Below are 72,089 nucleotides of genomic sequence, written 5' to 3'. Positions count from 1 at the left end.
GAGGATAGGTTCAAAATAATCCTTTAAGTATGCAATGAATAGTTTTTTATTCTTTAAATTTGTCAAAAATTAACACTTTTAAGTATTTCTCAAATATTTAACATTTTTTTGTTCTTTAGATTTGACCGAAACAATTAAATAGACACTAACCATCAACATAAAAAATATTCCACAAAATTCTAAAATATGGTACACAAATAATCCACTTGATACAAAAAAAGATATAAAAATATCAGATACAAAGTTATACTAGACTGTAGAAATAAATCAAAAATAGCAAAATCACAAAAATTGTACCTCTAAATGTGAGTTTCCACTAAGTTCTATGTTTTACAATGTAACACCTTGGATTCACAACATGCTTTTTGTAGCACTTAAGAGGAGACATTACGGTTAATGAAGTAGGTGAACCGAGGGTCGTCGACTTTCAGAGGATATGATGGTCCAGTCGATGGATCATTCTGTCACCCATCTGAGACTTGCCAAGTTCTTGGAGAAGCGACGACTCGGTTAACGGTCTGTGTATTCTCAAATGACTATAAATAGAACTCTTAGTCATTATCTGATTATTTTTCAACTATGGTGAGATTAAAAACATTCTTCATAGGCTAGGTAAGTCTTCTCATTTATTCCAAAGATTAATCTATCAATTCCTAACCCTAACTAAGCGTTCTAATGCAGTCGTTGAAAGGATCAGTTCTTAGAGTCCCCGAAGCAGTCCTTCGCAGATTCTCCATCAAAGTTTGGAGTGTTTGAGGTATGTAAGACTATCATAGAGAGTAACTTAATTCTTCCTCATGCCCTACATCTACAATTTCAGTTAGCAAGATCAAAGATAAGGTTTTAATCCAAAGTCTATTGTTGAAACTTATACACTTCATATCATTGGTGATCCTTGATTTGACAGTTCATGCTTATTCTAACACATGTACCTTTTTAGGTTAAGCTATTTGAAAGTCTTTGTTATAGTATTCATATGCATTATTTCATAAAGAAAGAAAAAGTCAGATTTTTAGAAAGCAAAGTCAGTTTTAAAGCAGACGAAGTTTAGTTCTAAAGAATTGTTATTAGCATAGACTCAAAGAAAGAGATTATCAGCCTTTTTTCCCTAAAGTGGGACACCTTGAAGTTTTGAGCATTATTTTATTATTTGGGAGTAGTATTAAGTATCGAGACGGGTAAGAGTTCAAATAACCAAACCCCAAAATTACTTGCCAACTTAGGATAGGATCATGTTGTTGGTTTGAAAGACTCTTCAGTTGTCCCCAAATACGGGCTCAGATTTGGATCCATAAGTTAAAGATTTATTCTATACCTTAGCAAGGTATAGGATGACCCTGGAAACGTGGGTAAGACATTGCATTATCATGAAGCTCACGTGATGATTGTCGGTTAGAAAAACTCCCCAAGAGACTAAAAATATATTTTTAGTTGTAAAGTTTTATTGTTAAAGTACACATGCATGATATACTATTCAACTAACTTTATTTCAGTCTACCCAGAACCTTCCAAGTTATTCTTTCAGACCAATATTTTCGGCCTTTAGCCAGTTGTTTCTTTCAACAATTTTACATATCGTACAATTCATGTACTGACGTCATTCGACGCTGCACCTTTAAATGATGCAGATTCAGATACTCAGGATCAACAGCAGATGTACCATTAGGATCTCTCCCTTTCAGCATTGGTAAGACCTCCTTAATTTCGGAAGACTCTAGTTTTCTAGAGTATTTAGTAGTTATTGAATGTTGCTAGTAGATTATTAGGTAGCCGGGAATATTGTCTTAGCACCTATGTTTCGTATATTAGAGACTTCATAGATAAGTCATTTGAGTTACAGTTTCAGCTTGTTTTATAAACATCTTTATTATTCAGACTTTAAATTGTTATCTATAAAGTTATTGAACTCATTCTTTTTAAGATTATCACATGCTCATCTTTTAAAAATTTATACACAGTTGTCATAAAATCTAGTTTAGTAGCAGACAGAACAAGAGTTCAGTCAGGTCATTTGTGGTTTCGAGTATCGACCATGCTGTCACACCCCAAGTTAGGGGAACAACTGGCACTATCTTATTTGACTTATCTAGCCATTAAAACATAACTAAAATGAGACAACAAGGATCGACAATGCCAGATAGCATAACGACTGAGATATTATGTCTAGAATGGCGAGGTCACAACTATATTAAGAATAACATGATAAAAGATCCAACAAGGCCAACTTAATTGATAAAATTGGCAAGACAACACAACTGGAGACATATTTGCATACTACGCCGATAAGGCTGAAAACTAAAAACTGTTAAGGACCCAACATAGTATGTTTATAGAGCCTCTAGGAGTACTATACATCAACTAGTCGAGACAAGATCTAGACAATACCCAAAATTCATACAACTAGTCGAGAAAAGATCTCGAAAATACTCAAAAATCATACACAAAAAATCAAGTATGCAAAACCTATAAATAGTCAACAACTCCAGGAAGAATGGAGCTTACCAATCCACAGCTCAGACATCACCCTTACTACAAAGATCGATCAGGACCTCTGTCTGAACTTACAGTACAAAAAACAGCGTCCCCAAGCAACAGAACGTCAGTATGAATAAATATGTACCGATATATAAGGCAAAAAGTAGATCACAAATAGCTGCGGTAAAAAGAGTAATAGAGATATCATCTGAAACTAAAATCTTGTAAGCCACAATAGGCAGACAACTGAACATAGAATACTCAACTTTGTATATAAAATGTTAGTATGACAATATACATGAATACGTATATATAGGTGCATGTGCATGAATGCTCATCCGACCAACTTCTAGCAATGATGGCATGTTCGGTAGCTAACCAGCATCATCTTTTCCATCGCGTAGACATATGTACCGGCGTATACATATATATGGGTAAATAGGCCTCATTCCTTCCGATTATAGCTCGGGTGTGGATGCACATAACGTGTCATGATATGAACTATGAACGTATATAGTATGTCATGATAAGAACTTAGTCAATTTTGTCTCTTTCGTGCTAAAAAAATCTCATCAAGAGTTCATTTAACTTTCATGTGATCATTTAGGCCTATAAACTCATATTAGACTTGACGCTCTTGACTCGACTTCAACTTAGCCAATTAATCATTCAGGAACTCAAAACGAGACTGTGACATGCTTAACTTTATTTATTATAGATGACTACAACTTGGTAATAGTATGATCCTTTTTAGAAACAAGGTTGTTTGACAAGTATATAACTAAAAGATTAAAGTACAAGATTTAGTATTAATTTATTCAAATAATATTTTTGTAAAAGCTTCTAACGAAAAAGGAAAAATTAATACCCCTTAGATGCAACAAAATAATCCTCCAATATTTTAGCCTCACCTATAGAACAATAGTCTGTTACTAGACGTAAGGAATAACAAACTTGATGAAAAATAACATTTAATCTCAAACATACTTCACAACATTACAAGTACGATAATGATATGATAAAGTCAATAAATAAAACCATCTAAAAACCCAACTATGCCCTTCACGGGGGGTGTTTCTAAGCAATAGAATAGTAAAAATGACTCATTCGATGATTTACAATTTTTGAGATTCGGGCGACATGAAAAAAAGATTTTTGCCTTAATATACCTCACAAACGAGGGATCAAATGCTAAAGTTCCTTCACAAAATTTCTTCGTTATATCTTAAGTTTCGCAAACAATCATAATATATATTATTATAAAAGCACGAATATAAATATTGATTGACCAAAATATCCACTAAAAGTTGATTTACTTATTTGCCTTTTAAGTTAAAATTTTCTCCATCTAAAAAATTACTAATGGGTATAAATGTAGTTTGTACTAGGACTAAACAAAATGTATTTCTATTAGAACTAAGTTTATTGTAGGATACATATTATCCTATTAATACTAGGAGCTTAACATTAAACCTATTTCAAGTAAACTACGGATAGAGAATTTCTACATGTTTAATATGATCAAAATATCCATTAAATATTGAACGACTGTTATATCCTTAAGGAGTAGTATTTAATAGTTATAAATTTAATTAATTTCAAATTCCTACATATTTGCATAATAATTAAATAACAATTATTTAAAAAAAATAGTAAATGACAATTTTGTCTATTGTAGAAAAATAGTAAATGATAATTTTATCTATTGTATAGTCTTTCAATAAAGGCAATGTTCAATCAATAATTCAATGAGATACAACCTTCCGCAATTAACCTTTTTTTCCTAAATTCAAAATGATTCGAGACTCAACTCCTGGATTTCGGATCGGATCGGGGTCGGATCTTAATTTGAGTGTCGGATCCCGAGTCAGAAATTGAGGTAAGATTTTGGAGTGTCAGGGTTGGGTCTCGAGTTAGGTGTTGGGGTGGGGTTTCATGTCCGATTTTAGAGTCGTATTTCAGATCGAAAGTCGAGGTCGGATCTCAAATCTAAGTATGAGAGTGGGTCCTTAATCGATCATCGGAGTCAAGTGTCGGGAATTACATCCCGATTTAAAAGTTAAATCTCATGGTCGAGGCCCGAATCAAAAGGTTGAGTCGAGTCCTATGTCGGAAGTCGAGATGGGGTCCTGGGTCATATTCAGGGTCAGATCAGGGTCTAATGTCGGGGTCGAATCTTGAGTTGAAAGTTAGGCCAAGTCAAGAGTCGGAAGTTAGGGTCGGTCTCGTGTCGAATGTTAGGATTGGGTGGGGTCATATCCCGATTTAAAAGTCGGGTATATGGTAGAATCCTAGGTCGAAAGTTGGGTCCCTATCCGAGATTCGAATTAGGTCCTAGGTGGGGAGTTAGTGTCGGAAGTGCGGTCCCAAATCAGTTTCGGGTGTCAGGTATCGAAATCGGATGTCGGGGTTGAGTTTTGAGTCGGGTCTAGATTTGAATATCAAGATTGGATCTCGAACCAGAAGTCAGGTCTCGGGTTGAGTCTTGGAACAAGTGTTAGGTTGGGAAATGGGTTGGGATTCAGGGTCAAATCTTGGTTTGAAAGTAAAGTCCCGATTTAGGTGTCGGGTGTCTAGGTCGGATGTCGGGGTCAAGTCTCGAGTCGAATATCGGGATGGGACTCTGAATTAGTCATCTGAGTTCTTTTTGCATGGTAATTGATAAAGAGTAACGTGCCAACCACGTTCATAGACACTAGTATCGATACTATATTAAAAGCATGAATACCCTTAAAATGTTAATTGAACTTTTTGCCCTTCATAAAATTGTGATTTAGGCAAAATCGTCTTTACATTATTTTTTAAAAATTATTACTTAATTTTATCAAGTTAATGTAATTAATTTTCCTTCTTTATCTTTGTTTAGGAGTTCCGATCCTAATGGAAAAACATTGGCAAAAAGTTACCTAATTTATTTAGACAATGATTCTTAAATTAGTATAGAAAAAATTATGCAGCATAAGGGTATTCTAACGCAAAAGTATGGACGACGAAAAAGAAGTCTCCTTTTAGTCTGATTTTATCATATTTTTATTGACAATTTTGGTAAATAAAAAATAAAATAAAAACATCATAATTGAAGATAAAGTTCAAATAAATACTACATTATGAATTTTGAAATATGACATAATAATTGGACTCCAAAATCTGGATAACTTGTCTCTGAATAATATAGGAAAAATTACTGGGGTGAACACTTTTTAATAAATAATTATTGATTTTAGCAATACTTTTTATTTATTATCATCTATAGCAATACATAGAAATACTATGATAAATCTGATATGTATTAAAAGTAATTTATGCATGCAATATAAATGTATTATAAAATATATTATGCTTGTTTGGTAAGAAATTGACACAATATATTATAAGTGTATTAAAGTGTATAAAAATTTTATTATATGTGTTTTATAAATTATTTCACTAATATGTATTAAAACTGTATTATAAGTGTTTAGTGAAAAAAAATGTTATTATTATAAATGGTAAATATTTTCTTAATATAATATACCTATGTAAATTTCCCAATAATATATGCTAATAGGACTAAAAAAGGGCAGCCCGGTGCACTAAAGCTCCCGCTATGCGCGGGGTCCGGGGAAGGGCCTGACCACAAGGGTCTATTGTACGCAGCCTTGCCTTGCATTTCTGCCAGAGGCTGTTTTCAAGGCTTGAACCCGTGACCTCCTGGTCACATGACAGCAACTTTACCAGTTACCAATATATGCTAATAGGACTATTTTTCATAAAAGATGATATATTTGAACAATACTAGATTTTGAAAATAATGGAAAGATTTAATATAATTTTAATTTAAGCTTGAATATGAATACACATAAAATATTTCATTAAGATTTGAATACAAAATAGTTAAAGACTGTTCGTTTTCTCAACATTTGAATATATCAAATTTGTCTATGTTATGTTAACAAAATATTTTAAAAATTTTATATAGAAATTGATGATGGCGATAACTAACGATTGTGGTTGTTTCTGTCGATTTGGAATGGTACTATAATGGTGGTTGAAGGTAGTATTTTATGTTATAGTGATTGGCAGTAGTGATTAACCACGGTTGTGGGTGGCGGAGGTTGATAGTTAGTAAGGGTATGAATAAAGAATGTAATAATGGTTGGTAGTGATGATTGCAAATGATGAATAATGGTGATGGCGATTGATTTGGTGATTGACGATAGTGGTAGTTGTGGATGGTAGGTGGTGGTGATTGATGATGTTAATAGTTGTGGGTAGTGGGTGAACGTTGATGGAGTAACGCTAAACTGTCATTTTTGTAGAATTTATTAAATTGTTATTTTAATGATATCAAAACTTTATTATATTAATCATTCATACTCATTAAGCGGTTGTAAAATAAGAAAAATAAACGCACTTAATGATTAAGACTTGAATGATTAAGATTCAAACCTTGAAAACAAATAGACTTAATGAATGAGATTTGAATAACTAAGACTAAGACCTTCATTAAGTGCAAACAAATGAAGTCTTAGTATCAAAAGACGATAAAAGATAATGAGAGATAAGCAGGTGTCATGGCATTCATTTGAAATAAATTGAAAATAACAAGTAAATTCTATTATTATTAATTTGTTATAAGTAGTTGTCTTATATTATATTATATATATATATATATATATATATATATATATATATATATAATGTAGTTTTTTTCCTTTAACTTATTAGTCTTTGTTATTTTTGTATATGAATACCAATATAATTTTTATTTTTGATATCAATGGTGAAATTTTGTCCAGTACAGTTCTTTGCTCTTTAATTGTCATGTGATGGTGAGTTATCATGTTCCTATTAGAGTACACATTTTATGTTAAAAATTTTAAATTATTTTTTTAAAAGTTCTAAACTTAATAATATAACGTACACACAATAATTTGTTCTTTTATATATATTTATTATCAATTAACGCAATACACACGTGCAAAACACGTAAGTTAGACTAGTTATATTAAAAATGGAAAGAATCTAAGTCAAAAGTTGAATTACGAAAATACCCCTTAACTATTAATTTATTTTCTTAAGACCATTTTTTTAAAAATAATAATAATTTAATAATTGCTTTGGGATTCAATAAACTTTGACCGTACAATTTTATGGTGAATTAACACCCCTACTTGCAGCTAGATTACAATTCAATACTCCTAATTAAATTGTAAGTTATTATTAACTAGAAGAAAAAAAAGAAAAAAAAGCCACATCCCACATCTAAATAGACATAGTTGGATATGAATTTAGCTTTAACTGCATTTCAGTTTCCCCCTTACATCTTCCATGTAATAATAGTGAACTGTGAAATTGTTAATAATGATTTTCAGTTTCATATATAATCTTTTTACAATTTTTTACCTATTTTATCCTTAATTAAAAAGTTTTCTATTTGTTATTAATACACAAACCTCCATGTTTATTATGTATTGAAGAACTCATAAGTTGTAACTTGTAACCTATTGCATTTGTTTAATATTTTCTTTCCTAATTTATTATCACAATCTCTTCATTTAACCATTACAATTCTTATTTATCTCCTCTTTTTAACCTTTTTCTTGCTTTCGTATGCCTTAGTTTTCCGAAAATTTTAGATACACATTTAAATATTTTGCTTTTTTCTTCTTCCTTGGGTCTTTGTATATTCCATAATGTTGTATCGTGCTTCACTATCTATCAAGATAAAGAAAAGTTTTTCCAAATCCCCCATAATGATAGTTGCCCTTTCTATAGTTTTCATACGTTTAACATTCTAAAAGTGGGAAGCTTAAAACTGCAAAATTTGAATTATTATTTTACTTCAATACTACATCAAAATGTTATAAAACATCTAATTAATTAAATATTAAATATTAAAATATTTTTTTAAAAAAAAAAGTAAAAAAGTAAAACTACTCATAATAAATTGGATCTTTTCTACTACCCCTAATAGCTCATATCACTCAAAACATCTCATAATAAATTGAGTCTTTGTACTACTTTATAATCGATCTCATTATAAATAAGTCTTTTATGCTATTTCATTTCCTTAAAATTTTCACAATTTCTTATGTCTTCTTTTCCACCATCTTCAGTTTCAGGTATATATCATCTCCCTTCTTTTAAAAAAAATATTTTTTTTTAATATTCATGTGTTTGAGTTGAAGCATCTCTGTGACTTTTAACTACATTTGGGTTGATCGTGATGCGATTCAATATATGTATCAGTTTAGTTTTATTTTGAGAAAAGACATAAAGTTACCATTGAAGTTGTTCCCTTTTTTCAAACAGACACATTAACTTTGCAGGCGTCATATGACTCCCCCCTAAACAATTTTAAAGTCAGCCCCACTTTTAAAAAAAGAAGTAATGTCACGCACCAGTTATTACGTGACACGTGTTAATTTAAATTAAAATATATTTTTTTTAATTTTAAGTTTTTCTTTATTCTTTTTTCTCTTTCTTACTTTTTGACTTTTTCCCACCTTATCCACCCCCAGTTCTATAGCCCCTCCCCCAATTATCTGTTTTTCTTCTTCTTCACCTCCCACCCTCACCCCCACCCCACCCCCCACATTCAAGCCCTCCTCCATTTTTTTTCTATTTTTTCTTCTTCAATCAACTTTCTTTCTTCTTAATGATACATTAGTTAAGAAGGTCATACTAATTAATATTATAGATAAAAATAATAGTGAAGTAGATCATAAAAGTGGAGGAAAAATTTAAAACATTTATCGTCGGAAAATATTTTTTCGCCGGATAAAATGATGACTAATAATGATCATCTCCCTCTTTATTTTTTTCTTTGACTTTTTATTATCTTTTCATCATCTTTATCGAAAAAATTAAACACCAACGATAAAATTTATTACCAATGTAGTACAAAAAGCATCTCTTTATCGACGGAAAAAGCTTTTTGACCGAATAAAATGGTGATCAATAGTAACCTTCTCCCTCTTTATTTTTTCTTGTTATTTTCATTACCTTTTCATCATTCATATTTTAAAAAAATCATACACACAACGACGGAAATCGCTATCAACGCGTTGAAGAAGACCGGAAAAAATAAAGAATTCAATAGAAAATAAAAATTAAAAAAGAAAAGAAAAATAAAAAAATAATTAAATGATTGGTTCTGGGAAGAAAAAAAAGTTGTTCATGTGCGTCAGCTGCGTGTTCACAAAAGCTGATTTACAAAGGTATTAAATAGTTTTGTGGGGTAATAGAATATACACAAAGTTACGTTGTCTTTTTAAAAAATAGGGGGACAACTTCACTGGTGTCTTTATGTCTTTTCTCTTTTATTTTTCATACATACCCGCTAATTTCATGAGATCAATACTTTTATTATATTGTGTATTTATTTTTAAATAAAAGTACTATATAGGTCACTAAAATAACATCAAATTTGTAAGATTTTCTAACCACAATTTATGAGTTGTTAATTTTTTGTATGTTCTGCCCTTTTATTTTATAACACAGAGAAAATTCAATAATATATATGTCATTTAAAATTTATCATTTTTAATATAAAATTTGTATTAAGTATTTTGGGATAAACGTGTTACGCATGTTCCCAGGTACTAGTATAAATATGTAGCTCACAAGTACCTAAAATAGTACACAAATACCTAAATATAGCCCATACATTAGCTAAATCGACATCTTTTCCATTAGCAAAATAAATCATCAAAACAATCGTAAAACATCCCATAAATAATCATAAAAGGGTCCTCAGACTCTTTCCTTAACACAAGCTTAAAGCCCCGAAAACCTATAAAAATCACCAAGTTCTCACCTTTGAAAGAGCTTCAAACATCACTAAATGATAGGGGAAACATGTGATTGACAAGTATATAATCGACAATAACATATCTGGTAAAGTCCCACGAGTTAGGTATGGGTAGAATAGAATATACACAAATTTTACCACTACCTCTGGAGGTAGAGAGCCTATTTATGAAAGACCCTCGACTTAAATGCAATAACTCCAGATACAAAAAAGAAAATATAACACTCACAAAGAAAGAGAAACAACAAAAATAGTGCAATAATCGAAGCACAATAAATAACATACTAGGAAAGATTATTGAAAAAATAATAAATAATGATGGATATCAAGAAAAAAAACTACAGTAATACAACTAGTACAATGGTGTCACGACCCAAAAATCGAGGTCATGATGGCACACATCCCAAATCCTATCCCGATGTGTAAGCCCAAAAAATAAAACCATACGAGACTCCTAAAGGAAAGTCAGGCCACAATTAAATACAATAAACGGACAACAATAAAATTATCCCAAAATTATCCCGAATCCCAGGACATCACCACTAATCTAAAAATACACAATCCGCTAGAATATCAGCTTCCACGTAAGGTATCCTAACTAGTATCTGCATCAAAAAGGAACACAGAAGTAGGGGTAAGTACAATCCACATGTACTCAGTAGGTTTTAGCCGACTAAGTATAAGGAATTAATCAAACCTATAAAATAAACTAAGAAACGCTTCCACCTGCATACAGAAAAGTCTCACTCCGGTATCAGTACCGCTAATTTATATAGAATGGCTTGAATAAATTAATCCCATAACAACAACAAATAATCATAATTAACCAGATAATTCAAGCAGTAAAGATATCAATGCAATGCAATGCAGTATGATGATGCAATGATGTGATGGTACGGTGGAATCAAGACTGTCGCAAAGTCTGTCGTATACACCTGCCAAGCTGTGCTACCAAGCAGGACTCATGGGGGTCTCGCAGACCATATACCTCAATCACAATATCTCATCATCCTTGCCACCTCCTCGTGGTCAAGGGATCACAATGTATCCACTACCCTTCCGTAAAATTGTCTTTGTCAGAGACTCAAGATACAAAGGTTTAAAGTTGTTTCATTTTCTTTTTCAAAAAGAATTTTCATATTTCTCAACCTTCCATGTTTCATGACATAATGAATGAGGATGAATGCATCAAAACATGTATGGCATGGAAGTAATATTCAACTCACATGTAGTACAAGGTTCAAAGTTCTCAAAACTTAACATACACATGATATTCACCCTCAATAAATAGTAATGGAAAGAAAATACTTTAATTTAAATATTCACCCCTTTCTCAACAATATTTTAATATTCAAGCATGCACAAAACCCTCAAATCAACCCTTCAGGCGGGCATCACAAGTCAAATAATATCTTAAGCCTCTCTCACAGGCAAATAATGAATCACATATCTCAAAGCAAACAAGATAACAAATAAGGCCCCCACACGGTCTATGTAATACAAATAAGCCCCCACACGATAACACATTAACAAATAAGCTCTCACACGGGATCACAATATAAATAACATTCTCAACTCATACTACAACTCTATCCCAAAGTCTATAACATATTAATGACTAATTACCCCATCTTAGTCTCAAAGAAGGATAGCCAAACCTACCTCAATTATCAAAACTGCACCCGAATACCTTCACCAGACAAGCAACTCTCGAATTCAGCACTCGGAATGACAATTCACTATCAACAATGAAACATACACATCACAATATTGATAGGTTTTGAAATCAGAGGTAAAATGATCCAAAAATTAATTATTTCCGAAAAGGTTCAAATCTTAAAATTTATTGGACAATCATATTTTACTGGTAATAAGAAACTCATTGTTGAAAAACTCATAAAAATAGAGCTCAAACCGAGTTAGAAATCACTAATTTTCTTAAATTTAAATTAGGGAAGAAACAAGGATTTTTAGGGTTTGAAACTAAGATTTAGGAGTTAAAATCATCAAATACTTGATGAAAAAGGAAGGTTTTAGGTCAAAAATCACTTATCCAACACTTTGCCTCAAAAATCTCATCTCAAATCGGCTCAGGGAGTTCAAGAACTCAAAAACATGGTGAAAATTATTAAAATGGGAAGAAAGGGGCATTTTCTGCCCAAAAAATTACTGTTCACACGTGTTGACTATTGATCGTGCATTGACCACACGTTGACCACGGTCAACTTACACCACCACCCTTCAAATATATTTTTGACCTTCAAAACTCATTCGAAACCCTATAAATATGAACCAATAGTGCAAATTGATCAGAAAATACGTTTCAGAGCCAATGGAACTAGAAGAATCACTATCCGACACTCGAAACTCAATTTTTTGACCAATGTCAAACTTAGCTCATTAAAATCACTTTCCAACTCAAGACTTCAAATCCATATATTAACCCCAAATGTGATTCTGACAACTCTCCTAGACCAATTTCAACATTCCAAAGCTGATGGAATTGACAGAACCCTGTTCGGGGACCCGTAGCTCCGATTGGTATCGAAAACACTTTTTAACACGTAAAGCTTATGAAAACTCAAAAACTTACATAATTCACAACCTATTAAAATTTTAACAAAACCAACAACACAAACTGATCAAATAACACTCGGGGGCACTAAAAATAGGGGTAAAATGGTAATTTTACATAAATTTCTAAAAATGACCCTTAAGGTCATTACAATATCCACCACTAAAAAGGATGTTCGTCCTCAAACATAAGATAAAAGAAAGTACTTGGTGTCTCAAAAGGTTGAGGGTACCAATCCTGCATATCAGAATCTAACTCCCAAGTCACCTCCTCAACAGGCCGATGCTGTCACTGCACCTTGACCAAAGCAATCTCCTTAGTCCTGAGTCTACTAAGCTACCTATCTAGTATAGCTGTCGGCTCCACCACATATGTTAAATCCGGACCCAACTCTACCGCATCATAAGAAATCACATGAGACTTATTCGATATGTACTTGTGAAGCATGGAAACATGAAATACCAGATGGACAGCTGACAATTTAGGGGGTAAGGCCAACTCATACATCACCCCACCTACTCTCCTCAAGATTTCAAATGGGCCAACAAACCTCGGACTAAACTTTCCCTTCTTCCTGAACTTCATCACACTCTTCATGGGCAATATTTTAAGCCACACACAATCACCCACCATGAACTTTAAGGGACGAACCCTCTTGTCAGCATAACTCTTCTGACGACTCTAAGCTATCAATAGTTGACCCTGAATCAAATGTACCCGCTCTAAAGCATCCCTGAGTAAGTCAGTATCCAATGCATCAACCGCAACAGAATAAAACCACCTAATGGGTGATTGGCACCTACGACCATACAAGTCGGATCAACTGCCTAGCCAATGACTAAACCTCTAACGCCAAAGGCCTCTCATCAACCTTAAGGAAGGAAAAAATACCCATATTAGATGCTTTGCGACTCAAGGCATATGCTACCACATTAGCTTTGCCCGAATGATAAAGAACAGTGATATCATAGTCTTTCAATAACTCTAACCACATACGCTGCCATATATTCAAATTCAGCTGATAAACGATATACTTAAGGCTACGGTGGTAGTATAGACCTCACAATTCACTGTATAGAGATAGTGTTTCCACAACTTCAAAACAAACACCACCACCGCCAACTCTAAGTCATGGGTAGAATAGTTCTTCTCATGTACCTTCAACTATCAAGAAGCATAAGCTATAAATCTACCATTTTTGCATCAATACACCACCTAAAATGACTCCCGAAGTATCATAAAACATAATAAAGGTCACACCATTCTCGGGTAAGGCTAGAATAGGTGCTGAAGTCAATAATTCCTTGAGCTTTTAAAAGCTTGTCTCACACCCATTAGTCCACTGAAATGCCATGGTATTTTGAGTTATCCTAGTCAATGGGGATGCAATAGAAGAGAATCCCTGAATAAACCGATGATAATAGCTTGCCAAACTAATAAAACTATGAATCTCAGTAACTGAAGTAGTCTTAACCCAATCACAAACTGTTGTAACTTTGGCCGGATCAACCATAATACCATTATTAGTGACTATATGACCCAAGAATGTCACGGACTCAAGCCAAAAATCACATTTGGAGAATTTTGCATAAAACTTATCCTGTCTCAATCTCTGATGGACTGTCCTCAGGTGCCTAACATGATCTGCCTCATTCTTAAAATAAACCAAGATGTCATCAATAAACACGATCATAAATAAGTCTAAATAAGGTCGAAATACCCATTCCATCAACTCTATAAAAGCAGCTGAGGCATTAGTCAACCCAAAGGACATAACTACAAACTCATAATGCCCATAATGAGTCCTGAATGCAGTCTTCGGGATATCAGATTCCTGAACTCTCAACTAATGGCAACCCGACCTCAAATCAATCTTTGAGAACATGGATGGACCCTAAAGCTGGTTAAATAAATCATCAATACAAGGGAGAGAATACTTGTTCTTGATGGTGAATTTATTCATCTGTCGATAGTCAATACACATCCTCATAGTACCATCTTTCATCTTCACAAATAAAACTAGTGCACCCCACGGTGATACACTAGGTCTAATAAACCCCTTCTTCAATAAATCTTCCAATTGTTCTTTCAATTCCTTTAATTCTATCGAAGCCATCTGATAAGGAGAAACAGAGATGGGTTAAGTGTCAGGCTCCAAATCAATCATAAAATTGATATCACGATCAGGAGAAACTCCCGGCAAGTCTGTAGGAAATACATCCATAAACTCTCTTACCACCTTCGTAGTCTCTATAGGAGATGACTCTATAGTGAGATCACGTCTATGAGCCAAATAAGACAAGAAACCCTTATCTATCAAGGGACGAGCACGAATATAAGATATCACCTCCTTAGGATATGAACTCGGATTACCCTTCCACACCAAGCTAGGTAACCCAAGATAAACTAAGGTCACAGTATTTGCATAACAATCTAATATAGCATGATAAGGAAATAAACAGTCCATGCTCAGTATCACATCAAAATCAAGCATGTCTAATAAAATCAATTTTGCACGGGTCTTTCTACCTAAAAATATCACCAAACATCCTATGTATACCTGATCTACCACTAAAGATTCACCTACCGGGATAGAAATAGTAATAGGACATCAAGGGACTCACTCACATAATCAATATCCACATCGAAATAAATCGACACATAAAAATAGGTAGATCCTGGGTCAAATAATACTGAAGCAGAATGATGTCAAATTGGAACAATACCTGTAATAACTACATCAGAGGCCTCTGCCTCATATCTACCCGGTATAGCATACCATAACTGATGGTCACCCTTAGCCTACGAACCACCAAGAGTACTACCTCATGCTACACCATTAGCACCATGGGTGCCACCTCTAGTATTTTGAGAAGAACCTCAAACAGCTAGAGCATATGTATAACGAATAACTGGTGCTCCAGGCCGTCCAGTAGAAGGAGCACATTTGGGGCAATCTTGGGCCTTATACCCAAACTCATCACACATATAACAACCTCGAGGACCTAAAACTCATGGGGGATAACCAGAAGTGTTGACACCACCTATGGAGCTCAAAGAACCCTAAATAGTTGTCTGGACTAGTCTACCCTGATAACCATGGGTTCCTGAACCCAAATATTTTCTGCCTTTGGAGGAATGACCGTTAAACTGACCCTGTCGACGGAACCTCTTGGCCCTATCCTGTCTAGAATATTGGATACTCTTTATCATCTTGGCATGATTAATAATAATAATCTGAAATGTACCCCAGACAGTACAAGAGAGATTATAGCCTCTAGGAGATAATTGGCGATTCCCTTCACCAGCTTGCGAATCCGCTCGAACTCGGTGGGAATACTCGATATAGCATAATGAGATAACTTATGGAAGCGAGCCTCATACTCAGATACATATAGAGAGCCCTTCTCTAGTCTATCAAACTCATCTCTATGCTGATCACGGAGGATATAAGGTAGAAATCTCTCAAGGAATACCTCACTAAACTGTTACCAACTCATCATAGGAGAACCAATAGGTCTACGAGCAAGAACCAACCTCCACCACTCCTTAGTCACTCCCAGAAACTGATATAAAGTGTAAGCTACTCCATGTGCCTCTAAAATGCCTAGGTTGAACAACCTGTCTTGGCACTCAGTCAAAAAGTCATAGGCTTTCTCTTTGGATGTACCATCAAACCTTGAAGGCGTCAATCGAACAAACCTCTCGAAGCTCTTTTACTCAGCTACCGATATGGCAGCACTAGCAGAAACTGCGGAGCTGCAAATCTCAAAGGTGCAATAGAAGGCACTGAAGAAGAATTAGGAGTCTGAAATCCTACACTAGTCCCCTAAACTGGCAATGTAGCATCAACTATGATAGGAGAACCTAAAGTACCTGGAAGAATACTAGAGGTAGAAGCACCATCCAGTCTAGCCAATAATCGAACCAATAACTCCTGAAGTATCGGAGCACTATTGTTAACCATAGGAGGCTGGGATGGCCTCTACTCCTCAGTCTTCAGCTCCAAGTCATCCTCATGCTCATACATGGGCTCTGGTGATGTCTCTCTAGCTCATCCACTAGAAGGTGTTGCTCCCCTTGCACAGCCTCGTCCCCTTGACTCCACCATGTCCTCTACCTCGCCCGTATATTGGGGCTTGGGAAACAGTTGTAGCCTTACCCTTAGTAACTGCTGCTCTAGTCCTCACCATATGCACAGAAGGAATAGATCAGAGGTATACAATACTTGATATAAATAAATCGCACGAAGGGAGTAAAAAAAAGGAAATCCTCATATTAAGTATCTTGTAGCCTCTCAAACATAAGTATAGACGTCTACATACCGATCCGCAAAACTCTACTAGATACTCTACTCTTTAACTTATGAGACTGATGAACCTAAAGCTCTGATACTAATTTGTTATGATCTAAAAACTGAGGTCATAATGGCACATATCCCAAATATAACACCCCATAATTTTTTCGCAAAGACTCGAACATTTCTTTATGTATGTGTAGATTCGAACTGAAGAACTTGTAATTTTATATATGAGTTAGGATTAATTCCTAAGTATTTGAAGTGTGTTAGATGTGTTTAGGAGTCACAAGGGATCTCTAACACCAAACTGAGTCCAAAGAATTCCAATCGATTAAGTTTTTGGATGAGTTAGTATAAGGGTCAACTTCAAATGAGTATATCTCCTAAAATATAATAAACTGGATGGCTCACACCTACCAAATTAAAGGTCTTTGAGTCTTCCTTCCAACGCCACTAAGATTGCAATTTTTGGAGTTCGGAGTCAAAAGTTATGACCATTTTACTATAGACTAGTACTGCAGGAATTTCAGGCCTAGGCAACCACTGCAGGAAATTTAGGCTTGGCGCTCCAGTGGCGCCTGGCGCCACTATAGCGCCAGATAACAGTCTTAGTAGTTTGGTCTTTGGCGCAATGCGCCACTATTATATATGCAGGGTTTTAAGCCTATTTTGGCTTGGCGCTGCAGTGGCGCGACGCGCCACTATATTGCCAGCAAGATTTTTGCCCAGTTTTCCAGATTTTGAAGAGGGGCAACTTGGACATTTTCCCTAAACATATATACACTAACATAGGACATTTTGGGATCATTGTTTTCAGCCTTCTCACCTCCCAAAAACCCTAATCTCCATCCCCTCTTCTCTTCCAAACATCTCCAATAAGAAATCCTCTCAAAAGCTCAAGGATTCAAGATCTCCAAGTCAAGTCTTGGTTTTCGGTGAGATGTTCTTCAAGCAAGGTATGTAAGGCTAACCTAAAATATGGATTGAGTTCTTTCATATGCCCCATAGATGTGTTGGCTGAAAATGGTGAAAAGATTGAACCTCTCATGGAGGTTTTCTTGAATTTTTCCCAAAATTATAAAAAAAAATTCTTTTTCCTATTAATTGATTGATGATTTTCATGACTTGAATTACTAAATAGTTATCTTTCATATTATTGACTACAAATGATTTTTTGTATATAAATTCATATGTATTGATGGTGTTCTTGAGTTGAGTTTTGTTGAGAGTATGGATTCATGTATTCATTCACATGAACCCAAGATGAGATTTCTTTTGTCATAATTATCTTGAGGATGAGATTGATGGTTTTTATGTATAATAAAAATAATATTATTTTCATAGTGGAATGAGGTATTCTTTTACATGAGTTTGATGAAATTGATTTTTAGTTATAGGAGAATTTTGAGATAGTTATGAATGTGAAGGGCATAAAAAAAGAGAAATAAAACCTTGGTAGAGTTAGAATGTCCTTTTGTCTCTGTAAATTAAACATAGAATTAAATAAGGATTTTGGAATAGATGTTTGATGATGGTGTGAATGATGATATTTGATGATGATGTGATGATGATGTTTGATGATGATGTGAATGATGATATATGAGGATGTTGTGTGATGAAGTGGATTGGAGTCTAATGTGATTATGTGATATGTGATTTGCATAATTTGATTTGATTGGAGTCTTATGAACATTTTGAAAATAAATGATCTTTTGAGAAGGAGTTTTAAATAAATAATTTGTGAACATTTTTGCATAAACTATTTATACACTATTTTGAGTTTAAAGAGTGATTATTTTCATCTTTGATTTAGAAAGAGTTTAAGCATAAATGGAGTTTGAGAAAGTCTCTTAAATTCTCATTTTTGAACATGAGTATTTTGAGTATAAATGAGTTGAGCATTTTTACTTTAAAATATCAATTTTTGAGATTGAGTTGAGATTGTATCAATTTTAAAGAGAAGAGTTTGATGATTTGAGATGAGTCGATTTGAAAGAAGGTCCAATGAGGCCAGATTTGATTTGAGTTTTGAAAAGAGTCCAATGAGACTAAATGAGTTGATTTGAAAGAGTCCAATGAGACTAAATGAGTTGATTTGAAAGAGTTCAATGAGACTAAATGAGTATTTTGAGTATTTTACTCACTTGATAAATATGAGCATATTGAGTCTTGGGAGGAGTATCGAGCACCGAATTGGGTAAGAGTATAGTCCATACTTGAACCAATAAACTACGTTTCCAAACGTAGGAGAGGATTGAACCGTTAAAGTCGGATGTTTCCTAAATTATTGTCCTGACATGATAAGACTTGATTGGTTATGGATCCATGATTGTTGATTCGTTCTTACTTTGGCAAGGTATGAACGAACTTGGCAACAACGTCGGCTTGTTGTACTATTATTCGCTCATATGGTGATAGTTGTCGGTTAGAGAAACTCCCAATCGAATGGATTGTGCTTGATATGATTGGTATGATTGTGATTGTAGATGATTGAGTTGAATTGTAAAACATTGCATAACTTAATTTGCATATCTATTGAATTGAGTCCTTTGAATTTATGGTGGAGTTGATTGCATATGCTTGGATTGGGTTGAATCGAAATATACATGGTTGGATTGAATTGGATGATATGTGATTGGATTGTGTATGATTAGATCGGATTAGGTGATATGTGATGGATTGGATTAAATGATATGTGATCGGATAGTGTACGATTGGATTGGATTGTATATGATTTGATTGAACAGTATTTTACATGATTGGATTGGATTATATGGTATATGATTGGTCTTTGTCTAAAAATTATATTCTTACTTTAGACTTATGACACTTTGATTGAGTCTCTCTTATCTTTCTGATTTGAGATATTTGAACCAACGTTGTTCTTTCTTGAGGTATGTTTCATTCTGCCATATTACATACTCATACATTTCATGTACTGACGGGCATTTGGGCCCGCATCATTTCATGATGCAGAGACAAGTTTAAGAGATCGTCAATAGGAGCACCATTGAGGATCTATACACACTCGGCGTATTGGTGAGTCATTTCCTACATCCGAAGGACACTGCTTATATCATTCTTGCGTCGAGTTAGCCCTTTTTATTTTGATTTGAGGTAGCCATAAATATGTCATTGGCACCAATTAGATAGTAGTGATAGAGGCTTCATAGACTAGATAGTGATGGGTCGATTGAGTATTTTCTTTCTTTGAATTATTCTTGTCAAACTATTTTTAACGACACAGATTGGAGTTTGATTTGTTGGCCCATGGCCTTTATTCTTTGAGTTAGATTGATGATTTGAGTTGCCCACTAAATTATTTCTTTATTTTAAACTTTCGTTGGTTGATTGATATTGAATGGATGTGTGATTGGACCAAATGGTTCGCTTGGGGACCAGCAATGGTCTTCAAGTGCCGGTCACGTCTAGGGTACCCTCTCGGTGCGTGACACCAAATCTCATCCCGATGTGTAATCATAATGAACCAGATAATTCAAGTAGTACAAATATCAATGCAATGCAATATGATGATGCAATGATGTGATGGTACGGTGGAATCAAGACTGTCGCATAGCCTGTCGTATACACTTGTCAAGCTGTGCTTCCAAGCAGGATCCATGGGGGTCTCGCAGACCATATACCTCAATCACAATATCTCATCATCCTTGCCACCTCCTTGTGGTCAAGGGATCACAATGTATCTACTACCCTGCCGTAAAATTATCTTGGTCAGAGACTCAAGATACAAAGGTTTAAAGTTGTTTTATTTTATTTCTCAAAAAGAATTTTCATATTTCTCAATTTTCCATGTTTCATAACATAATGAATGAGGATGAATGCATCAAAACATGTATGGCATGGAAGTAATATTCAATTTACATGTAGTACAAGGTTCAAAGTTCTCAAAACATAACATACATGTGATATTCACCCTCAATAAATAGTAATGGAAAGAAAATACATCAATTTAAATAATCACCCCTTTCTCAACAATATTTCAATACTCAAGCATGCACAAAACCCCCAACTCAACCCCTCAGGCGAGCATCACAAGTCAAATAATATCCTCAAGCCTCTCTCATAGGCAAATAATGAATCACATATCTCAAAGCAAACAAGATAACAAATAAGGCCCCCATACGGCAACACATTAACAAATAAGCTCCCACACGGCATCACAATATAAATAACATTCTCAACTCATACTACAACTCCATCCCAAAGTCTATAACATATGAATGACTAATTATCTCATCTCAGTCTCAAAGAAGAATAGTCAGACCTACCTCAATTGCCGAAACCGCACCCGAATGAATACCTCCACCAGATAAGCAACTCTCGAATTCAACACTCGGAATGACAATTCACTATCAACAATGAAACATACACATCACAAGGAGTCCAATAACACTCATATTGATAGGTTTCGAAATCGGGGGTAAAATGATCCAAAAATAATTATTTCCAAAAAGGTTCAATCTTGAAATTTATTGGACAATCATATTCTACTGGTAATAAGGAACTCATGGTTGAAAAACACATAAAAATAGAGCTCAAAACGAGTTAGAAATCACTAGTTTTCTTAAATTCGAATTAGGAAAGAAACAAGGATTTTTAGGGTTTGAAACTAAGATTTAGGAGTTAAAATCATCAAATATTTAATGAAAAAGGAAAGGTTAAAAATCACTTACCCAACACTTTGCCTCAAAAATCTCTTCTCAAATAGCCTTAAAGAGTTCAAGAACTCAAAAAAATGGTAAAAAAAATTAAAATGGGAAGAAAGGGGTATTTTCTACCCAAAAGGTTACTGTTCACGCGTGTTGACTATTGACCGCGCATTGACAATGCGTTGACCGCGGTCAACTTGCACCACCACCCTTCAAAACATATTTTTGACCCTCAAAACTCATTCGGAACTCTATAAATATGAACTAATAGTGCAAATTGATCAGAAAACACGTTTCGGAGCCAATGGAACTAGCATAATCACCATCCGACACTCGAAACTCGATTTGTTGACCAAAGTCAAACTTAGCTCATTAAAAGCAAACTTTCCAACTCAAGACCTCAAATCCATATATTAACCCCAAATGTGATTCGGAAAAATCTCCTAATCCAATTTTCACATTCCGGAGTTGATGAACTAACGAAACCTCGTTCCAAGACCCGTAGCTCCGATTGGTATCGAAAACCATTTTTTAAAACGTAAAGCTTATGAAAACTCAAAAACTTATACAATTCACAACCTATTAAGATTTTAACAAAACCAACAATACAAACCGATCAAATAATACTCGGAGGCACTAAAGATAGGGGTAAAATGGTAATTTTGCACAAATTTCTGAAAATGACCCTCAAGGTCATTACAAATGGCAAACACCAACCACCCTAGGTAAGACAACACTACACTACCTGCAGACTTTCTGCCCAAGTATGTGTCTTTCATGTCTTCTTATCTAAGGTCATGTCCTCGGTAATTTGCAACTGCGTTATATCACATCTTATCACCTCTCCCTAATACCTTTTTGGCCTACCCTTGCCTCTCTACAAACCCTCTATAACCATCCTCTCGCACCTCCTCAGTAGTGCATCCCTACATCTCCTCTTCATATGTACAAACTATCTCAATCTCACTTCTCTCATCATATCCACCACGAAGGTCACTCTCATCTTATTTTTAATATCCTCATTTCTAATCTTATCGCTCCTAGTATGACCACACATCCACCTCAACATCCTCATCTCTGCAATATATATCGGTTGAACATGAGATTTTTTGACTGAATAATACTCTTTCCCATACAACAACGTCGGTCGAACCACCATTCTATAAAACTTACCTTTGAATTTTGATGGTACCTTTTTATCACACATGAGTTAGTATTAATATCATTTTCAAATAATATTTTTGTAAAAGCTTCTAACGAGAAAGAATGATTTAATACCTCCCTTAGATGCAACATAATAATTCTCCAACATTTCAGGTGCACTTATAGGACAATAGCCCGTTACTAGACGTAAGGAATAAGAAACTCGATGAAAAATAATGTTAACTGTTAAACATATTTCACAACGTTACAAGTGTGATAACGATACGATAAAGTCAATGAATAAAGTCTGCTAACATACCAATGTCCTTCACACAGAGTCTTCCTAGCAATAGGATAGTAAAAATGACTCATTAAACGATTTGCAATTTTTGGGATTTATGTGACATGAAGAAGAGAGTTTTGTCTTAATATACCTTGCAAACGAGCGATTAAATGCTTAAATTTCTTTCGCGATAATTCTTCATTATATCCTAAGTTTCACAAATAATATAAATATGCAGCTTACAAGTACCTAAAGCATTTCACAAGCACCTAAAAATAGTCCATATATTAGCTAAATCGACAGATTTTTCATTAGCTACATAATTTGTCAAAATTACCATAAAACATCCCATAAATGATCATAAACGAGTCCTCAAACTCTTACCTTAACACAAGCTTGCCCCAAGAACATAAAAAATCACCAAGTTGTCTCCTTCGAAAAAGTTTCAAACATCACCAAACAATAGGAGAAACATGTGCTAGTTGCTCTCCACAACACCCCTAGCCCATGCCTTGATTTTTGGAGGACCTGAATGGTGCAATCTCTTGATTTAGAGCTTGGAACGTAAGGGAAATAGAGGAAGACGACCTTGTTGTTCTCGGAATTTTTTTGAAATGAAAACAATCTCAAAATGCAATTATAAAGTGATTTTGACCCAATTTGCTAGCTTGCCTGGCAATCCTCGATAAAATAGTCATAACTTTTTACTTTGATGTTGGTTTGACAAACGATTTTATGCCTTGGAAACTAGATTCGTGAGCCTTCAATTTGGTCATCGTGGTCCCTCTAACTCATTATATATTGAGAGATATGCTCGCCCCAAGTATGCCAATAATAAGATTATATGAAAACTTTTCATCAATAAATCCGGCAATTAGGATTTTTGCTCCAAGGAACCCTTCGGCCTAAAAAAAATTCAAATGACTTAATATAAATATTCTTTTATATAATCATCCATTCACAATAATTATTGTGACATCTCCTCAACACAATTGTGATAATTTATCTCATAAATCGTAAATTCATTATTTTAAACGTTATGAAATTATAGGTTTACACACGCCTAAGGTGTAGGTCGAGTTCCGTCAAGTCTAACAAATAAAGTTTATTAAATATTTGACGAAACTAAACATATTTATTTTTTAGCAAAAACTTAAAGGACCAAACTTATTAATGCATACTTGAGGTACTATTTTGAACTTATCATCAAATATAAGTGACCATTTTTATCATCTGATGAGGAAAATTTTACCCTCATCTCAAAGGAAGAAAGAAGCAAAATTCCCCATTTCCCCCCTGCCTTTCCCTCTCTCTGTGTGAATTTGGCGAGAATGGATCGAACTCAGCTTCTTCTGGTGGGTTTACCCCTTTTTCTGTTCATATCCGATCTCTTCCAATTATTTACTCCTCCCCCTCAAAAACCCACTTCCGATCACCACCATCATCACCACCACCAGCAGCCGCCAGTGATCCAACAACCTCAGACTCTTGAATTCCCTACTCAGGTACCTCACTCAATGTTTCTCATGTTTCTTAGCTTCTTTATGTCTTTTCAATTAAAGGGTATCTTTTTTTTATATGTTTCTTTGTGTTTGACTTGCAGAAAACTGGTGGTATTGGTGCAGTTGGTATTGGTAACACCGTCAGCATTGATTTCTGCTCTTCTTGTTCTTACAGGTTTTGTTTCTATTATTGTACCATCATATGGGTTTTGCTTAATTAATGGAAATTTTTAGAATAAGATGCTAGTGGCTATAAAATATCTGTAAAATGGGCATTTTGAAGTTAAATTGTTGCTAAATATAACTATGTGTCATTCTTTTTCGTACTGTTCGAAAAAGAAAGTGTGTCATATAAATTGGAACAAAGGGAGTATGTCATTCTATTTCGAATTAGCTATTGAACTGGTATGGTAGCTTATATCATGACAGGTTGTTTAAAGTGCGGTAGTCTTAATTAATCAACTGGGCTTCAGTTCCGAACTAGATGAGTCGGCTGTATAAATCATATATATCAACAAGAAAATATATGATACTGCCAAGAATTTTGGGTTATTGAGGAACATAATTTCTGGTCTCTCCAACATGATTTAGTGCTTAACGTCATTCTAAGTGGTGTAATAGTCTTAGTTGAACGATGGAAAAGAGGTCCCAAAACTAAAGGAGAACGTTGAACTCTTACAGTACAGGTCTCTTAGAGTGCTCCTTAACCTTCTCATTTGATTTGTAGAGAGGACGTTGTACAACTTCCTTTTGTGTGATTTGTTGAATGCCCGTTAAAATGCAAAAAAAAAACATTCCTATATAGGCCAATATACAAGATCCATAGAAGTGCATGTTTCCTATGTTTGGTGTGTAAAGATTTTAATCTTGGATGTGGTTCCTTTGTATGGATAAGAAAAGATATGCACAGAAGCATTATATGGAAAGTAATTTTTATTTACCTTTCCATTACTTTGTTCAATTGGTCATCTAGTCTGTACAATTGTTTGCCCTGCAGTCTTACCATATCAAACTGCATTTAAGTTTCATGTTTCTTGGCAGAGGGACAGCTGTGACAATGAAAAACATGTTGGATAATCAGTTTCCTGGTATCCATGTCGTCCTTGCTAACTATCCTCCTCCACTTCCAAAACGTTTGTTGGGCAAAGTAGTACCTGTTTTCCAATTTGGAGTCATTGGCCTTGTAATGGCTGGTGAACAAATATTTCCTAGGTTGGGATTTGCGGTACCACCTCCATGGTTCTATCAGTTGCGTGCAAACAGATTTGGGACTATGGCAACCACTTGGCTCCTGGGAAATTTCTTTCAGTCCATGCTGCAAAGTTCTGGTGCTTTTGAAGTGTATTGTAATGGTGAACTGGTATGTACTTTTCAAATTCTGTCTATGCTTATCTTCTTCTTTTGGTACCTTTTCCCTTGAGGTTAAAGACGTTGGGAAATGATTACCATTCTGTGCCATTTTGTTGTCTAAAACCATCTGATTATGAGAAGAAATTCTGGAAACCATCTTTACTTTACTAGAGGCTAGATAGATGTCCATCTAAAGAGGCTGTTTGATCATTTTAGATATCTGTGATGCACTGTCAGATAGGTTTTGTTAATTTTTACTATGTTAACTTCTCTGTTCTTTTCAGAAAAGAAAAAATGAAGGGGAACATTACTTTGTTCATCTGATATGCAACCATGAATATTAAAAAAATGACCTTTAACTCTCTGAACACCTTACATTCTCTTTCTCTTTCACCTGCTCACAGAGGGAAAAATTGCCTAAGATAAATTGTGGTTCATTTTCGGACTGCGAATGTTGCTGGCATGTTTTACTTTTACTCCCTTTTCATATATATATATATATATATATATATATATATATATAATGTTTCTTTTAAATTTGGTGAGAATCATCTTTGAGCAATGCCTTTATATTAAGGATTTCAAGTGTAGCTAACTTTTGAAGTACACCATGATTCACAGAGATCTTTGTAGCCCCTGTAGCATGTGATATGAAGGTTTTATTGATTGGTAGATATGTCAACTTATAAGACTTGAGAATTTGAGTCAAGATCGGGTCCTTTTACATTTCTTATCTTTTGAGTATTTTGAGTTTTCGAGTCAGCTGTGTATCCAGTTCACAAGACAAGTCTGTTATAGGGTGTCATGCAATTAGAAAAAAACTACAAAATTTCAGTCTGTTGGTTGTGTTCCTTCTCAGCAACACTTACTGTGTACTGGATTTCTTTATTCAATTCATAGCAAGTAGCTTGATGCACATTCTTGCGTCTCCTCTCACCATTCAATGTTAATCTATTTGACAGGTTTTCTCTAAACTGAAAGAGAATAGGTTTCCTGGCGAACTTGAGTTGAAAGATCTAGTTGCCAGAAGGATTACTAACTCAGGGGTGGTGGATGGCCTTGGTGCATCTTCCTGGTCGTAGATGTGGAGATTTCACGAGATCAATAGTTCCACATTGATTTAGATTTAATATTGTGGGCTGTGTCCTTCCAGTAGCGATAGACATACATGCAATGAAAAGATCGAACATCATCTTCTTCAGAAATTGTTGATTTGCAGTAAATGATTTTTGGGACTGGTTATCGAAGGTTTTTCCTTCCTCAAATCCGCGTGACAATTGATTTTTATAGTGTACACACTTTCTCCTACAATGGAAACAGTATCTTGTAGCAACTTGAAAGTTGAAAGAATAATGATATGCTTAGAAGTTCTTAGATGCCCTTCCCTTTCATCTCATCTTTGAAATGCATATGCAGACATGATCAAACTTTGATCACAGTAGTTAATGGTATATCAATGAAATTCACAGACCAGTTCCAGGTGTAACGTATGCTAGGTGAAATGTATTTCTTGTTCTTTTTTTGGAACTATATGCTACCAAGTCTATGGGTAAGAACCATATCAAACTGAAAAAGCACTTTTACCGGTAGATGAACATCTGCTTCAATTGTAGTAGTGCTGAATGAAAGGTAATCTGAAACCAGACTGGGTACCATTAAAGGTGGTTTCGTCGTTATATTATTCTAAAGAATTGACAGTTTAAGAAAGAAGCTGTCCGAGGACAGAAACTCAAGATTTTATAAACGTTGAATATTTTAATTGTTGGTCATTGTATTTTTCTTATATCTGTTTTGAACGGCTTTACTCACTTCACAAACAATAAATATACCATCTGTTACATAATTTTCCATTGCAGACAAACAAAAGAGACTGGAAATGAAGAACAAAAAAATGATAGATTATTCCGTCACGAACAATAAACCGCCGAAGCTTTCACAAATAACCTAAGCTACACTCTTGTCGGTTTAGCCATTCCAATCTGTACAGTATATATGTCAAACACGGATACTTTCTTTGGTGTAAAAAAATGATGATTCTTCTGTTTCCCAGTGAAGGATGATGATGAACCCAAGGCTTTTCTTCATATCTGCCACCATTTTCGATTGCGATTTTCCATTACCTTGACAAGCTCATTTGCCAATGATGCAAAGTCTTCAGCCCCATTGCGTAGTTCTTCAGTTCTTTGGCTAATTCTCTGCAAAAACATATAGACTTATACGTGTTACCAATTAACCAGAATAAGCAAAGGTTCGACACAACAAGACTGGGTACAGTATAACGAGAAGTTGAGCATTTCTCAAAGAGGAGCACAGTGCAGAACCAGACAATGACCAGGGACAAAGTTGCAGCACAAACAGTGGTGAGCATATTATTTTCCAGAAAACAATCAAATATGTGACATAAAGGTTCTGGCAGTGTAAGGAAATAAGTTGTTAGAAGTATTTATCATTTGATTCTGAATAGTGCAGCCTTTCTATTCAATTTTCTTTCTGCCTATCTATCCCCACTTCCTCTAATCTTTAAATCTTGAGTGGTGTTAGCTTATTATACTCTCAACTCTTTTTGGGTCCAAGCAAGAATTTATGTCATGTATTATCTTGTTCAACTTTTCGTGTTACATGCACATCTTCACCATTTTAAACTAATTAACCTACCTCAAGTTTTTCTTGGCGTTCTAGAAGCTTGTCTCTTGCTTGTCCAGCCGCTGATGATGCATCCTGGGCCTGGAAGATATAGACGATTGAATATAACAATAAGAACATTTATTAGACACAATTCAGAATGAAAAGTTGTAAAACCAACAAATATGACTACCCCAGTTTTTCTATATTTTGCTATGATTTCTTCACGTGTCCTAAGTCTGGGTTTGGCATCATCACCCTCGGAATCAAGCAACTTTTCTCTTTCAGTTCCTGCAATACATACAGGGAAAATATTTGTTATTATGGATTCTGAAAGTGCAGATGATCGATTTAATGTAAGTTTACCTCTTTTACTATTTTGTGTGCTATGAGATGAAGTAGAAACCACAGGAACTGGTTCATCAATTTCAATATCATCTGTGTCAAAAGTAAAGCTTCAGTTAGGGGCACGTCAACTGCGGAAATGCTGAATAAACCAATATATAGGGACAGAATAGAATGTCACTTATGAAGAAGCAAGAATGTAAGATATGAAGGGATATTACCTATATCGAGCTCCACTTCTTCTAGACCTTCCTTAGTTGGGGACGGTTCTGGGTGGAGTGCATTCTTCATAAAAACACCTTCCAGATGACTAAAGTTTGACTTCGACATCTGACTGAGATCCATATTATGATTCGTTTTTCCCGCTTTAAATCCTTTAACTAGAGTACCTAAAATATTTGGGCCCCCACCCTGCAACGACGTCTATAAGAATTCAGTCACTACAAAACATAGACCACAAGAAAACATCTTTATCAACCAGACCTGTTTCTTCTTCTGAGTGGAGAATTTCATGGCAGCATCTGCTGCAGCTGCGAGAACTTCATCATGAAGAGACGGCAAAGATTCTGGAATTCTGGTAATTGTATCGTTGAATCAATAATTTTGAACAATCTATGCTGCTAATGAGTAAGCTATTCATTTGATGGAAAAGTAGCACTAACTGATCATATACCTGAAATCATTTTCACTAGCTAATAGGGACATGAAAGCTAGTTCAGAACCATTTGCCTGATATTTGTTAGATAGAGATGTTAAGAGGACAGTCATGCAAGAATAGGCTGAAATTTCAATAAGCAAACAATTATGCTAAATGTGATAGGATAATAGCATGCACTGCAACTCTGATTACCAGAGTAATATGGCCATTCTCCATGGAACTTATTGCCCTGTCCATATTTGGCTTGAAATTCCACCTTAAAACTGACATTAAAGAGGTCCGCTCCACCAACTCTAGATCAGGCAGAGATCTGGAGATACATAGATGTTAGCAATATTTTGACATTCAGTTCTCCCATAATATATTATCATGGACATGCAGCAAAGCAATCTTGCATAACTGACAGTAAGGAATTGTATAACACACAGAAAACTTGTACATTCAAGGTGCATTTAATATGACTAAATATTTCTGTAAAATTTTACCTTGAAAAACTATTTGTAGGTCATTTTCCAACAATTGGCTAGATATAAAGGTAGTAATGTATGTCTCGAACAACTTGTTTCTTAATCTCCATCCCCAGAAGATGGGTGATAGGGCATCAGAATAATATTTTGGCAATGGTGCAGTGTTAAGAACTTACAACAATGTTTATGTGTCAGTTGAAGCAAGTGATAGATTGTACAAATTGTGATAATTGTGAAGGAAAATGACTATACAAATTGAGATACTTAAAAAGTAACAATGAACAACATCCATAAATCACATGAGTAAATTTTCTCCATTTGACGTAAACTAGTTTAGGATAGAGGTGTGATTGATGTGATTATTTTCTTGGAGAACGTTTTAATTATTCAAGGCAACCAAATACTGGAAAATATTCTAATTATGCATTACTGTGGTCCTTAAAAGTTTTGGAATGGTACTTTCCCAGAAAATTTAGGAAAGAAAAAGCTTACCTAATCTCGATATCTCCAGTCTGAAAGAGTAGTAGTAGCGCACATGCTTTCCCATCTTTCATAAAAGTAGTAGTCCAACAACAAGGCTCGTCAAGCTTCACTTTGCAAACAGATTTATTATCCCCCTAGTTTGAAAATCAAATTGAATTATATTAGAACATCCCACGATATAGAAATGAAGACGTAATTAAACAATATACTCACATGAACTACAGATTTTGTAGCATAAGTGCGTATTGAATCTTTACAGCAAAGTAGGATAAAAGACTCCTCAAAGTGTTTCCTGGAGGGGTCATTTTCTAGAAAGGGAACCGTATCACTTAGATCACGAGAGGTCATTTCCTGTGAAGGCTCATTACTAGCTGCATCATCCTTGCTGGACTCTGGCTGCTTGCTTATTATATCAGAAACTGGAGTGTTGTTTTCTGAAATGCAAGAGAACACAAAACTGAGTACAACTTACACGTCAAAAAACTTAGATTTCTCTACAAATATGTACTTGCCTATGACATACATAGAAATTGCTGTCGACACTTTCTTTAAATGCAAGGGCCCTGAACCATAGATTTTACCATTACCACCATCAATTACATAGATCTTCGCATCCTCAGTTAAAATGAACATGAGTTCCTCCATACGGTTTTCTGGAAGCTCTGATTGTTTTGGGCTTTTGCTAGTACGGTCACTATGCACAAAACTTTTGGCAATCAGAGTCACCAGTGGAGAGATACCAACAGATGCAGAGTCTGATAAGAACAATACTGATAATGAAGTCACATCAAGCACTGCAACCTGAAAGTGGAGGCATTTGAGAATAAGTATCCACATTAATCAACAATAAAACTGACATCATAAGTTCGTCACAAAACTTGAAGAAAATGATAGTGTTTCTGACCTTAGCATTTTCGTATCCAACTGCAAGTTTGGCTCCATGATTTACAAATTCAATTGCTCGGACTCGAACATCGAGCAGCTTTAGAACAGCTCTGCAAGTAGGTCCTTGACCTTGTGCCAACTCATGAACTAAGAAAAGGTATATACCAGTGAGTTCACAGATAATAGTTGATCTCCAATTATGCAAAGTAAATCAGGACATGGAAATGATATATTACTTCCTCTTATCCCATTCTGTCAAACAATATTACTATTTGAAGCATCAAACAACTTTTTGACTAAGGGTTTGAAACAATTTTTAAGTGCTTTTGAAATTATAGGTTATAATACTTTCTTCCTATCAGAAACATCCTCACTACCCCACAAAGGTAGGGTTAAGGTCCGTGTACACTTCACCCTCCCCAGACCCCACTTATGGGACTACATCGGATATGTTGTTGTTATAGTTGTTGTATGTAACATTTTTCAAATATTTAAGGAATATATCTTTGGGATCAATGTGGAAACTAAATGGTTTGACCCTTATGCTCCACACCCCATCACTCATTTTGAGATGTAGGGGAAAGATACTGGTAAAAGAAACGTGTTGCACAATAGATTCAATCATTGGCCAAAAAGTAGCTTGCTATGACTGAGGACAGCTACCTGGATACATAGAGGTGGTTAGAGGTTATGTGTGATCATAATCAAGTTCATCTAAGAGAACAAAACCATTATCAGGGACAACCTTATTTATCATTTGTGTCAGGCAGGTTGCGGCTGTTTAAGAATGTGTTCCGCTGTCTCAACTTGCTTCATTAATAGGGGAGAAAGTCCACCAGAACCACATGTACGGTAAAATCAACATTTACTGACTAACCAATAATCAAGCCTATGCTACAATTTTACAAAGGGGAAGTTTCAAACATATACAGGCAAACAAAATACTTAACACTCATGTAGTTATATTATTCAGTTTATACACGTATCGCTAACATTTTTTGCAACAGTGTTTTATACCCTTATACATTATTATACGTAGTGGTAAGGTTTGCGTCCATCCTACCCTCCCCATATCCCACTTGTGGGATTACACAGGGTATGTTGTTGGAGTTACATTATTATACAGTAATTATACACTTATTTAAACAATGTATCTACCTTGTATAAAAATGTATTTACCTTGTATAAAAGTATATAGCACATCGCTAGCTACAGTGAAGAATTTTTTCTGCAATTTTCAGTTGCAATTCTTGTTCAAAACCAGTCGATTTGGCTTCAAATTTTGTAGACAAACTCCTTCGACTAATTCCAACAAGTCTAGATAACACTTATTCTAAATTTCTCACAAAAATCAAATTTGAAAGTCAAACTCACCTTTTCAAGCTTGTTCTACAATGGTGAGTTACCTTTTTAATATGATTTTAACCACTGAAATCTTACAAAATCAGTACTCTAATCACGATTTGTGCTCCAAACACAATAACAAATCGAGTTTGTCAACTAACAATCAATAGGACTCACAATTTTCAGATTCAACTTTGAAGATTCACTCAAAAACTCCAACAATGGAGGCAATTTGATTTTTTACAATTTGTATCTCTTTTTTAACAATTTGTATGTAAAATGGGCTTACCAAGTAAGGAAGGAAGAAATTGGTAAATGGGGATATATCAACACCCGAATGAATATAGGGTGTAAAAAAACTCTTATACAAATATGTATTCACTATGGCTGGTACAAAACATATAAGACGAGGTCGAAAACATTCATCCAGGAAATATTTACTTCAACAAAAACCAGACATATGAATCCCAGAAGCTATTTAACAAAAGATCTTTTGATACCAACTTCTAATTGAATCTTCACTATCTCATCTAGCTGCACTTGGAGGAACAATTTCAAAGCTAAACTTTTAATCAAATGCTAAACTAAAATATTTGGCCAAAGTTCCAACCCCAAGTTTTGTCAGAGGTTGAAAATTTCAGTTGGGAAATTAAGAACAACTTCTAAATTCCACCTCAAAAGTTGAATTCATCTACCTGATATCAAAGAATTTGAATGCTCTATTTTAAAGCATGGTCTATTTTTGACAAAGTGGTTAATCTTTTTCCATCCACTTCACAGAAAACCTCTAAAAATTGTAGTTTATAAACCATGAGATCTTATTGAAATTCAGTGGTCTGGATAAGGAGTTGTGTGACCCTATATGAAGCATACTATAAGGCATTAGATACTGGAATAACAGTTACATTTACCTTCACTTTTAGTATCAGTAACAACGTGGAGGTTTCCCATATCACTATGTTTGAAATCATAAAGACGCACCTGTGCGTAAAAGGAAATTAATATAGGGATCAATATACATTAACACCAAATTAGAAATGTAATAAGGTGTTCCCTACCAGACCACTTGCATCCCCAACTGCCAATCTTAATGTCTGGAAGCAGAAATCTATTTTTGAAACTGAAGCACTTGATATAACTGTATTTACACATTTAACCTGAAAATCACAAGAGTAAAGTCAGAGTTCCTTATCAACATGACTAATGAAAAGTGACATGGAACTTTTAGAAGCTGTGCCAACCTCTCTATCCAAGAGACAAAGGAGAAGGAAGACCGGATGAGTGGCATCCCACATCCTTACAGATCCATCCTGATAACCTGCTATAAAAACTCTCTGGATCCTGTTAGTCTCAGCTTGAGAAGTATGATTATATACCCCTCCAGTCAAGGGCCATCTGCTAGCCCCAGATGATGTTGCTGCGGAGAACTTCTTGAAGAAAGGTGTCTGGTTAAAATACAAAACACATAATAATCTAAATTAAAATAACTCTGGAGTTCTAGAAAAATGAGAAAGGGGAGACAATGAAACGGGGCTGCATCACCTCTGTTAAGTTTCCATCTGAATGCAACTGGGTAAGCTTTGTCACTGTCATGGAAGGATCAACAGTTGGCAATTCTAGAGGAAAATCCTTAGCTGATAGAGATATTTTTTTCTCTTCTTTGGATACCAAGTCAGACAAGGTCGAGCAATCAAACAGGTTTAGTTGTCCAGGGCTCATCAACACAAATAAAGCAGCTTTCTCATCAGTTGCTGTTGTCCCAGTAGTTGGTAATAAGATTGTATCTGCAAATGAGCCACTAAGAGTGAGGTCAACACGACCAACACATTTCAAAGTCTCCATTCCAGATGACCACTCAAGAGTAAGGATCTGCAGCAGCAAAGCACCAGAAAATAGCTTTTATCATAAATATGGTTATGTTGAGAATGTAGATAGTAGGATCAAGGATGGTATGCCATATTCCCAGGACAAAATGTGACACCTAACAGAAGCAAAACAGCTGTTGTTCAAATTCTTTCCTTCTCTAAGGGTGAAGTGTGAGAGCTGAATCTGTGAGGAATTTTACCACTAGTTCTCAAAGTAAACATGTATGCTCCCCTATACACAAACATGTAAATCACAAATAGTCGGAAAATATAAAAGAGCTAGAAGATTATGAAGTTTGTTGGGAAATAATATTCTTGAAGAAACCAGTAAATTTTTACTATGTACTTGTGTGCACTTCTACTAGCATAGACTATCCATTATTCCGACTGACCTAAGGCAGGTGTCTGAGAGCCTAATTTAGCATTTAAACTTGATTGTAATTGAATAAGATAGATGTGATAATTTTCAAACGATTGCTCAATGAACCAAACATCAGTTTAAATGTTATTTAGATTTTAAATCAAATCTACCACACTAAAATGCTACAACAATAACAATTTGACTTATCCACAAAAACTCTAAAATGGTAGATGTGATCAGATATCAAATACACTTTTCCAATCAAAGATCATTTCAAACTTCAAAAGCCAACATCCTTGCAATCTAAAAATACACACACTAAGATATAACTTGAGTTTACCAATCACTTAAATGATACGTTATATTCACGATAATGATATAGACAAGCAAACATAATACCTCAATGCTCAAAATGCATTGGAAGTGCAAGTTCTGGTTTTAGATTTCATTGCTCAGTTTCCGTTTTATTCGGCCCAAAGTGCAGTTCATGTTGACCCAGAAATGCAACATTTTATAATTTGTAGCACAAACATTAAATAAATGAAAAATTAAGTCTACTTAGCTAGTGAGCCAGCATATAGCATAATGATAAAACAATAATGAGAATATTTCTGTGATTAGGTGCAAAACTTACAGTAATGACTTCATCGGATCCTATTTCATCACCACCATAAATGAGGAGATGGCCATCGCTATTATTCCGGGATTTACTGTTTGCCCACCAGTGTAAGACAATAATTGGAAGCCTCTTTTCAACAGAAGACAGCTGTAGCTTAACAACATTATCAAATGGTCCAGCTTCCTGACCTTTGCTTGCGGTCGATTTTGATGTTTTCCAAAGGAGAATATCTCCATCTATGTACCCAGCAGCAAGAATGGATCCATCAGTAGATGCCCAGCAAAGTGTGGTTATCTCTTTCTCCTCAAATTGGTGCTGCAATAGATCATCAGGAGAGCTGGAATCTGCATTCTGTTTAAAGTTTAAAGCACCATCCTTCAAATGTAGATCTTTATCACCTTTGACAATGATAACATGGGCTTCGATGACATCCCAAAGTATAATTAAACCACACTCATATGCAATCAATAATCTGCAATAAGTGTCATCACTTCAGGAATTTATAAATCAAAATCATATTCAAAATTCTAAGGAACCACACCACAGTAATAAAATCATAAAGACAGCCCCGTACAGCAATTGACAGATTTGTACTTGGTTAGTTGCCACCGGTAAAGGAGAATAATAGTCTTTTTACCAGTAAATGATGCCTCCGCCATTCCATTTTGCTTAGTATTTCCCAGTCACTTCCAATCGATTAATAGAAATATACAAAGTTTCTTGGTTTTTGATCTAACTCAAAACACTGCAAGAAAAGGACTTTGGCTGGAGAAGGCGTCTACAGTTGAACCAAATGGTAAATGAGTAGAGATGTCACTTTATCTATAGCTTTTACTACATTGACAGGCTTCTTATGACCAAAATATATTGGTATTCAGTAATTACTGGTAGAAATTGCAACAACAAAAAAAAACCCAGTGTAATCCCACAACTGGGGGCTGGACTAGTAGAAATTGCTCAACAACAATTCTTTTAATCCCATGAGAACCACTTATTTTATCCTGAAAGAACCACTGAATGCCATCTCATAACTGAGTCATGTATCTTAGAAGAAAAATCTGCAAGTAAGGGACATTTCTCTGTTTTTCATGCTTCATTCACGTTTAAGATTCTCCGACTTGTATGCCAAAAACCAACATAACAGAACATATACCTTGTAAGGCAATCATAAAAGACAAAAAGAAACAAATCAAAAGAGGGGCAGGGCTTATTTTAGTTAACATGATGTTAGTGATGGTTGAGGAAGAAACTTTAAGCACTAACTGTGACTTGCCTATTTCCCGAAGTAAAAGGTTGCGGGAGAATTCCAACAACTGGTTGATGATCTGAATATGGAAAACCAGCTGCTTCTGCAAAATAATCCAAAAGTAGGGAACCTTAGAGGTTTGTTGAATTATAGTAAAGCACTTGAGCATTTGAAAAAACGAGAATCTTTTAGACAGAAAAAAAAACAGTTGTTAGGTAATCATGAAGTTAAATCAAGCCATTTCGATATTCTCTTAACAAATTAAACATGCTTGGTGAAGATGCTTAGTCTGATAGAAAGATCTAAAAATCTCAAAATAAAGCCTACTGTCATCCGTGGCCATAATTTTCTAGAGCAGCTAATCACTGGCATACATCCCACATATACTGAACAATATAGGATATGAAACAAAGTTACTCAAGTTGATAGTATTAGAAGAAATAAGATCCAGAGATAATGTACTAAAAATATAGCTATGCCAGAATAAGATATGAGGAGGGAAATCCCTAAAAAGGAGAAGATATAGTTCTGTACTTCTGTTAATTCCAGGTGCATATGGTACCAGTAAAATACTCATTGAATAACCTCTACTACTAGACATACAATTATCTTTAAACCTAAGGAGAGTTTTTCTAGGCGGCTGGCAACAAAATGGTTGAACCATAGTATAGTGGACGTGAATCTCTTTTAAATCGAGAGGCATGTCCATCTATTGGCAAAGAACAAACTAGGCCTAGTTATCTACAATTTGCATCCCTAGACTTTGGAAATGGAAAGACATATCTTGGTATAGCAACCCGCAGCTTTTTTTAGTCAATTTCCTGCCCTAAACGTGAATGAGGCATCCATGCTTCTAAACCAAAGTTTTAACATCTGCCAAGAAATAGCTAAAATTTCAAAACAGCCTATACAAGTAAAAAGAATGTCAACAAAAGAAGTGTCACTTTACAAAGAAAAGGTAACAAACTTAACCAAAGAAACTAATGAATCGGATAAAAGAACTTCACTAAGATTATGCAGTAACCACCAGAAAGAGAACTCCATAAGATCTGATATGGCAATTGCAGTAGCTCTCTGCTCTCAACACAGAACTTCAAAACTGAAATTGTTCCATATTCATCTCCAACATACCTATAATGACAGGACAAATTCAATATAAGCATAAAGTACTCTCAACTCTTTGCACTGTAAAACTTTCTTGTGTGCACATCGATTTCGTACATGAAGGAAGAGCCATTGATAACTGAAAAGGCAGTTATATTTGATTCCCATTGCAAATCGCAAGCTACAGATCTGCTTTTGAGATTCCAAACCTGCACAAAAGCAAGAGAAAGAGAAATCTTACACACCTACTAAACCAGAACCACAAAAAAGTTCCTAACTCGAGTTTTACAGGACCCCTCTGAGAACCCAAGTCAGTGCAACCTTTAATGAATGATTATTCTCACTTTTCTTCTAGGGCTTTTTCCATCTTTAAGGAGCAGGGGAGGAGGTGTTTGCAAATAGATCTTCATTTTTCATTCAAACAGTTCTTGCTTTCAATAGGAATTCACCCTCAAAGCCAACCATTCATCACTTAATGTCTACTTGCTTTCAGACAAAACATAAAAAATTGAAAATCATGGAAATGGTCTTCTTATGATTTCAGGTATTGAAGTAATTCTAATGGTGATTACTAGGCATTTGAAATTTATACAACAGAACTTCATTAAACCACTGGTCCATATTTCACATTCAACATAAATGTATGTCTTTTATAAACACGTTCAAGGAAATGAAAAGAGAAGGTTTTGAAATTAAATAATTGAGTCATTGTAATTTAACACAACAAGAAACACGAGTTTCTTCCAACCTATCAAAAAAGAGAAACATAAGATTCTGCAAATGCCTCTAGTGAGGTACAAATATAGAAGGTTTTTTAATGAAAAATGAGTCTTTTAATTCACCACAAAATTGTAGATATTCTGCCTTGTGTAATTGCAACATACAACATTTGCTTCCTTTGCATTTTACTTTTCTTGGGGGATAAATAACTTCATTAATTATAGCACCAAGTGGGTGCTCAAAATAAAGGAAAACAATGGATTTAGACTCTTTCAGTATAGAAGAGTGTATGAAATCCAAATCACAATCTAAGTTATATACGCTCTTCACATTACATTAGAATCTCATTTCAAGAAACTACAGTTGCTAATCCTAACAATTTTTTTCTTTACGGTATAACTAGAAGTAATGATCTCTCATTATTTTGTTAGATGCTTTCTTGTTTATTCATCAGTAAAGGCTACCAGCAAGTTCTAATGAGATCTTAATTCTATATGTATGTATGTTTTTTCACATTTTCCTGTGCAGCCCTAGGAACACCGAACAAAAATAATATTGGGAAAATGGCCAAATTTCCCCTTCTACAATACAAAAAGGATTTCATTATACTTTCCGCACAAAAACACCCCAAGTAGCTCAAATATACCCTCCTCCTTGGGGTTTTCCAAGATGGACGCTCGATCACATGTAGCACCGTCATTTTAGTGGGTGAACACCACATGACATCCCAGCTTACCCGCCCCCAACCCATTTTAACACTCCCCTCTACTTCTTCCACCAGCACCTCTTCTCCCCCCCCCCCCAAACCCATTTTCTATTCTAAGTGCTTTATGGTTGGGAGTTTCATTACGTTTGCCTCTATTTCAACCTTTGGGTTCGCTTTTAATATGTAGTAGTACCTGCATTAGAAAGGTGGAGAGGGAAGAGGTGTTGCTGGTGGAAGAAGAAATGGAGGGGAAAAGGTAAATAAAATGGGTTGGGGGTGGTGAAGTGGCATGCCATGTGGTGTTTACCTCACCCAAATGATAGTGCCAAGTGAGATTGGGTGTGCAACTTGGACAGCCCTAACAGAAAAGGGGTATATTTAAGCCACATGGGTGAAGACGACAACAACAACAACAACAACAAAACTCAGTGTAATTCCACAAGTGGGGTTTGGGGAGGGTAGTGTGTATACAGACCTTACCCATACCTAATGAAGGTAGAGAGGCTATTTCTGAAAGACCCTCAGCTCAAGTACAGTATATCAAAGCAAGTTTGAAAAGTAAATACAGTAGTGAAGAAGCCATAAAAAAGGGTAAATGAATAGTAACAACAATTAATATGCTAACTGAGGTAAAGGAAGCAACAAGTAATGATAAAATCAAAGAAAAGGATAGTAAGAGAGTAGTAATAATAATAATAATAATAATAATAGCAAGAAAACTTGACAACGCTCAACTACCCACTAATCTTCTATCCTAAACCTCGACCTCCAAATCCTTTTATCTAGGATCATATCTTCAATAAGCTGAAGGGGTAACATTTCCTGTATAATCAACTCTGCCCAATATTGCATCGGCATAACTCTACCTCTCCTTATACCCACCATAGGCAACCTCTCAGACCTCCTCACTGGGGCATCTACGCATCTCATCTTCACTAGCCCCAACCACCTCAGTCTCTCTTCCCTCATCTTGTCCAACATAGAGGTCACTCGTAACTTGTCCCGAACATCGTTGTTCCTAATCCTATTTCTCCTCGTATGCCCACACATCCATCTCAACATCCTCATTTTCTCTCATATGGATAACGGCGAGGGAAATTTTGTGTGGAAAGTATAAGGGGGAATGGGAGGATTGATCCTTTTCGCATGTAAAGGGGCAAATTTGACCATTTTCTATATAATATTATGGTAGAGCTAGATCCACCAACCTAAAGCAAGCCTTCTATCATTCACTTTCTTAGCAAGGTCATGGCATGGCCAAGCTCACGCAAGAGTTCCTTGATTATAAATGGCATAAATAAACATATCTCACCAAAAAAAAAAGGCAAGGAACTGATACAATACAAACTACCACACCAAGTTTAGTTCAGTTTCCCATTTTGATTAACATTTCAGAATGCTGCACCAAAGAAGGCATCAAAACCCAACAAGAAACACAATACAAACTATGGCACACAAATGATCTTAAGTTTCCCATCTTTGATTAACGTTTGAGAATGCTGTACTAAGGGCATTAAAAACCAACTTACTGGAAAAAATTAATACCTGGATATCATTTTCATTTGTGATGCTGACAAGAAAACCCTGGTTTTGAAGGAACTGCCACAAACAAAGACAAATAAAAGAGAACAGATTAAATGTATATCTTGAGATTGTAAAAGAGACAGATTTCAAGAAATCATGAAGTTAGTTAAAGGGTAAGAAATGAAGACATCATCATTTTATCAGCGTTATTGATAAGTTGGAAAAATACAACTTATAATTGCCTTATTCTTGAGTTTTAAGTCTTTGAGTATAATTTAGTAACCTAAACCAACTTAAAGTGGTGACTTTCAGAATTTGGAACTCAAGAAAGACTATCAATCAAGCATTTGATCAAGAATGATGACAAAAGGTGAAAGAAAGCAAGAAATTTGAAAAAGAGCAAAGACAAGTATGCCAACACTTTATTCTGTTGGCCACACTATCTGGAAGAGGAATGAGGAGTTGAGAACCAAAGAAATTGTGGAGGCCAAATCCAAGGAAATTGTGGACACACTTTAAAGTGCAGGCCACACTTTTGGGCAATATTTAAGATGGTGAAAATTTGACTAAGTATGGAAGAAATGTAAAAGACAAGAAGGAGAAAATAGTCATGCTCCACGCTTCTTGGCAGAAATTTGGAAAGAAATTGGGGCAGAAAGTGCTGGCACACTTTAATGTGTGGCAGCACAAAGTCACAAATTCACTGAAGCAAGAAAATCTGAAAAGTGTGGTCTACACTTTATTTGGTAGCTACACTTTTCACCTGAAAAGGGCATTTTTGTCACGACTTTTAGACAACTATAAGTAGTCTTTAGGTCATTTTCTTATGCAAATTTTTTTAATATTTGGAAGTAGAGGAGCATCCATAGCTACTTCTGTAAGGTTTTGAAGTATAAATTTTCTTTCCTAATTACTCCTTTTCCTTTCATCTTGTATTTTTTTCTCTAGCATGAGTAGCTAAACCCATTAGCTGGGGCGGTAGACTCTTATGGCATTTATGTGATAGAATACTATTTATCTTGCTTATTATTACTTGGGTTGTGATTATCAACTTGTTTACATTCTTTTATGTCAATTTGGTGATTGCAAACACTAGATTAAGCCCTACACATCCATTTCTTGCTTGGAAGAGTAGAAATTGGATTGGATTATTAAACAAGTACCAAGAAATTGAGTATATTGAGGAATTAATTTTGCTTGATTAATGGAATTGAACTAGGAATAGGGAGATTCCTACTTGGGTCTATCAATTGGGTCTTAATATTTTCCTTTGGGTCTAGAAGAACTTTTGGGGATTAGGTTGCTAGAGTTGGAAAATTCTATTAAGTAATTATCAATTGGATCATTTTCATTAATCCTATGTATTTGAGCAAGACAACCCCAGTCCCTCTCTTAATTGAAAAAAAACCTTTGGTATTGCAATCCTAGTGTTCGCTTAATTCCCAGCTTAGAAAATAGTCTAGTTTTAGGATTAATTACTCAATCACTCTTTTATTTGAAGAAAACTTAGGAAATTCTCAAATTTGCACACTCTTGTACACCTTGAGTACTCCTCGTGGGATAGACCCCAACCTTTGTTGGGTTTATTATTGGTACGACCGTACTACACTTCATTTCGAGGTGTAGGATTGAATGTGATCAGTTATAGGAAAATAAAGCATGTAAGACAGAGCACTGAAGAAAAGAATAGCGAAGTGGCAAAAAAACATTTCTATGTCTGACCAACACTATCCAAAATAGCAAAAGAGAAAAGCTGAGAGTTAGCTTTGACAAAAAAGAAAACACCTAGCGTCAAGAAGGGAGAAGGCCTCATGAGGATGAAACTTACTTTTAAAAAGAAAAAATATCTATAATAAAGAGAATACCCTTTCCTAGCCTTGCATCATATACCACAAATGTAGGGCTATTTCAGTTATTTTTTCTCTTATTCAATGTAAACACATGGAATCAACACTCAAAACAAAAAATGGTCATCATTGGACATTGTCATCCAAAAGTATTTGAGCAAAATTTTGATTAAAAATCCAGCTCTTTATTGACTTTGTTCATAAACCTGACATTATCAATTCTAAAGACCATATCTTTCAGAGACTCTTGAATCTGCTGATAAGGAAACCTAGTCTCAAATTTACACTATCCCAGTCATTATCAGAGAAATGAGGTGTTACAAAATGCTCCAGAACAATATCGAATAATATACACTTGAAAAACTTTAGTACTTATCTAAGAATCTGTAGGATGACTTCATGTGCAAAAACAAACCTCTAAATATTTGTATGGCAACTGCTTTGGAGAAATCAAGAGACCTTCAATATTGTCCCCACCAATCACTTTTATCCTACCATCCCTGAAAAAATGTTTGGCTACTATGTTAACAAGATAGAGCCATCTATATACATGAATAGTTTATAGCTACAAGATAGTATGGACAGATTAAGATGTACATCCCGAGCCTTCACCTTATTTTAAGTCCATCAGAAATAGATTGTTGTCACCCCTAAACAAAAGTCTTTTTCAATCACAAAAAAACAAGGGAAAAGAAAATGAAAATGCATAGCTACTTCTGCATTCATTTAATTAAGACTCAACTTCTCCTATTAAGCTTAATACACTATCACGACAGACTCCTTCCCAGGCCCCCCACCCACCCACCCACCTCCATCAACCAGTGCCTAACTGATTTGTAAATCTAAACAGATAGTTTCCATTTGCTCTTTACATTTCGAAATAATGTGGAGAGGAACTGTCTTCCTAATCAACCAGAATAATATAATATGGCAGGATCACAGTTTCAAGAAAATATAATATGGCAGGACTCACCCTCTTAATCAGAACAGTGCTGCTTCAAGGATCAATTGAGCTCAAGAAATTAGGTATGACATCAAGTTTTACCCTAGAGTTGAAAATGAGATCTTAATTCCTATTATCAGAAGTCAATACCACTACACCTGACTTTTACTTCCCCCATCCCAAAAATTTTAGTCCAGTTTAGCTTCCCAAGAGTCAAAGATAAACCTTTGGTTAAAATTTCCAGAAATTCAGGAAAAAACTTGCACATGTGCATAGGAAGACTAGAACATGTTTAATAAATATACCAATGTCAGAATCTTGAAATTAAAAATATCAGAGCTTAATAATATTTTTCATGTAGATTTAAATTCTCAGATGTATTGTGTAATCACGTAGTCAAGCAAGATAAGGCTACAGGAACTGGTAAAACTACCATTTACTAAACAAGGGAGCGGGGTGTCACATGAACATAACTGGTCTGCAGCCAAATGACTTTGGCTATACGCCTACTGCATCCACCAGTTATCTCTTGGCAAAGATAATATTTGATAAGCTATAACTTTTGCTCTAGCCACTTCAATTTTACTAGAAATTTTCATCAACCGAATTCAAGAACCCTAACAGCAGCAATTTCCAGTTCTACCAAAAGTTATGGACTGTCTTAAATATATTTCTATCCGCAAGATGCGCGCATAGCTATTTGAATGATCCGAGCATTTTCACAATTGAACCAAAAATTTGTGTGATACTAGCGCTTACATACTATGCCTATGATGGGGGAAGTTCAATGCTGAACTGAACTGTAGAAACTGGAACGATCAGGAATCAACAACCCAATGCTTTCAAAGAAGCATATCAGGAGCAACAACTTCATTACTTTTATGCACAAGAAAGTAAGGCATACCAGCCAAAACAGAAAGATGAGTTTACTAAACAGCTGAGCTGACAGGCTTCTATCCAAATTAAGTGCATAAGGCCAAAACTTTAACTTACAATGTTCCAATGGCCAATAGGCGCTGGACGGAGTCTACTGCAAGAATTGATGATGTTGAAGGGATACCATAATGTACAGTAGCACGAACATTCAAGTCACTTGCTGTCAAACCACTGCCATTTGTCTGATCACACACAAAAAAAAGAGTAGAAACAAGAGAATTACTCCTCCAATTACATTCAAGTCTTACAAAATGGATGGAATGAATACCAAAGCCAATTAAGCACCAATAGAGTAACATTGACCAAACAAATTAGCATCACATTATCTAAGAGCAACAACAACAACATACCCAGTGAAATCCCACAAGTGAGGTCTGGGAGTGTAGAATGTACGCAGACCTTACCACTACCTCGTGGAGGTAGAGAGGTTGTTTCCGAAAGACCCTCGGCTCAAGTTCAGCAAATCCAAGTACAAAGAAGATGGAGACAATGACGAAAACATAGCAATTAACAACAAAGTAGTTTGATATTCGAAATATCAAAAACAAGAACTATAATAATACTAGTATAACGACAATGACAAACACCAATCACCCTAAGCAAGACAACACTACACTATCTATTAATCTTCTACCCTAATACTTGTCCTCCACACCCTCCTATCTAGGGTCATGTCCTCGGTAACCTGAAGCTAGGTCATTCCTGTCTTATCACCTCTCCCCAATATTTCTTCGACCTACCTCTGCCTCTTCTCGTACCCTATATAACCAACCCCTTGCACCTCCTCACTGGTCTATCTGTGCATCCCTATTCACATGTCCAAACCATCTCAGTCTCGCTTCCCTCATATTATCCACTACGGAGGCACTCCCACCTTATTATGAATATCCTCATTTCTAATCTTATCGCTCCTAGTATGACTACACATCCAACTCAGCATCCTCATCTTTGCAACATGCATCTTCTAGACATGAAGTTTTTGATTGGCCAACACTTCACCCTATACAACAAAGTCAGTCTAATGATCACTTTATAGAACTTACCTTTGAGTTTCGGGGGTACCTTTTTATCATACAAGACTCTAGAGGCAAGCCTCCACTTCATCCACGCTGCACCAATACGATGTGTGATATCATCGTTGATGTCCCCACTTTCCTGGATTATAGATCCAAGATACTTGAATTTGTCTCTCTTAGGTATATTTCGTGTGTCAAGCCTTACTTCCACGCCTACCTCATGTATCGCATCACTAAATCTTCATTCAACATACTTTGTCTTGGTCCTTCTTAATCTGAAACCTTTAGTCTCTAAAGTTTGTCTCCACACCTCTAACTTAGAATTAACTCCACTGCGCATCTCATCAATCAGTACTATGTCATCTGCAAATATCATACACCAAGGTACCTCATCTTGAAAAGTTCGCATCAATTCATCCTTCAACAAGGCAAATAGAAACGAATTGAGAGTTGATCCCTAGTGTAACCCCATCTCCACAGGGAAGTGCTCTAAATCTCCTCCCACCATTCTTACCCACATTTTAACTCCTTCGTACATGTCATTTATCGCCCTAATGTCCTATGTAGGCCATTGATACACCTCTTTCCTCCGCGCATCGTCACAAGACTTCCCTCGAGACTTTATCGTAGGCCTTCTCGAGGTCAATGAACATCATATGTAATTCCCTCTTTCTTTTCCGATATTTCTCCATCGGTCTCCTCACCGGATGGATAGTTTCTGTGGTCGACCACCCTGGCATGAATCCAAACTAATTCTCAGAAATAGACACACCCCTTCTTACCCTTGTCTCCACCACTCTCTTCCCAACTTTCATAGTGTAGATTAACAACTTAACACCCATGTAGTTATTGCAATTTTGGATATCACTTCTGTTCTTGTACAACGGAACCATCGTCATCGTAGTCGTCTTAAAAATGACATTGAATAAGCTAGTCAACCACTCCAAACCTGCTCTATCACATTATCTAAAAGCAATGCCCTGTATCTTGTTCTTCAGTTAGTAATGCACTATAAGTTGTTCCAAAGATAATTTTCCAAATTCTTGAAGATTGGAATCATAATCAAAATCATACTGACAAACCGGCTTGGCCTCAATCCCAAATCTACTTGACCCAGCAATATAGATCATCTATATCCATTCACTATCTATATTTGAACTGTCCAGCTATCTTACCGTCCTCCTTTATCAAGAACTTGGGACCAGCTAACCTTAGAGAAGCTCAAATTGGCAGAATTCATAACTAACAATTCCACATAATTCCCAGTATAAAACTCGAAACATCATCAAAAGCCTTTTACCCATTTTTTTTAATCAAATACTCGCAGTTTCACAGCTCAGCTGCCAAATACTACTAATTTAAGCAAAACCAAAACAATTTTTTTTTTCAATTTCCCAGGGTTCCGATCAAAATTAATTCCTAAAAACGCGATTCTTACTGGAATGAGCATCATTATCAATAATAAAAAATGTTGAAACATCTCTGAAGAATCACAAAGTCAACTGAATAACACTTTAAGACAAAAACGCACCTGATGATGATGATGATATTGTGTGGCTTTCTGGAAAAGCTTCTTCGCGAACATGGCGAAATGAGAAGTGAAGAATTTTGGATCGGTTTCCGACTCTGAATATATTAGTACTGCAAATACTATTTTGAATTGGCTTTTTGTGTTTGATTTGGCTGAATATCAAGTTTTATATATTAATTTAAAATGTAAAAATTTAAAATTTATTCATTTCTTGAATTGTAGGCTAAGATAAAAAAGGTTGGACTTTTTTAATAATTTGAGTTTATATTTGTTGTACATTTTACAGCCAAAACCAAGCTGTTAAAGAGAGAGTGGAAAAATAATATGTATTTAATTTTATTAGGTATTAAATCAATAGTTTTATTAGTGTAGATCATTAATTTGTTAGTGTAGATCAATAGTTTTTTAAAACAAATTTTGCCTATAAAAAGGCATTGCCTTCTGCCATATGAAAACACACCGAGATCAAAAACATTACTACTCTACGTTTCTCTTTCTTTGCCATTTCTCTTTCTCTTTACCTTCTTTATTATACCTCCTTTCTTTTGCAATTTATATATTATATTATTATTTTATAACATATTATCAATACAAAGCTCTAAATTTTTTTGGATAAATTAACTTCTATCTCAGGTATGATGATCACATGAATTGTATATTTTTATTTTTACATGAATATATATAATGGATCTATTAAAGAAATTTAATTTTAGTTGTCTTTGTTATTTTTAAATTAATTTCTATATCAGTTTTCATCATGTCAAATTTATCAAAGCTTGAGTTTGTGGCCCTTGACATTACTGAAAAAAAATTATTTGTCACGGATCATTGACGCTAAAGGTTTTGGTGATACTATTAAACAAGGAAATAAATCATCAAGCTACGATAAAGCGAAAGTCATGATTTTTCTTCATCATCATTTTCATGAAGGATTAAAAACTGAATATTTAACTGTGAAAAATTATCTTGAATAATGGACTAATTTGAAGAATCGATATGACCAACTAAAACTTACAGTGTTACCGAAAGCTCGATATGAGTGAATACACATTCGATTTCAAGATTTTAAAACTATATCTGAATATAATTCTGATATTCACAAAGTATGTTCCATATTTAAATTATATGGAGAAACTATCACTGATGATGACTTACTTGAAAAAACTTTTTTCACTTTTCACGCTTCAAATGTGTTGCTACAACAACAATATCATGAAAAAAGGTTTAAGAAATATTCAGAATTAATTACATGCCTACTTGTGGCTGAGCAAAATAATACTTTGTTGATGAAAAATCATGAAGTCCGTCCTACTGGGTCTGCTCCACTCCCTGAAGCGAATGTTATAGCAGCACATAATCAGTCTGAATCAAGATAAAATAATTATCATGGCCATGGTCGTGGACGTGTGCGAGGATGTGGTAGAGGATGAAACAACTATCATCATCATGATGGAAATAAACATGAGAACAATAAAGTTTCTCAAAATAATCCTTCTAGAGGTAAAATTAAATTTTGCCACCGGTGTGGTATGAAGGGTCATTGGGCACGTGATTGTCGTACATCCGATCATTTTATGAAACTTTATCAAGCTTCTCTCAAAAGAAAAGATAATAATGTGGAGGCACACTTGAATTTTCAGAATGATGATAATGACGCAACTCCCTCAAATGAATTTGAAGATATTGAGGTAAATCTTACTTATAACGATGATGATTTTGAAGGCCTCCCAAATATTACTCATTTAGAAGCTGAAGATTTTTATGAGAATATTGACTGAAGAACTGATCATCTGACTGGGATAAAAAAATTTATAAAAAAATAGTTATTGTTTTCTTATTATATTTGCTACTATGTTGTCCTTCTTAAATGATTTTCTTATGGCATTATGTCTTACTAATTTCTATATTTTTATTGCAATTTCTTAAGGTTTCTTATGTTGCTAGTTTTTCACGTTCTTATAATGTATCTTTTTTTTAATGAAGAATATGGAAATTCTCCGGTCAACCAGTTGGATCCAAAATCAATTATGATGATATGTGTCTTATCGATAGTACCATAACATACACTATTTTAAGAGACAAGAAATATTTTTCTTATTTGATTATGAAGAAAGCTAATGTTAATATAATATCTGGTAGTACAAGATTAATTGAAGGATCCGGACAAACTAAAGTTGTACTTATTGGAGGAACAAATTTGACAATTAATGAAGCATTATATTATAGTAAGTCTCAAAGACATTCGTCAAAATGGCTATCATATTGATACTACAAATAATGAAAAGAATGAATATTTTTATATTACTACAATGATGTCAGGTAAGAAGTTTATACTTGAAAAGTTACCCGTTCTTTCATCCGGCTTATAATTCACAAGTATTAGCATGGTTGAAAAATATGTCATAGTAAATCAACGGTTTTCTAACTCAAATAATTTTATTATTTGGCATGACCGATTGGGCCATCTCGATTCTAATATGATGCGCAAAATAATTGAAAGTTCACATGGACACTCTTTGAAGAACCAAAAGATTCTTCAATTTAAAGAATTTTCTTGTGGTACATGTTCTCAAGAAAATTGATTACTAGACCATCGGTAATCAAAGTGAAATTGAATCCCCAGCATTTCTGGAGCGTATAAAAGGTGATATATGTGGTCCCATTCACCCATCATATGGACCATTTAAATATTATATGATTTTAATAGATGCATCTATAAGATTAGGTGTGTTCATGGTTCAGTTTGGATCGGTTATTGGTTAAAACCAAAATCAAATCAATTTAATCGGTTTTTAAATTTCTAAAACCAAATCAAACCAAAAAATAACCGTCGTTTTAGTTATTGTCGTTTTTGATTTGGTTTGATTCAATATTTTTGGTTTTTTCGATTTGAAAATAATAAATTTATTGAAGTCATCTGCATTCCGATAGACAGAAACACCTAGTACATGAATAATCCACAGAAAAGCTACTATGAATTCAATTAAGCAATATTAGAGCTATTATTACACGAAAAAATGATTTAGTTAATACTAAAGTCATTATACACCAAAGATCAAAAGATCAAATATTCATAGCAAAAAAATAACCCCAAGCTCAACAATTGAGGAACCACTCAGGGTAGAGGTACAAGAAACTTATATACCAAAATTTAAGTGTTGGTTTGAGAAAATGGTAAAGTTAAGGACTTAACTTAATCAAAATTTAATAAAATATTTATATTTATTTATGAATAATATATAAATAATTATGAAATTTATATATATAATTTCTCGGTTCGATTTGATTATTTTTGTGGTTTATTTTTAGTAAAACCAAAACTAAATCAAATAGTATCGATTTTCAAAATTTAAAATTAAATTTAACCAAACCAAATCAAATATCGATTTTTTAATTGGTTTGGTTCGGATTGCGGTTAGATTTGGTTTTTTAACCATAACCATGAACAGCCTTATACAAGATGGTCACATGTGTGTTTATTATCAAATCATAATATGACATTTGCGAGATTACTTTCTCAAATAATTAAGTTAAGAGCACAATTTTCAGATTATGCAATAAAGACAATTCGTCTTGATAATGTTGGTGAGTTCACATCTCAGGCATTTAATGATTATTGTTTGTCCACTGGGATAACAATTGAGCATCCGGTTGCTCATGTTCATACTCAAAAATGGTCTGGCGGAATCATTGATTAAACGCCTCCAATTAATTGTTAGACCAATGCTTATAAGAACAAAATTTCTCATTTCATTATGGGGTCATGCTATTATGCATGCAGCAAGTCTTGTGCAGATCAGACCAACAAATTTTCATAAAATTTCCTTATTATAATTGACTTTTGGTCAGGAACCAAACATTTTCTCTCTTAGAATATTTGGATGTGCGGTATATGTTCCAATTGCTCCACCACAAAGTACAAAGATGGGTTCCCAAAGAAGCTTGGGATATATGTTGGGTATGAATCTCCTTCTATCATAAAATACTTGGAACCTATAGCTGAAAATTTATTTACTACAAGATTTGTTGATTGTCATTTTGATGAATTAGTATATCTAGCATAAGAGAGAGAAAATAAGCAGCTAAAAAAGGAAATAGATTGAAATGCATTATCACTATCTCATTTAGATCTTCGTACAAATAAATGTGAACTGAAAATTCAGAAGATAATTTATTTGCAAAATGTTACAAGAGTTGATGTCCTAGTAGGACAATTAATTAATGTAAATGAGTCTAAATCACGCTTAAAATGTGGTAGACCGTCAGTTCCAAAGAAAAAAATCCTTGAAAAAAAAAGGAGCAAACAATGAAGATGGTCATAATATGGAAGAACCTACTAAAGAAGAGCGAAGAGAAATAACAATTGATAAAACTTTGAAAGAGGTTGAGGCGCCTGAAAATAATGAAGAAATTTGAATAAATTATGTCTCATCAGAAAAAATATGAAACTGAAATAATATAATTATCGACAATAGTTTTGCTTATAATGTTGCTATTGAAATAATGCAACAAAATGAGGATCTTGAACTAAAATCTGTCGAGGAATGATTGGCCAAAATGAAAAAAATGCAATTCAAGTTGAATTAGCTTCGCTTGAAAAACGCAAATTTTTTGGACTGATAGTCCAAACACCTGAAGGTATAAATTCAGTGGGGTATAAATGGGTCTTATGCGTAAACGAAATGAGAAAAATGAAGTCGTAATATGTAAAGCACGACTTGTAGCACAAGAATTTTCGCAAAGACCTAACATTGATTATATGGAAACATATTTTTCTGTGGTGGATGCAATCACTTTCAGGTATCTTATATATCTGGCAGTTCATGAAAAATTTGGCATACATCTGATGGATGTCGTTACAGCCTATTTATATGGCTCTCTAAACAACGATATTTTAATAAAAATTTCCAAATAATTTAAAATGCCTGAAATATATAAAGATTCTGGGAAAACTTGTTCAATAAAACTTCAAAAATCCTTATATGAGCTGAAACAATCATGGCGAATATGATACAATTGTCTTAACGAACATTTGCTAAAAGATAGATTTAAAAATGATCTAATTTGCCCTTGTGTCTTTATGAAAATGCCTGGATCTAAATTTGTCATAATAGCGGCATATGTTGATGATTTGAATATTATCAGAACTCCTGAAAAACTTTTAAAGGCAGTAAAATGTTTGAAAGAGGAATTTGAAATGAAAGACCTCGGAAAGATAACATTTTGTCTTGGTCTACAAATTGAACACTTTGCAAATGGGATATTTGTCCATCAATCAACATATACTGAAAATATTTTAAAGAGACTTTACATGGATAAAGCACATCCACTGAGTACCCCAATGGTTGTGAGATCTCTTGATATTACTAAAAATCCATTTCGACCTAATGAAAATGATAGAAAGCTTGTTGGTTCTGAAATACCATATCTTAGTGCAATTGGTGCATTAATGTATCTTGCCAACCATTCTAGACTAGATATAACTTTTTTTGTAAACTCGATGGCAAGATTTAGTTTTTCTCTAACACGAAGACATTGGAATGGAATTAAGCATATATTCAGATACTTCTGAGGGACCACCAATATGAGTTAGTTTTACTCAAATGAATCCACGTCATAATTGATTGGTTATGCAGATGTAAGATATTTGTCTGATCCCCATAAAAGTCGATTGTAGATAAGCTACTTATTTACATGTGATAGTATAACTATATCATGTCGTTCAACAAAACAAACTATGGTTGTTACTTCTTCAAATCATGCAGAGATAATAGCCATTCATGAAGCAAGTCGAGAATATATTTGGTTAAGATTAATAGCTCAACACATTCAAGATACATGTGGTCTTTCTTTGAAAAGACACGTTCCAACAATATTGTATGAAGACAATGCTGCATGTATAGCTCAACTGAAGAGATGGTACATCATAGGAGATAGAACAAAACATATTTCACCAAAATTCTTCTTTACTCATGATCTCTAAAAGAAATGTGAAATAGATGTTCAACAAGTTCGTTCAAGTAATAATTTAGCAGATATGTTCACCAAAACATTGCTAACTTCAACCTTTGAGAAATTGAGATACAAGATTGGAATGTGTTATCTTTGAGATATTAAATGATATCTTCATCAGGGGGAGTAAAATACACGCTACACTCTTTTTCCCTTAACCCAAGTTTTATCCCACTAGATTTGTCTGGTAAGGTTTTTAATGAAGCAACAATCAATGCGTATTACAAATAATTATTTACATATTTTTCCTTTATATATGAACATCCAATGAGGTGTGTTGTAAACAAATGGATGTCCATAGGACCCACTGTTACTATAGATCAATAGTTTTATTATTGTAGATCAATAGTTTTTTCAATAAATTTTGCCTATAAAAAGGCATTGCATTTTGCCATATGAAAACACACACAGATCAAAAACATTACTACTCTACGTTTCTCTTCCTTTGTCATTTTTCTCTCACTCTCTTTATCTTCCTTTATAATACCTCCTTTCTTTTACTATTTATATATTATATTATTATTTTATAACAGAGTTTATATTTGTTGTACATTTTACAGCCAAAACCAAGCTGTTAAAGAGAGAGGGGAAAACAATATATATTTAATTTTATTTGGTATTGAATCAAAATAAGAAAAGCTAATACATAGCTAGTTTGACTAAGTTTTTTATAGGTTAATTATTTTTTTAAAAATAATAAAAAGTACTTATTTTAGAGAATTGAGGTATTTAATCATTTTTTTTAGGAAAACAAAAGGTATATTTGAATAGTAATTGGGGTATTAAATCATTTGATTTGATCGATTACTTTAAAAAAAATTAGCATATCAATATTTTGGTTACTTTATTGTATATAACTAAAAATTAGACTTTTCAAAACTATGTCAATTATTTTAATTTTTTTCGTATTAGTGCAATTCGATTAATCTTCTATAATTTATTTTTTAAAACATCACATAATAGTCATATTATTATTAAGATATGTCATTTGTTATGTAAGATAATAACAAGATTTAATATAACGTATAAAGTATAGATTAAGAGTATTATATGCTGTAATAAGATTTTATTTACAAGGTAGATTTTTTTTTTGTATACGTATTTGTATGCGGAAGTCATTGGTCCAACAAATTCAAAATTCATATTGTGCAGACCCGTAAAGGGGAAAGCGCCCCTTATTATGAGCTTTTTTATTCACAAGGTATGAATCTGAGACTTTTTATTAAGGATAAATAATTTTTATCTATCTCAGCACCCCTTGGCTACATAGGACAGGAGCGGCTCAATACTATCTGTGACCGAAAGCGAAACTTCAATGAGAGGTCTTAATTTTTTAATTAAAAAAATTATATTTTTTATTTAAAAATTATTTTTTTAGCCTTTTGAGATGCTATCACGATCCAATCCACTATTCGTGTGGGCATCTACTCTAACACCTAAATAGTCGAACCCTTAATCCCCCTAAACGGAATTAACAAGCGAAAGTTTAACAGAATACAACAATAAGCCAAAAGAGTTCTGAAATCACTTTATATTAATTTACAATTTCAAAAGTTTATTACAAGAACTATCTAACACCCCAAAGATACTAGTCTAAATAGGTACAAGAGCATCTACAAATATAGAGTATAAATAAGGTAATGATACAACTCCCACTATAAGAAAGGAAGGGTAGAAGCTATTGCTGAATCATCTTCGTCTTTATCTAAGAAACATCACAGACCCTACAATCAGACTATGCCAAGTGCATAGCAAGAGTAGTATCAATACAAACAACACGTACTGGTAAGGATCATTGGTCAACCCGATACCCACTGCATAATATATAGAAAACAACAAGAGGAAACATAAACAATAAGAAAATACACCGCCGACAACTATTAATGCATAACTGACTTATCTCACAATATTTGATAGTTGTACACTTACCTATTCCTTATTGATTTGTTTCCAACTCTGATTTATGAACCCAAGCTAGCCTTTCTATAACATAGAGGAGTCCTTTGAAACCACACTACCACTAAGTCTACCGTGCTAGCCGCACACACTTACAAGGCCATACGACATCACATTGTCCTTAACCTGTTTCCGCCAGTCAACAAGGATTTACCCACAATTCTAGAATGGATTCTTCCTTACCAAACAGAACCCAATCACCCCACAATTACACCTTCTAGCTAGTTCTGACCCTCACTTGACAAATACAACAACTACTACCACCTGGTTGAAGTCTAAGTAACCGAATCCCAACCTAACAACCCAACCTCTATTCCTATGTCCGAACTCCATAGAATATCACATATGCTATAATATGGTTACACAAAGTTACACAGTCGTACCCACATATAGTACTATACTTATTCCCCGTTCTCAACTCGAATCAATCGCCAAATTAGAGGGATCATTCACAGTAATATCAATCCCTCAGTCTCTATACATGTAATCACACTACTTCACAGAATGATAGATACCATCTCGTCCTCTCATGGGACTATCAACACATAATTAGTCCTCTTATGTAACCCATTCTCAGATTAATAGTGTGCGAAATGTAACACCCAATTCGAGAAATCATAATTAATTCATGATAAAATTTATAATGAGAATTCACGAACAATTACAAATATCCAAAATAGATTCATTGTATATATAGTAACATTAACGGTCATGTCATATGGTTCAATTAATGCCCTTTCCATCTCCGTACCAATATGCATACAAATGAAGCAGTTACAAGTACACATGACACAATACAGGAAGACAAAACCTCACCTACCCTTAATGGTCACATCAAATTTTACCACTAAGGACACACATTTTTTTGCCCATAGCCAGTACCCGAGGGCCTAAGCACGAACTCTCCCGTTAATTTTCTTTATACTAAACAATGGTTACAGATTGAAGCTACTCATATCAGAAAATCTAGCCTATATGGGTGATAAGCAGCTGTGGAGAGATATCATGGCTCCAATCTTAGCTTTCGAACAACGGACTGGTGAAGTTCGGCATGAATTCCGCATGTTGGAATCTTTCCTGTCCTAAAATCTCCTTCTCCCTCCTTCCCAAGCCTAGAGCAGCCTTCTGAGGGTTTCTCAGATAACCCTCGCCTCTTTTTATCACTTAGGGTAAAAAAAGGAAAAATAGAATTCGTGACTTTAAGTTTTGTTTCGAGCATTCACGCTCTGGCGACTAAAATCCTGCTGGAGCGGCGCTGCCATGACAAAATCTGTCCTGCTCTGGCGGGATGGTGGGGCCCGATTGACTTAATTTTTCTATGAATTCTCCTTTCCTAATTAACGACGGTTCGGGTCATTACAAATGCAAAGTTATGAATAATTATTTTATAATCAAAATCTATTTTTAGCTCCTTTTTGAGATTCTATTTGATTTTCAATTTTTCTTTTTCTTTTGAGTTTTGAATGGCCGAATTAATATTTTCTTGTTGACATATTTTAAGTTCTAATAAAGTAATTAAAATATACCTACAATATAATAACAAAAATAACAAATACAAGATGAAAATTTAAATATAAAACTCGAAAGCTGAAATGACGAAACCTCATAAACAACTTGAAGACTAGATTCCAAGATATGTTGTAATTGATGCTTTGAGATACTTGTCTCAAAGCTTGAAATTTGTGTTGGAAAAAAACACCGACTAATTTTGGTCCTTTTCAAACCGCTTTCAAGTAGAAAATAATAGAGAAATTTAAAGAGAATAACAACACAAAGATTTAACGTGGAAAACTTTCTAATTGGGGAAAAACCACAGCCTCCCAGAAAAATATTCACTATATAAAAATTATTATACCATACAATACACAATATTTTTCTCACACACCCAAATTCCTAAAATATTATTTCCAAAGAGACCTTCAAGAGAATTATCTCTAAACCTCTCTTTTAGTATACAAGAAATTAAATTTTTGGTGATGTATTAAATCAAAGGAGCAAATCTCATTTTATAAGTACAAAAGTAATAATCCATTTTTCTTCTCTTCGATGTGGATAAATTCTGCTTTAACTTTTCTTCTTTTCAAAAGCAATATCACCAAATCTCCACCTTTTGAAGAGAAGAAAATGCAGTCCGTTGGTCCTTTACAGTTGTCCAACTATACATAATAGAATAGTTTTCCACCTAACTGTAAACTCGGTCAACCATGTGCAATTGCAACTTTCACATTGTCTGCTACTGACAATCATAATTCTAAATTAAAAAATTGTCATACCCCCACTATAAAGAGTACATGCACTCAGATTGAAAAACCAATCCAAAAATTTTCACTTGAAATCACTTTCCAATTTCAAGAATTTTAATTTCGGCTCATGTCAAAAAACTTGCTAATAACATATAGTGCAACCCTCTTATTGATTGTTTGAGAGCTCATTAGCCATTGAAATCCTCTCCACCACACACCTTGCATCACTTATCAACCAATCCCCATGTGCAAACTTGTGGAGTAGCTACCAATTAAACATCCTCTTCCATGGAAATTCTAAAGGTAGAGTTCATGCCATAAGGATTTTTATCTTTTTTACAAAAGAATATCATCCGCCCTTCTAGGGAGACAACATTGGCAGCATTTTCTTTGGAGTTTTCAGTCGAACTAGCCCTATTATTTGGACATTTATTCTTAACATGTTCCAGTTGATTACAATTCCAGCAACGACCTTCTTTTTGAAAATTTTATTTTGCTTCAATTTTCTTTTAACAACAAGAACTGAATTTGCTCGTCACTTTCAAAAAAATCACAGTTTCCTTCCCATATATTAAAATAAATCGCATGTGCTTATAGGATGATAAAAGAGACCAGATGAGTCAAAGTAACTTGTCTTCATCATCAATTTTCACTCCAATAGATCCCAATTCAGAAATAATCCCATTCAAGACACTTAGATGATCAAAAATAGTTATACCTTCATCCATTTGCAATTTATGAAATTGCTCCTTCAAATATAGCCTATTTGAAATACTTTTGGTTTGGTACAATTCTTTAAGTTTCTCCTACAACTCTTTTTGTCACGATCCAACTCCATAGGCCGCGACTGGTGTCCAAGCTGGACACTTACGTACACCCCTGCTAACTATAAGTAAACCACACATCGTATAGAACTTAAGAAAATAAAAGGTTATCTCAAACCATCACATGTTCACATATTGGTACAACCCGTCTCCTGAGGGGTCATAACTTATCAATAAGTAATATAGTACATAAGCCGACAAGGCTGTCATAACATGTGGGGTCGTTCCATTATATTCATATACGCGAGCCGACAAGGCTGCCACTACGAAGGGAACATCCCAAAACATCAGTCATATAGACACAACTGAACACATATACACACAACCCACACACATGTCTACAGACCTCTAAGAGTGTCAACGGTATCATATGTGGGACAGGGCCCCCGCCATATCCCTGAATAAGCAAATATATACATTAGGAGACCGGTACCAAAAACTTAGGCTCCAGCACAATGGAGCACTTCCAAAACCGCTGACTGGAAATCCTAAGCTGGTGGATCTCCAAACCGCGTATCTGTACCTGCGGGCATGAAACGTATTCCCCTGAAGAGAGGAGGTCAGCACGGAATATGTACTAAGTATATAAAGCGTAAGAACATTAAGCAAAGATGAATTATGAAAATAGTCTCAATAATTGAATGCATTTGTGGCCAACATGTGATAATGTCTGCATAACTCTATATAACTGAGTTTGATTTTACGGCGTATGGCAGGTATAGATTATAGTATAACTGTTAGTGTTGTGGAACGTACAACCTGTTCTGTATATAATATAATAGTGTCGAGGAATATACGGCTCGATCCATATATATAATATGTTAGTGCCGAAGAACGTACGGCCCGATCCCTATATAATATAATAATGTCGAGGAACATATGGCCCGATCCCTATATAATATAATAATGCCGAGGAATGTATGGCTCAATCCCTATATAATATGATACATATACGTGCATGTAAAACTCGATAACATATTAGACGTCCCTCGAATGTCACCATAAAGTATGTCAAAGAGCCTCTAGGTATAGGAGCTTACACATCCAATCACTATTCAGCATATAGAAGGCTTGAGGGTAGTAGCTCAACTACTTTAAGAGTTTTAACATTCAGAAGTGAATAAAGATCGTGAATCATGTTCGGAACTTATGAATGGAATTACCCCAAAGCTCATACCATTCATCACTTACATCTAAGACATTCCAAAAGAAAAGAAGGAATAGGCTTTATATACTGACTACTTTCCAACGTATAGAAGACTTGAGATGTAATAGCTTAAATATTGTAAGAGTTCTAACATCAAGAAGTAAATAAAGATCGTGAATTGCACTTGGCATTTATGAATATAATTACCCTTAAGCTCATATCATTCATCACTTATGTCAAAGACATGCCAAAAGAAAGAAAGGTTAGCTTTACATACTTACTACTTTCCATCATATAGAAGACTTGAGAGGCAATAACTTAATTATTGTAGGAGTTCTAACATCAAGAAGTGGATAAGAGTCATGAATCATACTCGGAGCTTTCTGAATGGAATTACCCACAAAGCTTATATCATATATCACTTATGTCTAAGACATGCCAAGAGAAAAGAGGGATAGCTTAACATATCTTTTATGGATCAACCGTAACCAAGCTTGCTTTGTTACCCATTGAACCTATTTAACACGAAAGTAATACTACTATTAATAACCTTCGACTTTCCAGCTTCTAAATCTACAACCAATTATCTATAGGAATTATTTCCTCGTTCACACTCCTCGATTAGTATATTGATTAGTTAAGAAGTCAACGGAAATCGGGCAGCATTTCCCCTATAACTCGCCCTATCCGAACTTCCAATTAACATAGCCATACCAAAAACAATAACCACCATCCATATACAATAAAACTACTTCAATATTATTCAATACAAGTTCCAAACAGCCCACCCAAAACCACGACATCAAAATATGATTTCTAATCTTTATTTTATAAAATCACAACCATACGGAAAGGAGCACAATGTGGCTGCGAACAGTAGCACTTATGCTCATCCACGACCATATTTCTAGCCCTTTAACACACATAAATTACCTTCAAATACAATACCCTAATAATAACAACACTAATCAACTTTAATCCAATTAGAACGACTTTAATTCTGTCCATTTATAACGTCAACAGTAACTATGTAATTTTCTTATCTCCAACTTCACTTAATACAATTAATCTCTCTATTACAACATCATTAACTCCACTTTGAAAGGAACAAACCCTACCTTAGCAACTTGGCTCCGCAACTAGACTGAAAGTTGATGGACTTCTCGTTGAACTTTTTTGCTGCCCCAATAATTAATTTACGTTGTTAAACACCTTCATTTAATCAAAGAATACCTTAAATAAGTAATTTATGAAGCAAAATTGGAGGGCTTACCTTGGTGTAGCCTAGCCGTAGCTCTTTCTCTCTAGTTTTCTCCAAAAACTTTTCTAAGTATGGAAGATAAAAATGAAGGCTTAGTCATAATTGATATATATATACCCCTCCTTTGAGAGTGACACGTGTCAGCCCCTAAGGGTGACACGTGTCCAACCCCTAGGCGTCCACCTCACTCCATGCACCTACCCAGGTGCTTCCACATGGCGGGGTGGGGTCCATCTTAGTAGGTGCATCACCTACTTAAAGTAGGTGCATCACCTACTTAAAGTAGGTGCATCACCTACTTAAAGTAGGTGCATCACCTACTTAAAGTAGGTGCATCACCTACTTAAAGTAGGTGCATCACCTACTTAAAGTAGGTGCATCACCTACTTAGTCCAAGTAGGTGCATCACCTACTTAGTCCAGGTAGGTGCATCACCTACTTATTCCTTTTCGTGGGTTCATAATATCGTCTCACTTTAAGAACCTATGTAATCCTTGCTACTTAAGTTCGACATGTACTCAAGTAGCTTAATTATGTAAGACATCCAAGTCGGTAGCTTATGCAAGTAGTTCAGTTACCACGACTTATTATTTGGCTTTCACCCTTTCAAATTCTTTCAAACCTATTTCAAACCATCGCTACTCACATAGAACTTTATGGATAACATGGATCACATGACAACCTTTTAGAGAAAAAAAATGTTCTGATGTACAAAAGTGTGGGGCATAACATCCTTCCCCCTTTTAGAACATTCGTCCTCGAATGTTAACTAGTCTCATAAGGTCTTACAAGGATTTTCAGAAAATCTCTGTAATAGTTGCCATATATAAGTCTCTTATTAATCAATATAATCAATTTAGGAGTTTAGATTACCTGTAGACATAGGGAAACAGATATTTATTCTTTATTTCTTCCTCAACTTCCCAGGTCATCTCTTCTCTATTCTTATTTCGCCACAATACTTTCATGGAGGCCACGTCCTTGGTGCACAACCTTCTGACTTGGCGATCAAGTATGGCTATAGGGTGTTCCTTATAAGATAGTTCTTCTGTCACTTGGACATCCTCCACGGGGAATACTCTAGAAGGATTACCAATACATTTGCGAAGCATCGACACATGAAAGACTGGGTATACTGCTTTCAAATCCGATGGTAGGTCCAACTCATAGGCAACTTTGCCTATTCTACGGATAATCTGATAAGGACCAATGTATCTTGGGCTAAGCTTCCCTTTCTTGCCGAATCTCATTACCCCCTTCATGGGTGACACCTTCAAGAGCACCCAATCATCCACTTGAAACTCTAAAGGTCGACGTCAATTATCTGCATATGATTTCTGTCGACTCTGAGCTGTTAATAACTTCTCCTGAATGAGCTTCACTTTATTCACAGCTTGCTGAACCATGTTTGGGCCTATTAGTCGTGTTTCACCAATATCAAACCAACCAATAGGTGACCACAGAGCATATTAAAATTTTAAAATAATTATTCCACACCAAAAGTTCTGATACCACTTGTTGAAAAAAACACTGATTGATTCTCATCCCTTTCGGACCGCTTTCACGCAGAAAATAATAGAAAAATTTAAAGAGAATAACAATACAAAGATTTAACGTGAAAAACTCTCTAATTGGAGAAAAACCACGGATTATATCATACAATACACAATATTTTTCCTCACAAACTTCAATTCCTAAAATACTATTGTCAAAGAGATCTTCAAGAAAATTATCTCTAAACCTCTCCTCTAGTATACAAGAAATTAAATTTTTGATGATGTATTAAACCAAAGAAGAAAATATCATTTTATAAGTACAAAAGCAACAACCCATTTTCCTTCTCTTAGATGTGGGATAAATTTTGCAACTTTTCTTCTTTTCAAAAGCAACATCAACAATTTGAGAAAGAACAAATGGTACAGAGACATTCACAATATTTTCTTACTCTCTTTTTGTTAGAAAAAAATAGAACTCAAGCATACTATATCTTTGAACAATTGAAATACTGGAGAAAGTTAAAAAATAATTACTAACTTTGTATATAAAGATATCTATGAGAAAGTAAAAAAAGATTTAGCTATTAAATAAATGAGGAGAAAGAGTGTATTAGCAAAACCATAAGGAAAAGTACGAGTACAAAAAAAATGAAAAAGTTTTCTACAATTTCCAAGAAAAGAAAAAGCTCAAAAGTAAATGTCAAAACAACTTTTTATAATAAATAGTGAAACGGGAATAACTCTTTACTTTTATCTTTCTATCAAAAAAGTAATTAATATTTTCAAAGTTAAAAGATCTACTTCTATAAATCTATACATAGGTTATGATTGCTAAAAAGGAGCTCTCCTAATTTGGGGGCCTAAAGTTATTACTTCACCAGCCTTACCTAATAGCCTACCCTGACATAGGATAAAGGTTGCAGAAATGCATGTTGTGACTTTTGAACCTAAACAGAACATTGTTTTATTTTAGAATAATTAATAAGTTGTTATAACAAAAAAAAATGTAGTTCAGAAGATATAGTATTTGAAAAAATAATGTTGTTTACTGGAAAAAAATAATATAGCTAAATTTGTATAAGATTAAAAATATGCGTCTTAATTTGACTCATTAGATCCAGCTATCAGCAGTTGAATATTATGATATTAGTAAATGAAATAAAAAAGGAAATACGTAAAAAAAATAGAGTCGTATGAAACTTCAAAGTTTCTATGTTATCGCAAACGTTGAATGAGAAGCAAATTTTAGCTCCTATAACGCTTGCGGGGAAAGAAAACTCTAAGAAGATAAAGACTAAGTAAATAAAGGAAACTTGGAACTCAAGAACAAGACTTTTATGGTTTTATTTCTTAAAATTCAGAATGTCCTTACAAATGGATAAAGTAAACTATTTATAGGTTACAAGAGTGGGATATCAACCAATAAAAAACTCTATTCTAGCCCTAAAATACTAAACTCAATGAACATTAGCCACGTAGTAATGTCGTTAATGGTGTCAGCCTATATTTCTGTCATTCACAGATGATCGTCTGCCTATCTATTCGTTTGTCTATTTAACACGTCATTATGAACTTGATATTTGACTCAAATGTCACAAATATATAGGACGAAAAAGACAGAGAAGGAAAAAAAGTGCTCATACTTTTTATAAGAAAGATGATTTTTTATAGCATAACAAAAGGTCTATAAAAAGTTAAGTCATGAATTAGCCAAAATATTACAAACCTTGCTTCGTAGTACTACTAGTAGTAGGCAATATATTATATGCCAAAACTGTCTATGAGTAACCTATTTAGCACACATCTATTTTAATTAATTTTTAGAGGATATAAGTTGTGCTGCAAAGCCGTAAGACACAATTTTTTGGAAAAAATATTTATTTTTTTAAAGAAATATGATTTATATCCATAAGTTTTAAAAATTATTAAAAAATACTCATAAGTTTGTATTATCATTTTATAATGAACATGTTCCATAAAAAATCATGACATATAACTAATATGAATATGAAAAAAGAGGAAGGAAACCAAAGAAAAATTTCATTGCTTTGTATACAAAAAACTACTATTACAATTTGTAATTGGAAGTGACCTCGGAGAGCAAATTTGGAAAAAATGTATAAAATATGTATATAACTGTATAAATTTTGTACAACGAACTACGATTGAAATTCGGTCCAAAATCATAAATAATGGGTGTTTTTATAAAATATAAAAATTTGGGCTAATTTTTAAATTTTTAAAAGTTTCCAAGCAATAGCACTTGACCCAAATAATAGTTTTTTTTAGTATTTATGAATTTGGATTGTTTGCCAAAAATATTTATTAAATAATGGCAAGTTGTATGGCCAAACAATATTTGCCAAGTATTTTTAGGAATACTATGGCCAAACGGGCCGGAAGAGGCTTCCATTTGACATATAAAAGAAATTTTTTCAATGAGTAATGCCTCATTTGTTTGCAGTGAATCTGAATGATTCAGATCTAAGGTCGTGCATTTATTTTTTTAAAAAATAATCTCTTAATAAGTCTGAATATATCTGATCAATCAAATGTGTGAAAGAGTCTTAACACATTCAAACTTTATGACACACTTTTATTTCTCTATCTCAAATACACGCTCTGTATTAAATTTTTTCCATCTAAAAGCATCTTTGTTCTTTCTCATCTCTTTCAACCATCAATCAATCAACTTAATATTTTTTTTTCTTGAACCAGTAAGTTATCAAATCCTGTTTGGATATTCACGAATCCAATTCTCCTTATTTATTTTATATTTTTAATGTTAGTTTTCAGTTGTGAAATTAGAATTTGAAAAGACCAATAAAATGTCCACAACTTAAGTCAAACAAAGAGGAAATAAAGTGCCCAGATTTCTGTGAGAGAAAATAAAGAGAAAGAAGAGCATTGAGAGTAGATATTCTACCATCAACAAGTTTGTTTCATTCTAAATCCAATAGTGACAAAATCAATCCAGCAACCTCCTCCTTTTAAATATGCTTTGAAAAAAGATCAATGGTTAATTATTTATTTATTTAAACTATATATTTATGATATTTAAAAATAAATAAGTTATGCATAATCAGATGCTCAAAAAATTAATTTTAATCATTCAAAGGTGCATTCAGATTCAGAAGTGTTAATGTTAATGAAAATAAATGATATCTGAAAGTACTTCGATTTGTAAAAAACCAAAACTCAATGTCTTTGCCTTGTGTTATATTCAAATAAAAAAATTCATCAAACACAACTCTATTGTGTGCCTTCCAAATAGTCCAAAGGATAAAAGATAGAAGTACTTTAGAGAGAATAGACTCATAACATTAAGTAGGACTTGAAGTGGTGAGATGATGAAGCCAAGAGCATGAAGAAAAAGAAAAAAATATTGTGTTACTAATTTTATGTCGCAACTGGATTTCTTATGCTCCAAACATTTTATATTTAATTAAGATTTTATTCTCAAGCATCTTAAGTATTTTCGAATTAAATAGCTGAGAAGAGTTCCTATAAAAGGAGCTCCTCATTTCCTTATTTGATACATCAAAAATTCACAGATAGAGAGAAAAAAATATTTAGAGAGCTGTGAGGTATTTCATAGATTATAAGAAAATAGTTTGTGAGAAAAAATAGAGTGTAAACGATATTTTTAGTAAGGTGGGAGATCAAAAGAGTGTTATTTCTTTTGAATGTGTGGTAGTCATTTTTGAGTATTGTATTCGGTACAACCCAGTGTAAAATTCCTTACTATAGTGATATCAGTTACTCCTATTGGCCCGTGATTTTTTTCCTTATTTGAATTTTCATGTAAAATTTTTGGTGTCATTATTTTTCCCATTTTATTTCTACTATTTTATCCATATATATTTTTGTGTTAGTCCATATTTTCCCAACAAACTGGCATCAGAACAAGATTTTATCTGAGTATGCTTTATTATTGCAGCATAGTCTGAACCTTCACATCAGAAAAAATTACTTTGATTTAATATATTTCTTGGGGAAAAATGATTAACACTACTAGAATGGTTACATTGAATGATGTTAATTATGTCATTTGGAAGGGGAAAATGGAAAACTTGCTTTATGCCAAAAAATTTTATCATCAACCTTTACCACTGCAAAGCCTGATAATAAAATAGATGAAGAGTGAAATCTGTTGCACAGACATGTGTGTGGATTTATTAGGAAATGGGTTGACGGTAATGTATTGAACCATATTTCTGGGGAAACACATGCTCGTACCCTATGAGAGCATCTTGAAAGCTTGTATGCTCGAAAGACTGGAACAATAAAATATTCTTAATAAAAACAAATATTAAGTTTAAAATATCATGATGGTTCTCCGATGACTGATCACCTGCATAATTTTCAGGGAATCATAAACCAGTTGTCTGCTATGGGCATTAAATTTGACGAAGAAATTCAAGGCTTGCTTCTACTTGATTCCCTACCAGACTCTTGGAAAATATTTAGAACTTCATTGTCAAATTCTGCTCTGGATGGTGTGATCTCTATGGATTCTGTCAAGAGTAGTGTCTTGAACAAAGAAATAAGAAGAAAATCTCAAGGTTCTTCTTCTTTATCAGGTGTCTTGGTAACTGGCTTTAGGGGGAGAAATAAAAATCATGGTTATTAAAATAGAGAACATAGCAGAAGAAAATCTAGAGGCAGACTTAGGGATATTGAGTGCTATTATTGTGGCATCAAATGGAATACAAAGAGGTTCTGACGGAAATTAAAGAGGAAGAACATAGAAAAAGAGGAAAATAAAGAAGATGGCAATAAAAATTTCCTAACCACTATCTCCACCAAAGATCTTGTTACAGTCTTTGATGCAGATCTGATAAATATTGCTTGTGATAAGTCAAGTTGGGTTGTGGACACTAGTGTCGCATTTTATGTGACATCAAGAAAGAAATGTTTCTCTTCCTATACTCCTAGTGACTTTGGGACCTTGAGTATGGGTAATGAGACTATATCTAGGATGGTTGGTTTGGAACAATTTGTTTGGAAACTAGTATTGGAACTAAACTAGTTTTGAACAATGTAAAACATGCACCTGATGTTCGTCTGCACCTAATTTCTATTGGTGTTCTGGATGATGAAGGATATATTAGTACCAATGGCGTGGAAAGTGGAAATTCATCAAGGGTTCCTTGGTTATGGCTCGTGGCAACAAACGTTGTGGTCTATACTAGATTACGACTTCTATCTGTGCAAATATGGTGAACGTAGTTGAGAGTGATAACTCCTCAACATTATGGCATAAGGGGTTTAGCCACATCAATGAGAAAAGACTAAATGTTTTGGCCAAGAAGAAATTGCTGTCAGATTTCCGAAGTGATAAATTAGAAAAGTGTGAGCATTGCTTGGATGAAAAATAAAATAGAGTTTCCTTTAAGTCTAATCCTTCTTCAAGAAAGACAGAGTTACTTGAGTTGGTTTACTCTGATTTATGCGGTCCAGTGAAGACAGGGACACTGGGTGATGCATTCTATTTTTCCACTTTTATTGATGACTACTCAAGAAAGCTTTGGATCTATGTCTTGAAGACCAAAAACCAAGTGTTGGGTGTCTTTAAGCAGTTTTAGGATTCAGTTGAAAGAGAAATTGGAAGGAAACTAAAATATATTCGTACCGATAATGATGGTGAATATTATGGACCATTTAACGAATACTGCAAGCATCAAGGTATTAGACACCAGAAGACTCCTCCTAAGACTCCTCAGCTTAATGGGTTGGCTGAGAGGATGAACAGGACCTTGATGGAAAGAGTTAGATGTTTGCTTTCTAAAGCAAAGTTGCCGAACTTCTTTTGGGATGAGGCCTTATTGACCGTTGCACATGTTATTAACTTATCTCATGTTGTTGCTTTGCAAAGTAATGTTCCAAATATGGTTTGGTATGGAAAGGATGTTTCTTATAACCACTTGAAAGTATTTGGTTGCAAAGCCTTTGTACATGTGCCGAAAGATGAGAGGTCAAAGTAAGATGCAAAGACAAGACAGTGCATCTTTGTTAGATATGACCTTGATGAATTTAGTTACACACTATATGATCCAATTGAGTAGAAGATTGTGATAAGCCGTGATATCGTCTTCATGGAGAATCAAACCATTGAAGATATTAACAAAGCGTAGAAGTTAGAATCTTTATGTTCTGATGGTGTAGTCCATTTTGATCAAGTTCCTCATACAAGTGTGGATGACGTTGGTGGGCCTGATGATCATGGTGATGCTCAGAATCAAGTCCCAGATCAACACATTGATATTGTGTAACACCCTCCAAAATATTTCCCTAAGATTCAGACCTTTCTTGTATTCGTGCAGGGTCGAACCCAATTATTGTGAAGCGTGTGCATGAGTTAGGATGAGTTCCTAAGTAATTAGAGAGTGTTAGAGGTGATGTGGGGTCATAAGAAATCCTTAGCACTAAGCTAAGTCCAAAAGATTCGTTGTGGCTAAGTTTTAGGATGAGTTCGTATAAGAGGTCGACTTCTAACGACCCTACCTTTTGAAAGACGACAATTTGGGTGGCCCACGACCTATTAAATTAAAGGTCGTTGAGTCTTCTTTCCAAAACCACCAAGAGTGTAATTTTTAGAGTTCAGAGTCAAAAGATACGACGATCCTAAAACGAACTAGCTCGACAGGAATTTTAGGCCTGGGTTGCAACTGCTGGGAATCTAGGCTTGGCGCCGCAGTGGCGCGACGCGCCACTATCGCGGTAGGAACACGCCTCAGTAGTTTGGTCCCTGGCGCGGTGCGCCACTGCGAGATGTGCAGGGTTTTCAAGCCTATTTTCCAGAACCCAAAAAATATGGCCTTGGCGCTGTAAGGGCGCGACGCGCCACTATCGCACCAAGAACATGCCTCAGTAGTTTGGTCCTTGGCACGATGCGCCACTAGCGGATGTGCAGGTTTTAGGCCTAATCGACCTGGCACTGCAATGGCGCGACGCGCCACTATCGCGCCAAGAGCGTTTTAGCCTGTTTTCCAGATTTTGAGAAAGGGCAATTTGGGTATTTCCCCAAATTATATATACCTTCACTTGGATGTTTTGGGACCATTTTTCAGTCCCTCTCTCTCTCTCTAAAAGCCCTAATATTTTTCCTCTCTTCTTCTTCTTTTTCTCCAAATCCTTCTCCAATAAAGATTGCCTTCAAGAGTTTCAAGGATTCAAGCCTTCCATTGAAGACCTAACATCAAGGTTTCTTCAAGTCTTCAAACAAGGTATGTAAGGCTAACCTAAAATTTGGATTGAGTCTTCCATATGTCCATAGATGTGTTGGATAGGAGTTGTGAAAGAGTTGAACCTTCTAAGAAGGTTTTTTTGAAAGTTTTCCTAAACTATAAAATATTTTTAGATACTATTGGTTGATTGATGTTTTTAATGACTTGAGTTACTAAATAGTTATCTTTCATAATTATTGACTACAAATGGATCTTGGTATATAGATTTATAGGTATTGATGATATTCTCGAGTTGAGTTTTGTTGAGAGTGTGGATTCATGTTTCATTCACATGAACCCAAGATGAGATTTCCTTGTCATAAATGTCTTGAGGTTGAGATGAATGGTTTTGTGTATATGTGTATTGATTGGAATGAAAAGAATGAATTGGATAGTTAAAAATGTCCTTTTGCTTCTATAAAATGAACATAGGGCTAAAATAAGGATTTTGGAGTAGATGTTCGACGATTGATGTGATGATGATATTTCACAATGATGTGATGATAATGTTTGATAATGATGATGATGATAATGTGATGACGATGTTTGATGATGATGTGAATAATGATATTTGACGATGATGTGAATGAAGAGGTTATGTTGATGAAAATGTTGTGTGATGAAATGGATTGGAGTCTAATGTGATTATGTGATATATGATTTACCTAATTTGATGTGGTTGGAGTCTTATGAGCATTTTGAAAAAAAATAATTTTGGAACCATTTTTGCATAAACTATTTATACACTATTTTGAGTTTAAAGAGTAATTATTTTCATTTATGATTTAAAAAGAGTTTAAGCATGAGTTGAGTTTGAGAAGTCTTTCAATTATTTTTGAACACGAGTATTTTGAGTATAAGTGAGTTGAGTATTTTTACTTTAAAATGTTGATTTTTGAGATTGTATAGATTTTAAAGAGAAGAGTTTGATGATTTGAGATGAGTCGATTTGAAAGAAGGTCCAATGAGGCCAGATTTGATTGAGTTTTGAAAAGAGTCTAATGAGACTAAATGAGTTGATTTGAAAGAGTCTAAGGAGACTAAATGAGTATTTTGAGTATTTTACTCACTTGATAGATATAAGCATATTGAGTCTTGGGAGGAGTATCGAGCACTGAATTGAGTAAGAGTATAGTCCATACTCGAACCAATAAACTACGTCGCCAAATGTAGGAGGGGATGGAACCGTTAAAGTCGGATGCTTCCCAAAAATATTATTGTCATAACATTATAGGACTTGGTTGGATTGGATCCATGATTGGTTGATTCGTCCATACCCTGGCAAGGTATGAACGGACGCAGCAACAACGTCGGTTTGTTGTACTATCACTCGCTCATATGGTGATGGTTGTCGGTTAGAGAAACTCCCAATTGAATGGATTGTGATTGATATGATTGGTTTGAATGTGATTGTAGATGATTGAGTTGAATTGTAAAACATTGCATAATTTAATTTGTATAGTTATTGAGTTGAGTCCTTTGAGTTGATTATTGAGTTGATTTTATATGATCAGATTAGGTGATGTGTGATGGATTGGATTATATGATATGTGATTGAATAGTGTACGATGGAAGGGTATATGATTGGATTGGATCAGATTGTATATGATCGGATTGAACCGAGGGTATATGATTGGATTGAATCGGATGATATATGATTTGATTGAACTGTATTGTGTATGATTGGATTGGATTGTATAATGTGTGATTGGTCTTTGTCTAAAAATGTATTCTTACTTTAGACTTATGATGCCTTATTTGAGTCTCTCTTATTTTTCTGATTTGAGATATTTGGACCGATGATATCCTTCCTTGAGGTATATTTCATTCTGCCATATTACATACTCGTACATTCCATGTACTGACGTCCATTTGGACCTGCATCATTTTATGATGTAGAGATAGGTTTAAGAGATCGTCAATAGGAGCATCATTAGGGATCTATTCACATTCAGCGTATTGGTGAGTCCTCTCCTACATTCGGAGGACACCGCTTATGTTATTCTTGCGTCGAGTTAGCCCTTTTCATTTGATTTGAGGTAGCCATGAACATGTCATTGGCACCAATTAGATAGTAGTGATAGATGCTTCATAGACTAGATAGTGAAGGGTCGATTGAGTATTTCTTTCCTTAAATTATTCTTGTCAAACTATTTTAATGACAAATATTAGAGTTGATTTGTTGGCCCATGGCCTTTATTCTTTGAGTTAGATTGATATTTTGAGTTGTCCACCGAATATTCTCTTTATGTTTTTATCTTCCGCTGATTGAATGAATGAACGGATGTGTGATAAGGCTATGTGGTTCGCTTGGGAGCCATAAATGGTTTCTGAGTGCCGGTTACATCTAGGATAACCTCCTGAGGCGTGACATATTGATAATAATAATGATGTTGTTATTGATAATTCTCCGGCTCATGAAGTTGTGGAAAAAGCAAATAATCCTCTTAGGAGGTCCACAAGACAGTGTATTCCTTCCTCTCGCTATTCACCTAATGAGTATGTGCTACTCACTGACGTGGGTGAATAAGAGTGTTATGAGGAGGCCATGAAAAATGAGCATAAGAATCAATGGATTGAAGCCATGCAAGATGAGATGAAATCTT

The 72,089-nt window shown here is 34.5% G+C and overlaps 2 protein-coding genes across 3 annotated transcripts; one reads left to right on the top strand and one right to left on the bottom strand.

Annotated features, from left to right (window-relative positions):
- Positions 1 to 24,474: 24,474 nt before the first annotated feature.
- On the top strand, positions 24,475 to 27,340 carry LOC129882393 (selT-like protein). The gene is made up of 4 exons (XM_055956665.1): positions 24,475 to 24,746; positions 24,845 to 24,918; positions 25,785 to 26,103; positions 27,056 to 27,340. The coding sequence occupies exons 1-4, from the start codon at positions 24,573 to 24,575 to the stop codon at positions 27,173 to 27,175; spliced, it is 687 nt and encodes a 228-aa protein (XP_055812640.1). The 5' UTR covers positions 24,475 to 24,572; the 3' UTR covers positions 27,176 to 27,340.
- A 522-nt stretch (positions 27,341 to 27,862) lies between these two features.
- LOC129882392 (uncharacterized) lies at positions 27,863 to 47,445 on the bottom strand. 2 transcript variants are annotated; one of them, XM_055956663.1, is made up of 24 exons: positions 47,316 to 47,445; positions 44,826 to 44,950; positions 43,305 to 43,389; positions 41,064 to 41,117; positions 38,210 to 38,301; positions 38,016 to 38,119; positions 37,016 to 37,091; positions 35,758 to 36,214; positions 34,440 to 34,766; positions 34,139 to 34,342; positions 33,956 to 34,054; positions 33,809 to 33,878; positions 31,573 to 31,700; positions 31,181 to 31,469; positions 30,882 to 31,102; positions 30,678 to 30,802; positions 29,911 to 30,028; positions 29,734 to 29,789; positions 29,544 to 29,634; positions 29,282 to 29,483; positions 29,082 to 29,153; positions 28,909 to 29,006; positions 28,749 to 28,817; positions 27,863 to 28,288 (listed from the first exon to the last, which is right to left on the bottom strand). In XM_055956663.1, the coding sequence occupies exons 1-24, from the start codon at positions 47,367 to 47,369 to the stop codon at positions 28,175 to 28,177; spliced, it is 3,330 nt and encodes a 1,109-aa protein (XP_055812638.1). In that variant the 5' UTR covers positions 47,370 to 47,445; the 3' UTR covers positions 27,863 to 28,174. The 2 variants fall into 2 exon arrangements, with proteins under 2 accessions (XP_055812638.1, XP_055812639.1); XM_055956664.1 differs by having other exon boundaries at positions 29,282 to 29,471.
- Between the last annotated feature and the right edge of the window lie 24,644 nt (positions 47,446 to 72,089).

Source organism: Solanum dulcamara, chromosome 3, assembly GCF_947179165.1.
Source record: "Solanum dulcamara chromosome 3, daSolDulc1.2, whole genome shotgun sequence".
In the NCBI taxonomy this organism is placed as follows: Eukaryota; Viridiplantae; Streptophyta; class Magnoliopsida; order Solanales; family Solanaceae; genus Solanum; species Solanum dulcamara.
This window is presented reverse-complemented; position numbering and strand designations above follow the sequence as displayed.

Bases quoted from the DNA above. Each gene is read 5' to 3' on its own strand.
- LOC129882393 (XM_055956665.1), top strand. From the start codon at position 24,573: ATGGATCGAACTCAGCTTCTTCTGGTGGGTTTACCCCTTTTTCTGTTC. The intron at 24,919-25,784 runs GTTTTGTTTCTA...GTTTCTTGGCAG, and splicing joins TGCTCTTCTTGTTCTTACAG to AGGGACAGCTGTGACAATGA. The intron at 26,104-27,055 runs GTATGTACTTTT...TCTATTTGACAG, and splicing joins TGTATTGTAATGGTGAACTG to GTTTTCTCTAAACTGAAAGA.
- LOC129882392 (XM_055956663.1), bottom strand. From the start codon at position 47,369: ATGTTCGCGAAGAAGCTTTTCCAGAAAGCCACACAATATCATCATCAT. The intron at 30,803-30,881 runs GTGAGTATATTG...TTTTCAAACTAG, and splicing joins CTACAAAATCTGTAGTTCAT to GGGGATAATAAATCTGTTTG. The intron at 29,635-29,733 runs GTATATGATCAG...TACAATTACCAG, and splicing joins GCTAGTGAAAATGATTTCAG to AATTCCAGAATCTTTGCCGT.